Source organism: Saccostrea cucullata, unplaced genomic scaffold (assembly GCF_032062105.1).
Source record: "Saccostrea cucullata isolate Sc308-1 unplaced genomic scaffold, CSIRO_AGI_Scuc_v1 ctg1991, whole genome shotgun sequence".
Taxonomy (NCBI): domain Eukaryota; kingdom Metazoa; phylum Mollusca; class Bivalvia; order Ostreida; family Ostreidae; genus Saccostrea; species Saccostrea cuccullata.
In genome coordinates, this window is record NW_026936996.1 from 1,134 (window position 1) to 73,222 (window position 72,089).

Sequence of the window (72,089 nt, forward strand, 5' to 3'; positions counted from 1 at the left end):
CTTTTACACGTATTCATAAACGAATGAAAAAAATCAAAAAAAGGTTATCTGGATTCACTAAGAATCATAATACTGCACATTTTAATTCATTACCTTTTTTAAAATACAAGAAAATGGATCGGCTTTATTCATATTTTGAACGAAAGATACAAATGTTCAAAATGTACGACATTCTTCAAATCTCCAATAGATTTTCCATCAATCAATGTGTCCATATTTTTTTCTAACAACCCTCGTTATGAATCTCAAACGACTTATTTTAACACAGAAAGTGATTTCTAACATTAGTTTATTAATGATCTTTCAATTCATATGTTACTACCAAGATGAAATTCTTATTTAATTTTTTTTTTCGAAAGAAAGCTTTTTAATGTCTTTGTACATCGAATTAACCTGATCAATTTCTGGTCCCCTGTTTGAGTGTCTCTAAAACGTTTTAAATGCTTAAAAATAGCCATCATCCCTCTTCCATAATCTAAATGGTTACAAGGAATAACACACACAGATGCAGGTCACAAATTTCCTCACTGATATTTAAATTTTCGTCCACTTGATGAAGTACACTTTACTCATATAAACTGTAATATGGGCAAGCTTGTGCTTTAGGTTTTTAGAACAAATCATATTTTTTGGACACAATTTCATCAGAATCGCAGATTTTTGGTAAAATAATTTGCGATCAACTTGTGCTCCCGTGTACGCTTTTGAACAAATCGAAAAAAAGATTATCAAATAATCAACTCATTAGGCTATCTAAATTTAATTCTCTGGTTCTCAGGCCAGTTTTCTCCAAAACAGATGCTGGAGGGCGGCATTTTATTTATCATTTTATTGGCAATAAAGTAGATGAGGGAGGTATTTTTTTAAATTTTAATTTTCGAATTTTCTTTAACATAAAGATAATTTTTTTAATCACAGATATACTTTCCATTTCTGGTCAAAATTTCTGCTTTATCCATTGCTTAACAGCATGTAAACATCGTAGATAAATGTCCTCGAATGTATTTTCAAACGAAGTTGCCAAAATCTCATTGCAAATGACTACCGGAAGTGGTATTTGAATACTAAACTACAAAACAAATGAGGTCGGAAATTTTTTTCCGGATTGGTCTCCGCAATACCAACTTTTTATTTTATCAAAAATACAATAAAATCGGCAATGCGGCTACCTCAAAACGGATGCGCGCGGGCCTGAGAACCAGGATTTCAATTTTATATGGCCTTATATATTGGTTTTCTTTGTGTTCAGTACATGCGTCGACATGCAGAGACAACATATATTGTCCTTTACTCAATCCACTGAATTTCCACAATTTTTTTTAATGTTGTAAGCAAATTTCCTATTACATTAAATTTGGGAATTTGCTAATAAATAAAATTTTCTTTAGTCTGACACATGAAAATATTGATCAAAAACTTACAGTGCCTGTAAATTTGGCAATCCATTAAAGGCATTGTCTGCAATGGTGGTTATCTGGTTGCCAGCTAGGGATCTGAAATGATATTTGTTCACTGATTTATTAAAATGTCTATTTTACAAATTTTAGTTTATCTACATCTAACTGTGTTAACCAACATTGTAAAAAATGAACTCTTTGCAGTAGATTACAGAATTACATAAATTGAACCTATTTCGTCAAAAGGTATTTTTATGACATTGATGATCTCAAAAATTTACTATAAACCATTAAACATCTCTATATCTACAAAACCACACAATTCAGATTAGAAACAAATTTGGTGCACACATAGCCAAACACAAGTTCTATAAAATAGCATATGCTGAATAAAGTTTTGCTCATAATGACGTCATTATCCAGGTACTTGTGACAAAAAAGTAAGGGGGGTAGTGGTGACTTCTTTTGCCTCAATTCTTTCACTTTTCATACCCATTTCACACATATTCGCGTATAACGGGGGGGGGGGGGTCTGCGTTTTCCAAGGGGAGTCCATGGTAACTTTTTTCTTGTTTTAGTATACACATCTTCTAACCGGGTAAATTCCAGGGAGGTCCTGACCCCCCCCTCCCCCCCGACCCCCTCTCTAGATCCGCACATGGACTTCCTACAAATTCAATCAATGATTGGATAGATCGTTTTAGTGAAGGAAGGCAGATTGTTAAATATGATACCTGTTATATTGCCCAGTGATATATTAGCAAGTTTGAAAAGGGATGTGTTTTTAATTAAGCAATATGCTACCAAAGACCTCCAATTTACACTTTGAAAAATACTTGAATATTTCAACAATAATATAACTATCAAATTCCTAAGATATATCGTTTATTTTTTGATCTACCCTCGTATACTCTGTCAAATAAACATTTACAATTTTGATTTTAGCGGAGCAACATTTGAAAAGGAATGAAATCATTCAGAGTGGGTTAGGAGATTTAAGGACTAAAAAAATAAAACTTTTTCTATTTGCCCTTTTTGTCAAAATTACAATTTTACAGAGTAAAGAAAAAAATCAACATTAATAAATATTTTATTCCATTTTTAAAATGGCGTTTTGTGGTCCTCCCAACTCAGGGAAAAATTATTTGGTCCGTATTTATAGGTGAGAAAAAAATTCCTAAAATTTTAAACATATTCGTTGACGGAAAAAAATTAGCCGGGCCATTTCTAGGCAGTAGATCGGGAGAGAGGGCAACCGAATATTTTAATAACAAATTGTCTTATAAGGCTAGTACATGTTCCATAACATACTGAGTAATGCAATTTTTTTGAATCTTTGGTACTATTTAGAAAAACAAACATAGGAATTTTTTTTTTTTTTTTTTTGGGGGGGGGGGGTAGCCTCTCTTTTTTTTTGGCGTGATAGACATAGCATATGCAATGGACTTTTCTTTGCAAACATTGTGCTTGCTTCTAAATTTCAAAGAAACAACTCAATATATTTTATCAAGCTTCGTATGTTCAATGAGCGAGAGCTTACAATGTTGTCAACATAATGAGACATGATGCGTTTTTATGTCCAAACATTACTCCATACAATGTGTGGTTCATTGCAAACAATCTAGCTATTTATGTGAGGTGCCTGAAGGAAATCCTATAACCGCCTATTTTTTCTATCTAACTGCTAAACAAAATAGACACATGTACCAACTTTTCGAATGTAAGACATGTAATTACAATTTGTTTTTCATGCACCGCATATTGTTTAACATTTTCAAATTAAATGCTAAGCATCCTCCTTGCAGTGCCCCATTTGAAAATAACTTCTATCGCCACAGAAAAAAGACCCACCGTAATCAAATATGTTTAGGACATGTTTTATCTTTTTTCTTGAGTTTTAAAGAAACCAACAAATCATCAAGACTTGTTCCATAAAAAATTAAATATAATCATGGTAATAAACGCATCTATCCACAGCAGATATATGCACATGCCAACCACGTGCTCAGTGGAATTATATTATCGAGGAAACTCTAGCTGTACACAGAACAGTTTTTCCCGATTTGCTTGAGTGGGGTTAAAATCGCTTTTTTTTTATTAATCAGACGATGCAATGCAACAAATAAAAGTAGTAGGTAATGAAACCTAATGATTATTACTTAGTAATTTCTTGTCTTGATGTTATTATGGTCGCATTTATTCTAAAACCAATGCTATTCGAACTCTGTGTGACAGAGGAATGGCGGACGAAATAAACACATGGCCTCAGGAAGACACCCATATGAAAAATCAAATTTTCAAGAATTATGGAAAATGACAAGAAAAAAACGAAACAAATGGTTGTAGCCATATTATCAATGAATAAAACTAACACTATATTCAATGCATTTTTCATCTCGTGAATGCTGTAGCTGCGCAGTTCTAACATGATTTATTGCCTCCTAATTAAAACAAAATAAACTTAATTATTAACTGATTTTGGTCTCTAACAGTAGGTAATTAGTGCATTAGCACTTAGAGTAACTTTGGGCTAGTTTAGTAGAGTATTAAGCGCATTCTTGGTATTTCTTATTTTACACCAGACTAGATCCAATATGGCTTGTACATCCCCCTTAAACATGATGAATTTATTTACATTTATTAAAAGTTAACAAATTAAAACAATATACAAAATAATGCACTCTGAACTTGAAAACTAGAATGCTATAGGAAGCTCTGACTAAAACGTAAAGACATTCATTCAAAACAGGAATATTTTATTAGCAATTGCTCTGACCTTATGAATATATTTTTAATAAACTACCCATATTTTATAAAAATGCATTATTAATCTACAGGCCCCGTAAGGATCCGGGTTAGAATAGGTCCTCAGTAACCCCTTGCTTGTCGTAAAAGGCGACTAAATGGGGCGGTCCTTCGAATGAGACCGAATAAACCGAGGCCCCGTGTCACAGCAGTTGTGGCACGATAAAGATCCCTACCTGCTCAAAGACCCTGAGTGCCGAGCATAGGCCTAAATTTGCAGCCCTTCACCGGCAATGGTGACGTCTCCATATCAGTGAAATATTCTGGAGAGGGACGTTCAACAGTATACATTTATTATTAGTCTACTGTGAATTTAGTTCACACTTTCAACCAGAGAGCAAAGATGAAACTTTGAAATTTCTAATTTTTGGAAAGAAACATATACACATTTCGAGGACAAAGCCTATATATAGAGTCTTTTATTAAATATGGTTTACAAACTATTGTAGATATTTGGTATAACAATACTCAGACTTTTAAGACTAATGCTTAGATATTCTTAACAAGAAATTGATGCATATTGAAAACACATTGAAAAGAATTTGGGGCTCAATTTATGAAGTAAGGTTAAAAGAGTTCAAGAATTTTAATGGAAATGTTTGTATAACATCTTTTACACTGAAGAAAAATTAAGCAAAATGGGTTTATCAAATGGTAAATGTTTTTTCTGTAAATCAAATATTTAGAGCCAGAAACATCTATTTTATGAATGTAAACATGTCAAACCACTTTTAGAGTTGGTACAAAATACAATGTTAAAAATTCCTGTTGTGAATCCTATTAAAATTGATGTATGTATCGTTTTATTGGGATTCACTGTAGAACCCCAAAAAAGTTCGAATTTGTATTAACACCTCGTATATATACAAGTGGTCAATGTGGAAATCAAGAAACATCATCAAATATGAAAATAGAAATATTACTACTTTAATTTTCATGAATGAATTCAAGAAAAAAATGAAATTAATCTTTCAACTCTTAAGAAATGACAAGAGCAACTTCAACAGAAATTTTAAATTAACGTTAGATATGCTTACAGACTTCGGTTAACTGTTACCTGATTTCCTCACTACAGACTTAAATAAAATAACATGATTTTTTTCAGTTGTTCAATTTATTGTCACATTCTCACCAAAACTGAATCCATATTTATATAAACATATATTATTAGATTTTTATGTATAAGATGTAAATTTATGTTCTCTTTGTATTAAACAATAAAGCACCCTGCGTGGTGCTGTAGGGCTTATGTATTGTTATAAAGGGAGCTTAGTCAGTGCCCCATCCCTGGTAGCTACCCCACATATCAGTTGTTGATTGTTATAAGTCTGGTAAATAAATGTTGAAAAAAATCCACATTTTAATAAAAGGGAATTTAATGCTTTAAAACGTGAGCAATTACTATCAAACGCGTGTAGTATAAAAGATAAAATTAATCTACACATCAGACCTTCGCTCTACACATCAGACCTTTGCAATTGGATCGAGTAAAAAATTCAGGACATTTTTTTTAATTGGTTTCAGAATATCTTGAGAAGTATACAGTATTACGAAATGAACGTTAGTAGTAATGAGGATTGTTTATATATGAATATATTAAAAAAGAAAGTTAAATTGTAAAGCATTTGATTTTAAAGAATTTTATTGATGAAAGTAGGTACCCTATGAAAAGAGTTCTGTGCCTTTCTTTACTTTTAAAAGAACTCCATTAAGCTCACCTCAACTAAGTTGGGGGAGCTTATGTAAAACTCTTGGGGTCTGTGGCTTCGGGTGCTGAATTTGACCTACGCTTTCTGGTTGAGTGAACGAGTTAAATTTATTGGTGCATGTTTCAATTCCAAGTAACTATGAGCCCTATAATGACCAAACTTTTATGGATTATGCAAGGATAAACACTTATGTACTTGCTACAGATGCTCAATTGGGCGTACATTTTCCACATAATGGACCCTGCAGGTAAAGGTAATGGGTGCAGGTCTATCACCAAGAAACTATGAGGCCTATATCAACCACATTTGCACAAATGATGCATCACGGGATGAAGGGATGAAAACTCTCAAACATGCTTCAGATGCTGGGTTTGAAATACATTTTCTTGACGGATGACTAGTGTGAAGTTTTTGGATAGGTTTATTCCATAGTAACTGAACGCCCTATCAGATCAAAATTGTGTAAATTTAGGATGGACACTTTTTCGAATGTTGGTTAATTGTGTGACTTAGCCTTAGGTTCAGTAAGCAGCCGAACTGATAAGACGTGTTTTTGATTGCTCCTGATTACCTGTGCCTAATTGCTATGAGTGATAATACTATGGGTACTATGGCTAAATACCTGACTAAATCTTAAAATAATTATGGATCAAAGTATTAACTCAAGCTTGTTTACATCTTTTTCTGGACTCTCTCAAACATTTAGTGAAGCTGGAATTATTACACCTAATGGAGTGAGTATACCAAGTTTTTTGAATGTGACTTTTAACAAATACAGCATAACTGTATCATTTCAACAAGACAAATATGCCACTATTTTGACCTATTTGGAAGAAGAACTTAATGCAATTAAAGAAGTAGGGAAGAATGGTCAGATTTTCAAGTCTGAGTGTAACACTGTGACAGTCACACTCTATTCTGGCACCAGCGTCCTGCACATTCAAGGATCGTCGGCAAAGTCGTGGCTGGACAAATTTCTTCATGACATCAAAAAGTCTAACAGCATTAGTAGTATGTTGGGACAATCTATTCCACAAATGTCATCAACGCCTGTGAAAAATGATTCTAGATCTCTTCTGACAGCCAGTACTGACAGCTTTCAAAATTGTACACAATGTGCAGGTACAATACAAGCCCTACAATCGGCTGTCCGTGAGTTATCACATGAAATACAGGAATTAAAAGAGAAACTCAGATGCAAAAACAACCCTACTTTGTTGGACAAAAACACACAGACACTTTTTACGGTAGTGAAAAACAAAGAAATTGATGTGCGGGGTTTGAACTCTTTACCACAAAGTTCAGCATCTCGACACACACAGTGTGATTTTACAGCCCCTGACAAGGAAGCAAAATATACATCAGATTCGGGTACAAACACAGAACCATGTATCAACCCCACACCTGCAAGTACACCTGCAAGATCCTTGAAACAAAAGAAAACTTCTGGTGAGGCCAAACTTATTATAGGCAGCTCTATTTTACAAAGGGTGAGAACAAGGGGACTACAACAAGGTGTCCATGTGAGAACCAACAGAAGGGCCAAGCTTTCTGGAATCAAGTCAAAATTACATCAAACCGCTGTTGAAGATTACTCTCACATAATTGTCCACGCCGGTGGAAACGATGCCTCATCTCGTAGACATATAGATGCTGTTGAACATGACGCCGTAGAAATCGTCAAAAACATCAAGGATCGGTCGCCAACTACCAAAGTCTATTTCTCAGAAGTTTTACCGAGACGGGACGTAGATGTTTCATATGTGAATAACACGCTAAAATACGTTTGTGACGAGTATGGAGCTTTGTTCATTTCCAATAAGAGTGTATTCAAAGAGGTCAACAAAGTGCAATATTGGAAAGACGGAATACACCTTTCCGATAAAGGAACTTCAGCACTGCTTAAACAGATCAACAACGAAGTTCCGATTTTACGTGGCAAGGGTACACAAAGGGACAACGGAAATTCCAGCTTTAGCCAGTCCGTAACGTGTTACTTCTGTGGTGAACATGGACATACCTCACCCCACTGCAGGAACGGCCGAAAACTAGACTGCTGGAACTGCGGAGAACTAGGCCACAAGACCAAATTCTGTGTGTATTAGGTATTAGGCAAGGAATGTATAGCCGTTCACGACAATACTAAATCTACATTAAATTCAAATAGATATTCTATTCTAAGCACTGTATGTACTGAATGTAACGATTTTCAATGTTCTTGTTTAAATCAAACTAACAACTTTGTTCATAATACCTCTGTTAAATCTGAATTGCCTAGAAAACCATATGTTAAGAATAAGACTCTCTTGGACAAAGTAAGAACTTCTCTCAATGATGAGAGCTCAATTATGCAATCTACTAACATTACTCCTATTATGATAAACTCATCCAAATCTGTTTCACAAACAAAAAATCAAGTTCTTAAAACCAATAACCAAATTCATACTTCACAAATACAAAAAGATTCAGGATTTGGATTGATTAAGAAAGGTTTACGTTTCGGAAATTTAAATATTTGTCATATTATTCCTACAATGGATGAAATTAAACTGTTGCTTCAAAATCGGCAATCTTTAGATATATTGGGATTTTGTGAAACTTTTTTGAGTGAGCAAGTAGGAAATTCAGAACTGTTTATTGATGGGTTTGTTTTTGAAAGAAAGGATCGTACATTAAGGGCAGGTGGTGGAATTCTTATTTATATTGCTAGTGATATAACATATAAACGTAAAACTGATTTTGAGATCAGTAATATTGAGACAATCTGGCTAGAGATAAATCTGAAAAATTCAAAACCTATATTTTATTGCTCTGCTTATCGTCCACCATCTGCCCCCTCCTGCTGGGCGGAGGACCTAGCAAGGGAGGTGAACCGTGCCTCCTGCTGTGACGATACTGAAATAATTTTATCAGGTGATTTCAATATTGATCTAATGAAAGACCCCCCACAATACTGGACATCTGCTTTAGAGGAGTTTGGACTTTCACAAATGGTTACTGTTCCTACTAGAATAACAAGCATATCAAGTACCTTAATTGATCATTTTTATACAACGAAACCAGAAAACATATGCGAAACAAATGTGCCCCCTATTGCTATATCTGACCACTACCCCGTATGTTTGACACGGAAAACTAACTGTATACAGCGTAGAGGAAAACATACTGAAATCCAATATCGAGATTTTAAACAATTCAATGAAAATGAGTTTCTTAAAGATTTAGAAAATGCTAATTTTAACTCTCTTCTCGAACTGAAAGACACAAACGATTACATGAATAAATTTTATGAATTATTTAATGATGTTCTTAACAAGCATGCCAAAGTAAAAACTAAAAGAGTCAAGACTGAAATTCGACCTAAATGGCTTACACAGGAAATAAATGATGCTAGACATTTACGTGATACATACTATCTACAAAGAAATTCAGAAAATTACAAATTTTGGAGAAATAAAGTCACACAATTAATAGATCAAGCCAAATCGAAGTATTACAAATCAGCAGTTGAAGAAAGTTCAAGTCCTAAAGAAATGTGGAGTTATTTAAACCATTTGGCATCTGATTCAAAAAATCTTACACCTACCCGTAGAACACAAAATGGTTCGGATTTTGAAGATTTACAGGATATTGTTGATATTTTTAACAAACACTTTACTAGAATATCCTGTTATTTATTAGCAGATATGTCAGTAAAAAGTCTTGATTCAGAATTATTAAGTACAGCTCCGTGTAAAAATCATGCAGAGGGTGATTCATGGGGGGTTTCAGAATTCCTTCAAACTTTGCATGTTGGTAGAGTATGTTAAGATACTCCAAAAAAATTATAATTTTTTTTAATTCTGCCATTGGTATCCATGGCAACCGATAAACTGTTTTGGGTAAAAAATGGCTGAAATTTCCTCTAAAAACAGGCAAAAATACCAATAATGAAGATTAAATGAAAAGAAAACTAAACAATAAAACAAATTTATGTTTATTTCTTATTAATATACAGCATAAGTAATTACTATCCATATCTAATCAAAATATTTTTATGACCAGTAATGTGTTCTAATTTTAAGCTAAAAAGGGGAGATAATCCATATTGGCAAAAAATGTAAAATATCCATTTTTTATGATTGTTATCTATCAAAAATTTATAAAAACCCCACAGCCAAACTAAAAAGCCATGCTAGTTTCATAGAGACTATAGTCTAAAGTCAATAAGATTATTAAAACATTTTTGTGCAAATGATTATTATTTTCCCAAAACAACTGATGAATTTTGTACTAAAATGGTAATTTCTCTTTTTTTGTCACAGTCCAATATATGCCATATATGTTTGCATGTAAAAAATAAATAGCATTTCAAAACCATTTTTTTTTATATTTCCATTTTCAAATACAATTAAATTATTTACTTTTCATAATTCATCCAAATATTACCACGTCCAGTAATAGTTTTTAATTTTAAGCTGAAAAGGGGAGATAATCCATGTCGAGAAACACTGAAATTTTCAATTTTAAAAGGATTTACAGCTAAATTCAGCTATATGATAAAACATAGGTAATCAGAGATTACAGAGCTCACCTCAACGTGTGTTGTCTTTAAGTAAGGCAAATTAAGTCACACAATTAACCAACAAAAAGTATACATCCAAAAATGCAAAATTTATGCAATTTTGATACTTTGGAATAGACCTATATAAAAACTAAAAAAACAGTTCTTCATCATGAAAATGTAATTAAAATCCAGCATCTGAAGAAAGATTGAGAGTTTTCATCCCTTGATGCATCATTTGTGCAACTGGTTTATATAAGCCTTAGTTTCTTGGTGATAGACTTGCACCCATAACTTTTACGAGGTCTTTTATCTGGAAAATGTATGTCGAATTCAGCATCTGAAGCAAGTCCATTAGTGTGCATTTTAAGATGTATCATCCATGCAAGTTTGGTCAACATAGGGCTTAAAGTTACTTGCAAATGAAACCTGTATAAAAAAATTAACCTTTCCACTAATCCAGAAAATGTAGGTCAGATTCAGCATCCGAAGCCAGCCTAGTAGAATGCACCCTTAGATGTACCATCCATGCAAGTTTGGTCATTATAGGGCTCAAAGTTACTTGGAAATGAATCCTGCACCATAAACTTTAACCTGTTTACTCGTCCAGAAAATGTAGGTCAGATTCAGCATCCGAAGCAAGTGTAGTAGAATACATCCTAAGATGTACCATCCATGCAAGTTTGGTCATTATAGGGCTCATAGTACACTGTACCTTGAAAATGAAACCTTCACCAAAAACTTTAATCTGTTCACTCAACCGGAAAATGTAGGTCAGATTCAGCATCCGAAGCAAGGCTGGTAGTATGCATCCTAAGATGTATCATCCATGTAAGTTTGGTCATTATATGTCTTATAGTACCTTGGAAATGAAACCTGCACCAAAAACTTCAACCTGTTCACTCAACCGGAAAATGTAGGTCAGATTCAGCATCCGAAGCAAGTCTAGTAGAATACATCCTAAGATGTACCATCCATGCAAGTTTGGTCATTATAGGGCTCAAAATATCTTCGAAATGAAACCTTCACCAAAAACTTTAACCTGTTCACTCAACCGGAAAATGTAGGTCAGATTCAGCATCCGAAGCAAGGCTGGTAGTATGCATCCTAAGATGTATCATCCATGTAAGTTTGGTCATTATATGTCTAATAGTAACTTGGAAATGAAACCTGCACCAAAAACTTTAACCTGTTCACTCAACCGGAAAATGTAGGTCAGATTCAGCATCCGAAGCAAGTCTAGTAGAATACATCCTAAGATGTACCATCCATGCAAGTTTGGTCATTATAGGGCTCAAAGTATCTTCGAAATGAAACCTTCACCAAAAACTTTAACCTGTTCACTCAACCGGAAAATGTAGGTCAGATTCAGCATCCGAAGCAAGGCTGGTAGTATGCATCGTAAGGGCTTATAGTTACTCGGAAATGAGACCTACACCAAAAACTGCACCAAAAATGTTAACCTGCACCAAAAACATTAAGCTGGTCATTCCTTTGCTGAAATTGCAGCATCTGAAACTTTGACTGGTACAATGAAACACACTAGCAACATCTTCCATGCATGTCTAATTAATATAGGACATAGATGTACTTAAAAAGAAAACTGCTCCAAAAAACTTAACCTTAACCGGGACGCCGACGCCGACACCGACGCCGACGCAGAGGGTATCACATAAGCTCCCCCCTACTTCGTTGAGGTGAGCTAAAAATTTAAAGAAAAAATACACTACAGCTAAACAGAAAGGCAGTGTTTATTTCCTAGACACCATACCTTATGGAAAATAAAATATTAAAAACATTTTTGTGCAATTGATTATTTTTTTCCAAAAGCCATTGAAGAGTTTTATACAAAAAATGGGAAATTTATTTTTTCATCACGGTCAAATAAAGGTCAAGTATATATTAAATATGCATGTTAAATAATAAATAGCATTTCAAAACAATTTCTTTATAGTTCCAAATCCAAATACAACACAATTATTTATTTTCAATAATCAAATTATATCTATATCTACAGTATTATTTCTAATTTCAAGCTGAAAGGGGGGAAATAATTCATGTTGACAAAAAACAACAAAATATCATTTTTTGAGGATTTCTGTTATCAAGAAAATAAAATATATCTATGATTTAAAAAATAGCCAAACAAAAAGGCTGAGTAGTTTTTTTTTATTTATTTATTTTTTTTTTTTTTTTTTTTAATTCATAGAATTTATTTTTTGCTTTCACATTTACAGACTGTGTACAATAGATTTGTTTACATTCAATACATACATATACTATATAATTTTTCTTCCATATAATTTATATTGTATACCTTATACAAATTCTCTTTGGTAAATGCTAAATACAAATTCATTTCATAAAGCTGCATAGGATATATGACATTCATGTATATTATGAATCTTCATTGTGAAAGCTTTATATACAATAAAGTAAACAAAGGGGAGGGGTGAGGAAAGAAAAACAAAGTGAGGTGGGGGAACAGTTTTCACTATTTTACCATATTGGTACATTTGAGTATAAATTTATAGAACATTATAGCATATCACAAATAATTTTCCAGGTCTTTTCATATTCTGAAAATTTACAATTTCTTAAAAGAATAGCCTTTTCAACCAGTATTCTATCTACAATTATTTTTTCTAGCATTACTATACTTAATTTAGGCATATTTTTAAACCTACTGGCAAAAATGAATTGTTTAATAGTAAGTATTATTATATTGTGTAATCTATACATGTTTTTATTGTTGTATTTTCCAAACAGTATATCTTTTCTATCAAAATTAATAGTAAAATGGAAGTTTTTCATAAACCACTCCTCTATATGACACCATATTCTTTTTACACAGAAACATTCAAAAAATAAATGTTCAATTGTTTCAACTTCTTGTTTACAAAATGAGCAAACAGGTGAATCAATTAGTTTAAGTTTATAAAGGTATTCATTTGTTGCAATAATCCTGTGCAGGATTTGAAATTGCATCCACTGAAATTTTGCCTCTTTTGTAACTTTAAATGGTAGTTCAAATATTTTGTTCCATTCTAACTCACCAAAAGATATTCCATTATTTTCCCATTTTTCTAATGCTTTAATTTTTTGCTTTTTCTTCTTGATGAGTATATTGTACATATCTTTACAACCACTTGTGCTTTTATAAAAAATGTAAATTGAATTTGGGATAAAAGGTCCACTTTCTTCTCTTTTTTCAATATCAATACTTTTCAATATCTTTGTAACGGCTATTTTTAAACCGGTATATTCTACAAAATTAGTTTGTACATTCAGATTATTGAGGTACTCGAGGCTTATAAATTTTCCTTCAACGTCAAACAAATTTCTTATGAAAACAAAGCCTGCATCAAAATAACTTTTCAAAAATACAGAGGAATTATTTATTTTAATTCTTGGATTAAACCATATATGTTCATGAAGAATTTGAGTATTACTTGTTTTTTGACTACCACTGCAGTCAATGATTTTTACCCAATTAAGTAAAACCTCTTTCCAAAACTTGTTGCTTATTTTATTACACATCTTAACTATAAAATCTAAACCTCTTACCCAAAGAGATTCAATTTTCATTCCTAATTCTGATTCAAAAAGTTTTAACCATTTCGTGTCTGAGTAGATTAGTCTTCGAATCCATGTTGATTTTAATGCACATAAGAAATCCATATAATCAATCATTTTCAACCCCCCATTTTTATAGTCTTGGATTATAACACTCTTCTTAACCTTATGTACTTTACTTCCCCATAAAAAGTAATAAAGGTCTTTCTCAAATTCATCAATTAATTCCTTATTGGGGTTTGGAATAGTCAATATCAAATGGTTCATCTTTGGTATAATCAGGGATTTAATCACTGTTAGTCTACCAATGGGAGTCAGTTTTCTTAATTGCCATTGTTTTATCAATCGCTTTATTTCATTTAATTTTGGGGGGTAATTCAGTTCAATCATTTCATCTAAATTAATTGAAAACTTTACACCAAGAAGATCAAAAGTAGAATTATTCCAGTCTAACTTCCATCTCGAGTGATGAAAGACTTCTTTAGAGAATTTTTTACTACCGATCCATTTTTGTTTTTGTAAAATTAATTTTCAGTCCAGATACAATTGCAAAATAACCAAGCTCTCTTAATATACCATCCATAGATTGTGGTGATCCATCAGATATAATTGAAGTATCATCGGCATATTGTGAAAGTTTATATTCCTCCCCATCAATTACAATTCCTTTTATGTCTTTATTATTTCGAATGAGAATCCCAAGAACTTCAGCACATAGTAGAAAGAGATATGGTGAAATTGGGTCCCCCTGTCTACATCCCCTTTGTGGGAACAAGTAATCAGAGGAAATTCCATTCTGTATGACACATGATTTGATTCCATTATAAAATGTTTGTATCCAATTTTTAATGGATTCCCCAAAATTAAAAAAATCTAATGTTTGGTATATAAACTTCCATGATATAGTATCAAAAGCTTTTTCAAAGTCAATTAACATTAATAAGCCTGGAATCTGTTTTTGTTCTGTGTAATTCATTAAATCATAAACTAGTCTAATATTTTCACCTATGAATCTTCCCTTCAAAAAGCCAGTTTGGTCCTTATTTATTAATTTATTCAACACAGTTTTTAATCGTTCAGCAATACAGCCTGAGGCTATTTTATAAATCACATTCAATAAACTGATTGGGCGCCAGTTCTTTAAGAATTGTTTTTGTTTTCCTGGTTTTGGTAGGCAAGTTATTAAACCTAATTTATTTGGTTCAGTAAAGTGTGATAATTCATACGAGTTGTTTATTGCTCTTGTAATGAAAGCACCTAAATCCTGCCAAAAAAATTTGAAAAATTCACAGGTGAACCCGTCTGGTCCAGGGCTTTTCTCATTTTTCATAATTTTCAAATAATTCAAAACCAGTATAAAGATTTCTTTTTCTAGTTGCAATTCTTTTTCAGTTATTTTCTTTTTCTTAAAAGTTGAATAAGAAATTGATTTTCCTCTTATTTCCATCAATAATGTATCTAGAAATAATTGATCACTTAGCATAAATTGAATTTTATCATTTTCAATAGAGTCAATGTTATTAAAATTGTAGATAGGACAGGCGTATTGTAATTTAATATTTTTAATTTTTTCTTTTATCAAATTTACATATTCTTTATCTGCTAATAATGAGTTATTTAATTTCCAAAACCCTTTTCCTTTCAAAAATTCATTTGTTTTAACACCCATTACAACTGGACAGTGATCTGAACGATAACTATTTTCAAATTTTACATAAGGGGCCAAATTTAGTAACGATTCTGATATTAGGAAATAATCAAGTCTTGCCTGTTTTATTGGATTTTTCTTTCTCCAAGTGAATCTTTTTAAATTTGGATTGTTTTCACGAAAAATATCTTTTAAATTTAGTATCTCTATCATCTTTAATACTTCCATTCTTGATTTAGGGTTATTTAGGTTTTTATAGTTCATTGAATCCAAATCCTTATCTAAAATTAAATTAAAATCACCACCTATAATCATCAAGTAATATTCTTGTATCATATTTAAAATCTTTGTATAGAAGGCTGGTGTATCCTGATTTGGTCCATATATATTCACTAACAAAAAAGGAAGATTGTCTATTACTACATCTAGAATAAGATAATTGCCATTGTCATCTTTATATTCATTAATCAATGTCAAGTCACAGTTATTATTGATAAGTGTAGCAACTCCCCGTGAGTTTGATTTGTATGAACTAAAAAAAGCCTTATATCCCCATAATGCTTTTATCATGCTTTCATCTTTTGTGACAAAGTGTGTGTCTTGAAGGAAATAAACATTTAATTTTTTTTCTTTTAAAATTTTAAAGACATCCCTCCTTTTATTCATGTCCCCTAAACCTTGGCAATTTAATGTAAGTATTTTTAGGAAATTTTCACATGGATAGTCATCCATTCCACAGCAAATGCATAAAAAAGTTTACTGTTCCCCAACAGCATGAAAAAAAGAGTTGATAAAAAAAGTAAAAATCTATATACACTACAGAAAAGTAGTTTTTAAGCTCAGACACACCTGCTGTCATTTTGAAAATGTGCAAAACTAGACCCAAAAAACCTAACTTTAAGTTTATATTTGAAATGAAAATGTTAAAAATATAGAAAATTAATTTCAGTTGAGAGGAACTCTATATACTCAATTTCTTTCCTATTCAGTTCCTTTTTTCTAATTACAATTTGTTGTAGTTACCATGTTTGTTTTTTTTTTCTATTAAAGAAATATATCTGAAATGTAATTACAACAAAAATTTATCCATATCAAAATGTCGCACTTTGCACTGTATTAAAATTGAAATTATGCACACAGACTCCTCTCTGAGTTGAGTGATAGAATAGAAATTGATCAAAAACTTACAAGTTTACACGATCCATGCTGTACGATATCTATACCGGAAATTGAGTCTTTGAAAAAACACAAAAATAGTGACGTATACACTTGCAAATTCCGGAAAGTATCAAAACCTAAACATAATTTATAATTTATCCAGATATCATGTGCAGCATGAATATAGTCATATCGAAAACCACTAAACCACTAGAATAAATATTTTAGTTTATGCAGAATTACCGTAATAGTCAAATTCGATGAAAGTGCACAAATACTAACTAATTGAAAAAGTTATTTTCTGTAAGTTTGTATTTTTAGCTAGTGACTTTTCATAATTTACATTTTGAAGCGTCAGACGGGAACCGGCATATTTCTCGCCGCACTCATCCCAACCTCTGTGATGTGCGTGAAGCGTCTTGAACCGATCTTACTACCACACCACCGCGAAACGACCACTAGTGCGTTATTTATGTCATTATCAGCCAGTGTCTTTAGTAGCATTCTCCCAGCTCCGTGCTCGCCGTCATCTTCCGATCCCTCGTGTATCGTGCCGTCGTTACTGGTGAACCGAAACGCATAAATGTTATGACTTGCACTGGTAGTGTTATCTGTCCGCATAACTTCCACTAGCGATCGTTTCACCTGTTTATAGGAATCTACTGGCGTTGCGTGGGCAGCAAACCGGTTTCCATTGTCTTCTGTTGTCTTCCCCGTACTGATCGCGATCTTTACCTCTTCTCCACTGATGATCTCATCGGCCATTGGTCTGCTACCAATTTTTTCCCTGTACACCGTCTTGCTCTGCGTGAAAATGAGCTTCTGACCTTTTAGCACCGTTTCTATGTTACGGTCCGCATATTTCTTTTGGACATCATATAAATGCTTCCTTTTTTCACGGACTTCTTCAGGTTGGTGTTGAGACACTCTTATTGGGGACTTCTTATCCTTGAGAATTTTAATGTGTCTCATCACAATGTCCTTATGTGATTTATTTACAAACTGGACACAGACTGGCCGAGGATATTTCCTATGTTTGTCGTATTCCCCCATTCGGAACACTTCATATATCTGTAGGCTATCAACAGTCTCTGCCGGTATCTCCATCTCTACTGCAAACACGTTACTAATGATCTTCACAAGGTTTTCAGGATTTTTTATTTCGGGCGCCTTTTCGTCTACTCCACTCACAATGATATTGTCTTCAATTGCTCTAGATCTTAGCTCTAGAATCTGTTCACTTTGAGTCTTTACACAATACTCCAGTCGAACTATGTAATCTTTCATTCGGCTAAGTTCTCTTTCCATCTTCTTCTGTTTTTCCTGCAGTTCAGTGGTTATATATATCGTATCGTTCGCCTGTTCTTGTACGTTTTCTAATCTCTCCTGAATGCCATGTTTTCCTCTAATGTCCTTGGTAACTTCGTCTAGATGGCGACCTTGTCCATCAATCCTTAGTAGAAGGTTTGCAAGAGTATTTTGTATATTAGTTATACCGTGCATGACATCTCTCATCTGAAAGTTTTCACATTCCTTTGAAATTTCTTCATCACTAGTACTGGTGTTAATGGTGTTAGTGTCCATATCATCGAGCGCTCTCTTTTTAGACTGGGTCAATTGACTAGCCATATTTCACAATGTAACAGTGGAACGTATGAGTATCGCTCACTAGTGTTCACAAACAGATATGTTTACAAATTTTGTTTACCTTCTCGTTCCTCGCTTCTATTGCATTTTTTTTGGTTAAAACACACTTCAACACACTTTAAAACATCTTTGAATATCAGCAATGCATTTTTCAAGATCTGAAATTAATTAAATTCGAGGTTTTTGGACTACACTTTGCTCTCGATAAAAACTTACGTCTACATGTCGAGCATGCGCACTCCTCCTTTCTGAGTAGGCTGAGTAGTTTTCATAGATACCATACCCTATGGAAAATTAAAAAAAGCATGTGCACAAATATCATTGTGATTAATAATTTCAACAAAAAAGAAGTAGCATCATCTTTTGTCAGAGTCCAATAAATATACCATGTACATACGCCAGTACATGTTTACATGTAAGAATATCAGTTTACATTTTAAAATAAATTCCTTTACATTTCCAAATTCAAATACAACACAAATTATTTTTTTCATTAATGAACAGTAAAATGTAAAAAAAAACATTTGAAAATATTAATCATATTAATATTGATTACTAGATACATTTATCATATAATCATTGTATATGTAAACACAATTTTTAAAGTTTTACATCTTTGTAAGGTGCAGTCATGCCACTCAGAATATCACTAATCTCCCCTGCTTCTCTTCTGTAGTAAGTGACTGTCCTTTGTTTATTAGCCTCTTCTAAAAGCACTTAAGATCCTTTGGAAAAGAATTGCTGCCTGATTAACATTATCCAAAGTACCGTCATGGAATCCACTGAACTCTAATCTCTGCTTTTTAACAGCTTTAAATATCTGATTTTCCATTATTCCTAAAATAATAATTATAATATGCTGTACATGTACATGAACTTATCATTCATCAATTTAGAATTCTTTAGTTTATACTACATTATTATTAAGGTACTAAATGGTTATTTTGATTTTATAAATTACTTTACATGGAATATCAAGTTTATATAATGCAGTAATTTCATTAAAAATCTAAAATAGTTGCATGATATTCTCCCACCTTTGGAGTCTTATTAGTTGGTGGTTTTCAATGATGTTTCCTTGCTGTCTGTAATAAATAGTGTAACCTTTTCCTTCAAAACCATTATGCAGCACATCGCATACATTCTGTGAAAATAAAATGGAGTTTAATTCATCTAAAAAACAATAATACTAATTTATGAAATACAGTAAAACAAAGTTATAACAAAGTCACTGGGAGCTATGAAATTACTTTGCTATATCAATTACTCGTTATATCTATATAAGGAATTTGTTAAATCTATATAGCTGGGGATCTAAAATAACTTCGCTATATCCATGAATTTGCTATATCTGTGTTCGCAGTAAACGAGTTTTGCAGTATGTGAAATATCTTTTCTACTAGTGTATTTTTCATCATTTGCAATATGTCTCCAGTTTTAACTTTAGTACAATTTATTGAATTTAAAAAGAATCTACACTACTTGAGGCTTCTTACAATGACTTCCATATCAGTACAATATTAATCATGGCTTTGCTGTTCTGGGGAAGATTCTCCCCTATATATTGCAATGTGAAACTTTGATCCCCATTGAGGCCCCATCCTACCCAAAGGGGGTTTAACTTTACACTACATCACCAGAGAATGCTTCCCTATCATCATCTTCATGTTCTTGAGAAGATTTTAAAAGATTGTTACTTAAACCATTGCAAGTTTTCTATCTATATTTTAAGATCCATGTGCACCTTGGTTTTGAATCCCAATGAGAAAAGCCCTTTATTTTTCATTCAAAAGTCATGACCAAGGTCAAGTTTTTGAAAAGTTTTTCATTTTCAGTTGGGTGTCAAATCTGTAATCTGTTATAAATCTGTTTGCCTGTGACAAAATTTGTGCATCTCAGGCAGTTGAGCAACAGTTTTTTTCAAACACTGCCTTGACCATACCATCATACTTATTCATGCCTCATCGCACATAGGGGAGTGCACAGTAACTTAAACAGGTCTAAATGACAAGATTATCTGATGACACATCAGCTTAAATTTGCATGTAAATTGGCTCTCAGTTTTCTTTACGTAGTTTTAGACAGCAGCACAAGGTGCACAATTATCATTTAACCCCTCAATCAAATATCAAAAGTAAGACATACAAACGTCACAAGGTTTGTACGGTACGTATTGGAAGCAACTACAGTGGTACCTCATTTATCCGGACGCTTTGGTTCCTAGTCAAATTTCCAAATATGTGAAGTGTCAGACTACCTGAATTACCAGTTAGATAAGACAAAATAATGTTAAAAATTTTCGTTCCGATGAAAAATCATCCGAATATTGAAGCATTCGGATATATTGCATCCAGATATCTGAAGGTTCACTGTATTTATCATCTAAAACTACAATTTTAAATGCGAGCATCGAGCAGTGTCTTTGGAAACTAATCTTTCAATTTTGCCTGTATAAAGTAAAAAAGAAACTCTGTTGTTTTTGGTGATGAAGTAAATAAAGTATGCAGTAAATCGACGAAAACCGTGTGTCGCTTCTGATTTGTATTAACAAATAGTAGACTGTCATGCTTGGGGACTCATTCAGTTAATTGTAGAATGCTAGAGTAGAGACAAAAACATTGTGCTGAAAATTACCTTTCATTAACGGTAGTGTACCCGAGCTCTTAAGAAAATGGAAATTCGTCTTTTGCTTAAAAGTATTCAACAGCTGCAATACTACAAGTATCTATGATTTTTCCTTTTTATTAAAGACTCATAATACATTGTCATATAGGACTTGTAAAATACTTTTGACTGCATATAAAAAGCTTTACCAAGCTATTTTGAATAGATTAATAGCGAGTGCAGCAAGGGTCGCAAAGCGATGCACGAAACTGCGAGCTCTGATGAAAACGTCTGGGCAAAGAGAAAATTCACACTACTGCACATTCATTCCTAAGAATTTTTTACCGCAGTAATTTAGACCCACAATGCATCGATTCATACACAAACTCTAAAGCAACATTCTCACTAGAATAACAACAAAAGTTAAACGAATAATAAACTTGTCTTGATTTAATGATTTTATCTGTTTATTGCAGAAAGATATTCATAAACTGATTAAATCAGCCTTGTTCGGGCATCGGTTTGGTAAAGCAACATACAAACGACGTCATATGACGTCAGAATCTAATACGCACCGAATGTCACGTGCGGATTTACATGTCCAATCTAAATGAAAATTGATAAGTATATGCGCTCGCCCTAACGGTCGCACCGTCAACATATTAAAGCTATATAGCTATTTCAAGCTACAAAATTAATTATCTTAATCAAGAAATTGTTCTGCAGTGTTCTGGACCTGATCTTACCTGGTCAAATGTAACTTTCCAAATGTACATTATCTTCCCTCTCCAAGTCGAGTAAGTTAACAAAATCGGACTGCCACCCCTCTCTGAGAGTTTACTCTTGGACTCTGGTGGATTACCGTAGAATTTAAACTTCTGAGATAGATCACAACGGTGTCAGTAGGCGAGTACCGTTTCGGGATAACGTCAACAAGGTCAATATACTAATCAACACGACACATGGCTATACTTTTGCCCGAAAACTATGCCTAATCTGTTCTTGTAGAATCCTTTCAACCAATTTATGTCACTTCACACATATTTTTGCAATAAACATCACAGGATGCATTAAAATAACTTTGCAGCGTACAGCTAACCATGGAGGCTGCCATTTATTTTTACTAGCGCCACCTACGTAAAATTGCCAAGGGAGATAACTCATTTGAAGAATCTTGACAAATTCTCGATTTTAAACACCTTGTATCTTTTCAACACTTCGTTTGCAGAAAAATATTAAAGTAAATTTTTATTAAGCCTCCCATGTTCACTTGAATTATGTATTAAGTTTTTGTACTTCTTCTAGGTTTTAAAGATATTTTTTTCTGAAATAGGCATTATTTGCACACTATCTATACAAAATTACACCTCAAGTACTTTATCCCTGGCTATATGAAATAAAGAATTATAACAAAATCAACTGTTTATATTCAATTTAGACCCAAATGAATATATTAAACCCAATTTTATTGAATTTGAAGATGGTCGATGAATCACCTTTTCTGTACTGTCTGCATGATTTTTACACGGAGCCGTACTTGAATAAATTTACGAAAAGTAAACTAGGCAAAGAAATTTTTTTCAGTATAAATCATATAAGTGAGTTCGAAGTATTAAATATGTTGAATACACTTGATGTAAACAAGTCAGCAGGTATAGATTTGTTGGGCCTCGTCTTCTAAAGCTTTTGGCAAATGTTATATGCAAATCTATTACACATCGATTCTTATAAATACTAGCATCACTAATGGAGTATTTCCATTCCGTTTAAAACAAGCAAAAGTCACTCCTATTTCAAAAATGGCGACCATGCAGATCCAGGGAACTACAGACCAATATCCATTCTTCCAACATTATCAAAATTAATTGAAAAACACATAGCCAATCAGATACGTAACTTCTAGCTTTGATCTCAGTCTTATTTAAATCACAATCTGGATTTCGAGAATTTCACTCATGTCAAACGGCTCTAACAAAACTTACAGATAATTGGCTACAAGCTAAGGACCAAGGAAATTTAGTAGGCATAACTTTCATCGATTTTAGCAAGGCATTTGATTTGGTTAATCATGATATCCTTATAAATAAACTTCAATCATATCACTTTGACCAAATGGCTGTTAAATGGCTTCAATCTTATTTAACGTCAAGGTCTCAGTGTGTAAAAATAGGTACATACTCCTCAGATTTTTTGCCCGTCACAGCAGGAGTGCCCCAAGGATCTATCTTAGGTCCCCTATTATTTTTATTGTATATAAATGATCTCCCCTTACATGTAAATAGAACAGATATTGATATGTTTGCTGATGATGCAACCTTACATACATATCATAAAAATATAGAAGGTATCTAGAATGCCCTAAACTTTGATTTGTGTGAGATAGAAAATTGGTGTTCCAAAAATCAAATGGTGTTAAATACCAACAAGACAAAATGTATGCTCATGGGAACTCAACAAAGAAAATCAAGAATAAATTCTACTGAACTAAATTTATATGCTTCAAACAAATTAATTGAAAATGTTGAATCTGAAAAGCTTTTGGGAGTACATGTTGACCATTCATTGCGCTATAATTATCATATTGACTCAGTTTGTAAATCTTTGACTTATAAATTGTATACTTTACGCAGAATTAAAAAATTTCTTCCCTTACACACGAGAAAACTATTTTATAATGCATACATTCTGCCTTCTTTGAATTATTGTCTTACTATTTGGGGTAATGCGCCAGATGCTGGCATAGATAGAGTTTTTAAATTGCAAAAAAGGGCAGTCCGGATTATTTTAGATGCGGCTTATGATGCCTCTTCACTACCATTATTTGAAAAACTTGGATGGCTGACCATATATGAGTTAATTGATTTTCATAAATATATATTACTGTACAAAACACTTCATGGTATGGCACCAACTTATTTAAGAGATTCCTTTGAATTTATTTCTTCTAATAGTTATGTCCTTAGATCTGAAACAAACTATGACCTTCATCTACCGAAATATCGAACAAATCAATTTAAGAATTCTTTTCATTATTCCGGTGTTCATTTATGGAACAAATTACATTTGCATATCCGTTTTTCACCAACTCTACAAACTTTTCGTGAAAATGTAGAAAAATTCATTATAACATGTCGCAAGTTAAAGTTATATAATTCCATGTTCTTGAATCAATCTGTATATGTCCTTGTATTTTCACGTCATTTTGTATTATATGTGATATTTAGAGAACAGTTAACGAGTAATAACTTAATTTATCGTACATCCACATTAGGGCGGGACGAGTTGCGCAGCAACGAGTCTCGGCCAATGTGGATGTACGATAAATTAAGTTATTACGAGTAACTGTTCTATAAATAACTTGTATCATAGATAACTCCGCCTACATTCCTTATATAGTGTTAGTGCAGCGGAAGCAAGTTAATATCTAGAAAAGTCTAGAATTTTCTTGATAAACTCCGCCCACCGTCGCAAAGTATTGTGGTATAGCGCAACTCGTGTGCAGACGAACATTTCCAGTATGAAAAACCAAATGAACAGATTGACAGACAGACGGAGGGACAGCTAGACTGAGGGACGAACAGACAGAAAAATTGACAGGAAAGGGGAAAACAAATGTAAGACTCCTCTTGTTTCACTAGATAGGGACTAAGAAAAAAAGCTGGTGTTTTCAACATAGTGTAATTAAGGTACTCTCATCCTCAGGTTCTGAAAATCTAGCATTGACTAAATGAAAAAGCACACAAAGTTGCCTATGCATTCTTATATGAACGTGTTTTATCCACAATCATTTTCCTAGTTAATTAACTTTATCTGTAAAGTTATTCATTTTGTATAGGGAAAATGACTAAATCACAATTTTTTTTTAGGAAATGGTAATAAAAACAATTACTATTAACGAGGCCGAGTCTAATTCGAGTGCGCATCACTTTGCGCAGCTTTTTAACTTCATGCAGTCATTTGTGTGACAATACACCTTTGAAAATAATTTTGATCTTGATACAAAATTAACATTATCTGTAACTTCTAGTCGTCTGAACATGTGATTTTACGACAATAATTGGAAAAAGAACGTTCAAATGTCGCTAACAACGTACGTCACCATTTTCGGAATTTGTAAGTAACGCATGACGTTTAAGAATGACGCATGACTCGCTTGTATGTTAAAGACGTCCATGGATATTATACTAAAAACTCATGACAAAACTTCCCAAGAAACATACTAACAATCGAAAAATTGCTAGTTTTTACCGAAAAAATTGTATGCACCGATAATTCATCTGCGAAGATATGTATTTATACCGCAATATTGCAATTTCAGAAGTACTGAGCTTTGAAAAAAATAAACTTAGTAATTACTACCTAGACCAACCTAGATGGTGAATTTTTTTTGAAATTTCACAATTTGGTGACTTTTTACAATAACTTTCAACTACTTGAATGAAAAAGAAATCCATAGGGCAGAAATGCAAAAGATATGGGGAAATTGTGATAATTTGGTGATTTTCCAACAAATCCTCATAGGGTCCAATAGTAAAATTTGACAACTTTTGAGATGCCCCCCTAAGAAATCGGGGTGGTAAACATTCAATTTTTTAATCCTAAATCAATAAATATAACAGTAAAAATTAATTATCAAAAAGTTATTAAAATCCCTAGGGCAGAAATAATTAGACTCGGCCTCGTTAATTTCCAATTCAAATTCAATTAACTCATTTTAAAAATAAAAATCATAGGTATCCGGGCTTTTGAAGGAATTGTACATTTTTTATACGTATAATGCACTTTCATTATTTGCATTTACTTTAATAATTTTAGAATGCATAGTGTATTAAAACTTTCCTGTCTTTGCAAAACACCTTAAATCACTTTTTATCTCGTGTCATGTTAAATGAGGATGAGCCTCAATTCTTTTTTTTCATATGTAATTTTAAAATACTGTTATGGGGTAAAAATTTCGACTTTTTATAAGACGTTTCTGAAAATTTCAAATAAGCTTGAAACACATTTAGAGGCAAAATAAAAAAAAAAATTGTTACCAGAAAAGATTTAATTTTCAAACTTAATCTTCAGACTTTTTGAATCAAATTATAAATTAGAGAGAGTTATCCTTCCTGGCCAAGGATCGGAGTATCTTAAGGAAGTTTTAAAGTTTGTGTAAATTATTGTTGTATAAAGCACAGGGTATATTTAATGAAGTGCGCTTAAAAGAATAAATATCATTTCTACCCTGGAGACATCCACATTTCTATGGCCTTGTGTACCTTTTCATGACGTAATGTACATGTATCCTGGACTGTATGTTTAGACCAGTCAGCTGGAAATTGTAAACAAATGACTAGATTTGTCTCCAAAAAAATAAGTACAAACTTTAAGGCTAATATAAAATCAGCGATTCAATATTCTCCATAATTATGTGGGCTTTGCCCTGAGCACATCTGTCCTGACTATGTTGTCTTTGTCCTGGGTACATCTGTCCTGATTATATGGTCTTTGTCCTGGGTACATCTGTACTGATTATGTGGTCTTTGTCCTGGGTACATTTGTCCTGATTATGTGGTCTTTGTCCTGGGTACATCTGTCCTGATTATGTGGTCTTTGTACTGGGTACATCTGTCCTGATTATGTGGTATTTGTCCTGGGTACATCTGTCCTGATTATATGGTCTTTGTCCTGGGTACATCTGTACTGATTATGTGGTCTATGTCCTGGGTACATCTGTCCTGATTATATGGTCTTTGTCCTGGGTACATCTGTCCTGATTATATGGTCTTTGTCCTGGGTACATCTGTCCTAATTATGTGGTCTTTGTCCTGGGTACATCTGTCCTAATTATGTGGGCTTTGTCCTGGGTACATCTGTCCTGATTATGTGGTCTTTGTCCTGGGTACATTTGTCCTGATTATGTGGTCTTTGTCCTGGGTACATCTGTCCTGACTATGTTGTCTTTGTCCCGGGTACATCTGTCCTAATTATGTGGGCTTTGCCCTTGGTACATCTGTCCTGATTATGTGCCTCGAGGATCTGTCCTGTATGTATTATCACTAGCGGGCTGTGTCCCTTTGATCTGACACAGGTTGTAGCCATGTACAAGATGAGATGCATTTAAAAGAAACAAAAAGCTGAATGCCTCGTCCAGTTGAACTACTGAACAAACGTTTTTCTGGCGCTGATCCCAGTCGGATCTCGAGATTTGATTATCAAAAGCATCTGTTTTTAAAATTACATTTTGAATTTAAAAAAAAAATGGTAGTGTTTTTACACAAATTAAGATGTTAACAAATTCTAATTATTCATAACAATTCTAAATCCCTGGAATTGAATTTTTAAACCCACTATTTTTCATCATGTACCGGAAATTATCGCATACCATTTCTTGATGTTAATCGACTTTTCCATTCGGCGAGCAAATTTTTGACGCTGTTTACGTGCAGCGTAAAATTTAAGACAAGCATTCAATATTCGTTTCACACATTAGATGATTAACTTTGCCAGGGGCCTAATGGCAACGTATTGACTCAAGACCCCTGGAATTGCCTGGATGAGATACACCTGATATTTTCTAATTAAGGATTTAAATTTATAATAGGGCACTTCCGGTAAAAATGACGGCATTTGCCGATCATTGCCGATGCCGTAACACTGTTTATGCCTTAAGAGTTAACGACCGTTATAAACAAGCATGGCTCTTCGTCAACATTTCTTGATAGACGCTGGTATTATACATTTCATCAGAGCAGAGAAAATAACTTAACAGAGGAGAGAACAAATGTTAAATTGATAGAAAACTATAATACGGTAATTTTATTAGACAAATTGCTGAAAAAAAAAATTCTTTTCAAAATAAAATACATATTTGGGGTTTTCCAAGTTCTAAAAATAGCACACAGCTTTCGATGTGTGAAGAATGTTTTTTATTATTTCTATAAACTATGTTATTAATAACAGATTATTTATTAACATTAATTATTAACAGATTTCTGTTATTTCTAGTCGTTTTTCAGTGAACATAGTAAAGGAATATCTAAAAGTTTGCATCAATTAATCATGTTAATTCACTAAACTAGACCGCGGTTATGTAACAGATACAGATCAAGACTTTCGTTTGCATAAAAAAATTCCCTGCAATTCAAAATACTCCCAAGTTTTCTCTGATGAAAAAACATTTTCTGTGCGAAACCATGGACATAACAGATGTTTCTTGTTGTATAACTAATTTACTGTATACTAAGGTTGTGATTCCAAAATGAACAAAATAAATCTTCCTAAATTAAAGGTTCGTACAATAATAGTAACAGAGAATAAGAGGAAATTGATGAAAAAGAATAAAATGTTTGGGACTCAATTATTTCTGCTACTAGTTTTTTTTTATAAAGAGAGGAAAAACACATTTTGTTTTTGAATCTAGGTATTTATTTCATACGGAAAAATTAGATGGGGGGATATCATAATAAATATTTATATCAAATTGATTTCATTGATGTTTTTTTCTTGAATTTTGCAATTCCGTCTACATATGAGGTAAAAAATAATACCGTATTTTTTTCAGCTAACATAATAACAAGATTACATGTATATTTTTTATCTCCCAGAATTGTTATTGTATAAATACGGTTTTTTTTCAAGGTTAAAAGGTCAAGGTCATTGTTAAAAATGTTAAAAGGCTTATTTATTTATGTTGCTTTATACTCTTATCAATATATAAGTATGTCATAATCATACCAATGGTGTTGAGAATAAAAAGTTATATTTGTGTACCAGCAAAATGATACAAAAATTGGGGGGTGGGGTAGTAAATGCTTAATTATTCCAAAATATCCTAGTTAAAAAATATTTTATGTATTTTATTTTTGTACATTATTGATTGAAGTCATTTTCTATCAAAGTAATTTTTAGCCACTCTTTTCTTTTTTAATTAAAAAAAAAAATAGAATTGATCTTTTTTAAAGAAATGTACACTTAACATTGAGTAACATATGCTAATCTGGAAATTTTTACTAGTTAATAGTAACCTTTAAAAAAAAAATCTTTTATTATAAAACATCTATGTAATTTTTGTTCATCTAACGTAAAATTAAAGTCTGAAAGTGAGTTTATTTCACAGAATTTTTCTTCTGGTATAATACACCCTTCGCCGTTTCCGACAGCGGGGGTGTGGTTTAAAAATCCAACTTTTTTCAAATATGTCTGGACAAAACTTTATGAAATTTTGTAATTAAAGCCTCCAAACACTAAAGATGATGAAATATCAAGTAAAATTTCATTCTTCAACAATGCTTGTTATACATGTAATACCTTATGTGAACCCTTAATTTTGTCAAGATAAATATGCCTGCTTTGAGTACATTCAGTATCATAGGCAGCGTTTTAAAAGAATAAATCTGATATACTTATAACTAATTTAGGTAAATCTATTTACGTATTTGATAAACGTTTAATTGCTATTAAAATGGAGGACATTGCGTAAATGTCGGAAAGCTCAACATCCATAAAATGTAAAATTCATATTGTCCACACGAGAGTTCCTCTAAGATATTTTGCATAAATGTGTGCATATATGTTATATTTTTATGCATGCAAAGTTTGGAAAGGGTACTTGAGTGTGGCCACATTCAAATTTCAAAATATCTGCCTTAAAATCGGCGTTTTTAGGCAGTTTTTAAAGTTAATATTATATTTTTTCCTGTGCATGTGCATGAGACGGTGGCCTGTGTGCCATAAAATCATATGTAGCGTACTATGACATTGTACTCTACAAAATAACATATGATAGGCGTTGTGGTTTCAAACTAAAATTTGTCGTAAATTAAAGGCACACATTGATGGTTCGTGGCTTTAGCTCTTTGTATCTCGCTAAAATTTCCACCTTCCTCAAAAACTGAATTCAAATAAAAAAAAAAAACAATCTCCAGTTTGAAATATCTGTACATGTATTTGTCGTCAAAGAAGTTTTGAGAGGATCAAAGTTTGGAGAATATTTTCTTTACACTAACTATTTTCTGTTTCCAGGTAAAAATATCATTAGTTTTGTGTATATTTTAGTTTCAATTCGATGTCAATTCTTTCATATTTTCTCTACAGCGGAGGGAACAAAGTCATGTTTACCAAAATGAAACTGATTTTAAGGAGTTGCATTTCGATATAAATAAAATACTAACATCCCCTGTAATCCTACTGTAACTGACAACTCTTTAGACAAAAACGTTTGTAATTCGCATCTGGAAACACAATGGCGCCACTACTGTAACTAAAAAGCACTGAGAATCCAACAAAACCCTGAGGAAGTACTGAGTGGTACTGAGCCCGGTACTGAGAAACTGAGGAGATCCTGAGTAGCACTGAGGTTTTCACTGTGCATTCTGTTGTGCTACTGAGTAGCACTGAGGTTGTCACTGTGCATTCTGTTGTGCTACTGAGGAGCACTGAGGTTAGCACTGTTGCTACTGTGGAGGTACTGAGGGGTACTGAGGTCATTCTGAGGCCACTGAGCGGGTACTGAGTAGCTCTGAGGTTTAATACCGTGGCTACTGAGGTAATCCTGAGTGACACTGACGCTTTTTTTCAAAAACTTGCTATTTTTTATGAGTTTTATTATAATCTAATGTCCAAATTTCTTTATTTTTAAACCCTTTTCATATCAAAATGTGTAGGTTCAAGTATCTTGAAACTCCCTGTCGACAATAAAACTGAAATTCGTCTCTTGTTCATTTAATTAATTAAATTATTTGCGTACTTTGATTGGAATTTTCAAAAGGATTAAGTGTTCTATGTATATTTTATTAAGAAATTTGATATCTGATTTATTTATCTTTGATATCAACCAATTAATTATAAAAATAAAGTATTTTTGAAATTTAGTTTTTCAAATTTTATCCAACCAATGTTAAACATCATGATAAATAGTAGTTTCCATCTAATAAATCTCGATCCACACTTGAAAATTTGATAGGTTGCGTATTTGTTGTGCAAATAAAGATGCCTTTAATGTTAAATTAACATTTAATTTGAAAATGAACGTGGGGATTACTGAAAATTTTAATATTTCTATGTGCTTGCATAATAAAATGAACACCGACAGCGGAAAATAATACCTGTTTATTTCGCTTTAACTCCGAGTTTTATTTCAAAGAAGTTTCATTTACTATTTATTTAGCACACGCGAACATGATTATAAATTTAAACAAGAAAGTAGTTAGAATAATTAGGGGATCTCTATGTTAAACCAGGGACCTACATACTAATATAGGTCCCTGGTTAAACACGTGGGGCTAAAATTTGATAACAGTCATGTAGTTACTGAGAATTATAATATGATATCTAATAATGCAATTGTCATTTTTTTTTGGGGGGGGGGGGTTGTCTGTCAATCAGACTGATAGCAAGTTCACTTAATCATAATTGTGTTCATCGCTTAATTCACATGTACCGGGAATTTATCGTTGTCATAGCTGCACATGTTTTCTTAAAGACATCAAATGCATTAAATGAAAATAAACTTGAACTCCGTTTAAAGGAAATCCATCTTTTATTTATTTTTACTGGTTCTTATTACGCTACAGTATTTATTCGCTGTGATAAAGTCCTTCTGCCGATCGGTTAGTGTACAGCAATAATAATTGTCACGAATGATTCAGTAGACTCCCTTCCTTTTATAAATATTGATACCCGTTTACCGGAAAATGAATTACTCACTTATGTTCAACTTAAAATGTGACTTTTATCTTCCTTTCATTTTGAAAAATAACTACTACCATCAGATGTATATATATATATATATATATATATATATATATATAAAACTCTAGACAAGCCATACTGTGAACTCTTTTTTTCTATATTTGTTAAAAAGGGTTAATCGGAAACAATTATTTAGTAAATAATTGTGTACATGTAATGTATTTTTTTAAATTAAAAGAAGACTTTTATTCAAACACAGCACCGTATTCATGAATATTAATATGAATATTGTACCCAAACGGCAGCGCTTTGAGGTACTACACAGGCGCTGATTGGTAACGGAACCTCTGTGAAGTACTACACACATGGAAGCTCTGTGAATTGCGCAATGCAGTAGCGAGAAACAAGACAATAGGTGTCACTTCAATATATATACAGACGGGCACCTGCCGGATATCAGTAGCAGTCAGTTACGCAATACTGACCCAACATGTAGACTCAGAGGACACCCTCAGATCAGCCCGGCCCCTCTTTTTCATTCTTTCTCACACACTCTAAAGAAATCTAATTAAAAAACACAGAAAATTAATTTTTTATTAGTTTAATTTGCGATGCATTTATAATTATTTTCTATATAATCCAAATGGGTTTCAAAACTATATTTATATTTTATTTTTGATACAACATGTATTTTTATCTCTACTAATCAGATCTGTTATAAACAAATATCTAAAATTACAGTGTTCGTAATTAATTAGACGTTTCTCTAAGCGATAGACATTATAATTCATTATCCAAAGACCCCCTTAAAGAAATAAACCGAACTACTTAGAAAGAAAAACTAATTAAAAGATTTAATATGTTACCAAAAAATGAAAAAAAAAAAGAGAATTAAAAAAGGACACGAGGCTTGTATGTTCTTTTATAATTGCCTTTCATGTTATATCAAGTATACAGTATTAAGTGTTTGGAATTAATTTGTTGAATGTGCTAATTTCTCTTCAACAACCTTATACATGTATGTACGATTTACTTAAACAATGTTAAAAATTTGTCAGAATTTAGAATTTATTTTCTCTCAATGCAATTCAGGAAAGGTCGCGTGATTCACTGTTGTAAACAATCGGATGTCACCGTAATTTCGGACATCGGGAACGAGCATCAAAATACTTTGTTATACCCTTATAAATATCATTCTATATATTTATTACTTATAAAAAGTCCAACAAAAGAACTGTTTATTTCATCGGTCTAACAATTTCACTATTGACCGGTCTTACATAAGAATTGTTAGACCGCAACGTCACTCGTCTGTTGCGTCACAGTCAAGTAATTAATCATCGTTCAATATCGGCGACGCGAAAATAGCCGAAGTTAAGAGCTACAAGAGTTATTGCTAACAGCAATGTAAGGAAGAAGGAAAGAGTATGTTTTGTGATAAATAATTTTTGTGATACAATAGATATATAATTTATTTTTGTTCTTTCTCAGCTTGATGTTTTATATTCACTGAAGAAGCCATAATTTTCCATATAAAATAGTTGATAATATAGCGTGTATTGATTAAATTGATCAATCTTAAGTGAGCAGTGAAGGGTATAACAAAACCTGAAGGTGAAAATGTTGCCCTTGGCCTGCGGCCTCGGACAACATTTTCACCTTCAGGTCCAACAAATCATATGTTGCCCTCATACCCAGTCAATAACTGTATATTATTTTCAGTGATGGTTTGGTAAAGATTCTTAACCGGCGATAATTAACGGCATATCATTTTTTGTCACAGATACTAGTATTTGTTCTTGAACTAGTATGTAATATCAGTAAATGGACAGTTAAGGGCCTAGTAGTAATAGAAATAAAAGTCACATGTAGTATATGAAAAGCATAAAAATTTGAAAAAAAAAAAACGCATAGTAGTTTAATGCAGTCCTACGTGTATTGTACAACCATCTGAAATTTACGGCAAATTTACAAAGTGAATGAAAAAAAAAATATGCATTCCACTTTAAGAAAAAATTAGTATGACCTGATTATTGGCAAGCCAAAATATCTATTCATCGATTTATTTGATAAGACAGTTCTCGAAAATAAATGAGTAATATTACGAGGTAAATCCAGTGAAAATTAATTTTGAATAATATTTTTTGTAATTGATTTTTTTGTAAAGTGGAGGACGTTCTTAGTTTTCAGAAATTGTTTCCGTGGAGGAGGGGGGGGGGGGTACTGCATGACTGACGCAGGTCTCCACAATGTGTATATCATGCGCGGCCTATAAGTTAGAGTTCAATGCACAAAAAACTTCTTTTGCAAAGAAAATTTACCTTACACGTATTCATTTTAACATTTTTAAGAGTCAAAGAGAAGCAATTACGAATTAATGTATATTCACTCGCACAGCAAGATTTTCATACACTTTTGGTAATTGAACTTGAATTGAATTGCATCAATATATTTTAATTGGCGAATGCTTAAAAGATTTAATCTCTATCTGTATTATGTATAATTGTCATGGAAAAGTTTTCATTTTGAATTCAAATGTAAACCTTTCAATTAATCAATTAAGTACATGTATGTGTAATGCTGACAATCTATAAACTTACGCAAAGCTGTGTACCTTTTAATACCGAGCAAATAATATGACTGTACATATAGTGTTAATGAGGGGGTTGGGGGTATTTTCCTGATAATGTATTAGAAATTTAGAAATAGAAGTCAATAAACTAGAAAAACATTTTTTTTCACTGTTACGAATGCAGTACATTTTGCATGTACGGAATTTCGATGTACATTTTGTATACATCTATCAACGCATGTAGCTCATCAATATTATAGCTAACTTTTTTTATGATTGACAGTCGGTATATATTACTTATTGATCTTGACTTGGGTAGATTATTTAAGGAATCACTGTCTAGTTAGTATAGTATGCCAGGGCATCAACATTAGTGGGAAACATGGGATAATTTGCATAACGGGCGAAGCCCGTTATGCATAAATTATCCCATGTTTCCCACTATTGTTGATGTCCCTGGCATACTATACTAACTAGACAGTGATTCCTTATATTTCCATTTCATTGTAAAATAAAATTGTAGATTTAGACTTTAAAAATGCAGACATAGATTTAAATTACACGAGGATTCCCATCCCAATTTTAATAGGCCTAGCCGTACACAACGGCAGCCGCACGAGATTTTCATGCATATTTGGCCTCCTTAGCGTCAGACTCAGGGACAGATGTGCCTGGGGAATCCGACATTACCCTCAGTGGACTAACTTCAACAAAAAGTGGGGATGGGGCTGTACTTTCAATGAACATTACATTTTCTATTGTAAAGTTATGTCTGTGGAAAGAGGGGGGCTGATATTTTGTGCCTGTATAATTCTTCCTAATCAATCAGGACCCCCCCCCCCCTCTTACCAGTCATAAAAACACGGTTGTCAACATTCATTTTATACCAGATGTACAGCTTTGAGATAATGTAAATGTATTTTTACATCAGGTAATGCACTTTTGGAATCAACATGATAAAGAGTTAACACAAGATAAAGATATTTTAAGATTACATAAGAAAGAGTTGACATAACGTAATTATTTATCCACATCACGGAATTGAGTTTTGACATAATATGATAAAGTGTTGATGTAATATAGAGATATGTTCACATAATGTCATACACTTTTCACACCACGTAATAAAGCACTGACATAAAGGTAAGGTGAGTTCACCTCACATCATGATGCCCCCGACGTAAAATAAAGATAAACCCATAACATGTAATAATACTTTGATATAATAGAAATACACACTCTCAAAAAGGAATGGATTTTTGACTTTATGTAATGATAAGTTTAATTATAAAACACAATTCATTTGAGGTAATGCAATTTTGACCTCACATATTAAAGAAATGAAATGATGTAAAGAAACATTCATTTCACGTAATAAAGTTTTAACACAATGTAAACACATTATCACTTTACATAATGAATTTTCGACTTCAAGTTATGAAGTGCTGACATAATGAAAGGATGTATTTACTTCATGTAATGCAGCATTGACATGATGTAAAGATATTTTTACGTAATCTCATAAAAAATTGACGTAACGTAAAGATATGTTCACATCACGTAATGATAAATTGACATAATAATGCATAGTTGTATGCTATAAGGCAGTGTTGGCGTTCCATACTATTCAATATAATGTGCTTTCCGACTTTAAATTCTCCTCTCTCCGACTTTAAATGACCGAGTATGTTAAGTCGGACAGTTTAATTTTCATGGTTTTATAAATAAATATCCACCATAAAGTTATCATTATGGGAATAATTAATACTTATCATGTAAAAGTATGATTTAATTACAAAATATACTGGCAATCACGGAGTACCGACGGCAAACTGAAGATTTCGCCAAGGATAACTAGGTAACTGTGGACAGGTGCGCGCTCGGTGCGCATGCGAATTTTATCCGGATCCATGACATGCGTATGTATCCTGCAAATATTAGACATTATTTCAAACGTTTTCACGACTATATATGTACGAAACAACCAAAAACATCCTGTAGACGGAGATACTGAAAGAAAAATACACATGACACTAAATTTAGAAACGATTTTATTCTGAAAGAGAAAACTGTCCGACATTCGATGCTGTCCGACTTTAGCTGTTCCTCATTGTGGTACAGTATTTAGTGTTTGACGATTTAATGTCAACACCGCAATATTTCCATTTCTAATTTTTTTCTCTATGATAACTCTTTGAAAGTAAGCGGAGTTGATTTCCTGATAATTCTGCCGGAATGTAAATTAGGCAGGTCGATAGGTCAGGAGCTATAGAGACCTAGTATGCACATGATGCATGCAAATCTAGTGCACATCTGTCTCTGAGTCTGACGCTTAGGAGGCCAAATATGCATGAAAATCTCGTGCGGCTGCCGTTGTGTACGGCGAGGCCTATTAAAATTGGGATGGGAATCCTCGTGTAATTTAAATCTATGTCTGCATTTTTAAAGTCTAAATCTACAATTTTATTTTTACAATGAAATGGAAATATAAGGAATCACTGTCTAGTTAGTATAGTATGCCAGGGACATCAACAATAGTGGGAAACATGGGATAATTTATGCATAACGGGCTTCGCCCGTTATGCAAATTATCCCATGTTTCCCACTATTGTTGATGCCCTGGCATACTATACTAACTAGACAGTGATTCCTTAAATAATCTACCCAAGTCAAGATCAATAAGTAATATATACCGACTGTCAATCATAAAAAAAGTTAGCTATAATATTGATGAGCTACATGCGTTGATAGATGTATACAAAATGTACATCGAAATTCCGTACATGCAAAATGTACTGCATTCGTAACAGTGAAAAAAAATGTTTTTCTAGTTTATTGACTTCTATTTCTAAATTTCTAATACATTATCAGGAAAATACCCCCAACCCCCTCATTAACACTATATGTACAGTCATATTATTTGCTCGGTATTAAAAGGTACACAGCTTTGCGTAAGTTTATAGATTGTCAGCATTACACATACATGTACTTAATTGATTAATTGAAAGGTTTACATTTGAATTCAAAATGAAAACTTTTCCATGACAATTATACATAATACAGATAGAGATTAAATCTTTTAAGCATTCGCCAATTAAAATATATTGATGCAATTCAATTCAAGTTCAATTACCAAAAGTGTATGAAAATCTTGCTGTGCGAGTGAATATACATTAATTCGTAATTGCTTCTCTTTGACTCTTAAAAATGTTAAAATGAATACGTGTAAGGTAAATTTTCTTTGCAAAAGAAGTTTTTTGTGCATTGAACTCTAACTTATAGGCCGCGCATGATATACACATTGTGGAGACCTGCGTCAGTCATGCAGTACCCCCCCCCCCCCCTCCTCCACGGAAACAATTTCTGAAAACTAAGAACGTCCTCCACTTAACAAAAAAATCAATTACAAAAAATATTATTCAAAATTAATTTTCACTGGATTTACCTCGTAATATTACTCATTTATTTTCGAGAACTGTCTTATCAAATAAATCGATGAATAGATATTTTGGCTTGCCAATAATCAGGTCATACTAATTTTTTCTTAAAGTGGAATGCATATTTTTTTTTCATTCACTTTGTAAATTTGCCGTAAATTTCAGATGGTTGTACAATACACGTAGGACTGCATTAAACTACTATGCGTTTTTTTTTTCAAATTTTTATGCTTTTCATATACTACATGTGACTTTTATTTCTATTACTACTAGGCCCTTAACTGTTCATTTACTGATATTACATACTAGTTCAAGAACAAATACTAGTATCTTCAAGAACAAATACTAGTATCTGTGACAAAAAATGATATGCCGTTAATTATCGCCGGTTAAGAATCTTTACCAAACCATCACTGAAAATATTATACAGTTATTAACTGGGTATGAGGGCAACATATGATTTGTTGGACCGGAAGGTGAAAATGTTGTCCGAGGCCGCATATACCCTTCACTGCTCACTTAAGATTGATCAATTTAATCAATACACGCTATATTATCAATTATTTTATATGGAAAATTATGGCTTCTTCAGTGAATATAAAACATCAAGCTGAGAAAGAACAAAAATAAATTATATATCTATTGTATCACAAAAATTATTTATCACAAAACATACTCTTTCCTTCTTCCTTACATTGCTGTTAGCAATAACTCTTGTAGCTCTTAACTTCGGCTATTTTCGCGTCGCCGATATTGAACGATGATTAATTACTTGACTGTGACGCAACAGACGAGTGACGTTGCGGTCTAACAATTCTTATGTAAGACCGGTCAATAGTGAAATTGTTAGACCGATGAAATAAACAGTTCTTTTGTTGGACTTTTTATAAGTAATAAATATATAGAATGATATTTATAAGGGTATAACAAAGTATTTTGATGCTCGTTCCCGATGTCCGAAATTACGGTGACATCCGATTGTTTACAACAGTGAATCACGGGACCTTTCCTGAATTGCATTGAGAGAAAATAAATTCTAAATTCTGACAAATTTTTAACATTGTTTAAGTACATCGTACATACATGTAAAAGGTTGTTGAAGAGAAATTAGCACATTCAACAAATTAATTCCAAACACTTAATACTGTATACTTGATATAACATGAAAGGCAATTATAAAAGAACATACAAGCCTCGTGTCCTTTTTTAATTCTCTTTTTTTTTTTTTTTCATTTTTTGGTAACATATTAAATCTTTTAATTAGTTTTTCTTTCTAAGTAGTTCGGTTTATTTCTTTAAGGGGGTCTTTGGATAATGAATTATAATGTCTATCGCTTAGAGAAACGTCTAATTAATTACGAACACTGTAATTTTAGATATTTGTTTATAACAGATCTGATTAGTAGAGATAAAAATACGTGGATGTTGTATCAAAAATAAAATAAATAAATAAATATAGTTTTGAAACCCATTTGGATTATATAGAAAATAATTATAAATGCATCGCAAATTAAACTAATAAAAAATTAATTTTCTGTGTTTTTTAATTAGATTTCTTTAGAGTGTGTGAGAAAGAATGAAAAAGAGGGGCCGGGCTGATCTGAGGGTGTCCTCTGAGTCTACATGTTGGGTCAATATTGCGTAACTGACTGCTACTGATATCCGGCAGGTGCCCGTCTGTATATATATTGAAGTGACACCTATTGTCTTGTTTCTCGCTACTGCATTGCGCAATTCACAGAGCTTCCATTTGTGTAGTACTTCACAGAGGTTCCGTTACCAATCAGCGCCTGTGTAGTACCTCAAAGCGCTGCCCTTTGGGTACAATATTCATATTAATATTCATGAATACGGTGCTGTGTTTGAATAAAAGTCTTCTTTTAATTTAAAAAATACATTACATGTACACAATTATTTACTAAATAATTGTTTCCGATTAACCCTTTTTAACAAATATAGAAAAAAAGAGTTCACAGTATGGCTTGTCTAGAGTTTATATATATATATATATATATATATATATATATATATATATATATATATATATATACATCTGATGGTAGTAGTTATTTTTCAAAATGAAAGGAAGATAAAAGTCACATTTTAAGTTGAACATAAGTGAGTAATTCATTTTCCGGTAAACGGGTATCAATATTTATAAAAGGAAGGGAGTCTACTGAATCATTCGTGACAATTATTATTGCTGTACACTAACCGATCGGCAGTAGGACTTTATCACAGCGAATAAATACTGTAGCGTAATAAGAACCAGTAAAAATAAATAAAAGATGGATTTTCTTTAAACGGAGTTCAAGTTTATTTTCATTTAATGCATTTGATGTCTTTAAGAAAACATGTGCAGCTATGACAACGATAAATTCCCGGTACATGTGAATTAAGCGATGAACACAATTATGATTAAGTTAACTTGCTATCAGTCTGATTGACAGACAACCGCCCCCCCCCCAAAAAAAAAATGACAATTGCATTATTAGATATCATATTATAATTCTCAGTAACTACATGACTGTTATCAAATTTTAGCCCCACGTGTTTAACCAGGGACCTATATTAGTATGTAGGTCCCTGGTTTAACATAGAGATCCCCTAATTATTCTAACTACTTTCTTGTTTAAATTTATAATCATGTTCGCGTGTGCTAAATAAATAGTAAATGAAACTTCTTTGAAATAAAACTCGGAGTTAAAGCGAAATAAACAGGTATTATTTTCCGCTGTCGGTGTTCATTTTATTATGCAAGCACATAGAAATATAACAATTTCAGTAATCCCCATGTTCATTTTCAAATTATATGTTAATTAAACATTAAAGACACCTTTATTTGAACAACAAATACGTAACCTATCAATTTTTCAGGTGTGGATCGAGATTTATTAGATGGGAAATACATACATTTGTACTGTTTATCATGATGTTTAACATTGGTTGGATAAATTATAAAAGACTAAATTTCAAAAATATTTTTTTATTATAATTAATTGGTTGATATGAAAAACAAATAAATCAGATATCAAATTTCTTAATAAAATATACATAGAACACTTAATCCTTTTGAAAATTCCAATCAAAGTACGCAAATAATTTAATTAATTAAATGAACAAGAGACGAATTTCAGTTTTATTGTCGACAGGGAGTTTCAAGATACTTGAACCTACACATTTTGATATGAAAAGGGTTTAAAAATAAAGAAATTTGGACATTAGATTATAATAAAACTCATAAAAAATAGCAAGTTTTTGAAAAAAAGCGTCAGTGTCACTCAGGATTACCTCAGTAGCCACAGTATTAAACCTCAGAGCTACTCAGTACCCGCTCAGTGGCCTCAGAATGACCTCAGTACCCCTCAGTACTTCCACAGTAGCAACAGTGCTAACCTCAGTGCTCCTCAGTAGCACAACAGAATGCACAGTGACAACCTCAGTGCTACTCAGTAGCACAACAGAATGCACAGTGAAAACCTCAGTGCTACTCAGGATCTCCTCAGTTTCTCAGTACCGGGCTCAGTACCACTCAGTACTTCCTCAGGGTTTTGTTGGATTCTCAGTGCTTTTTAGTTACAGTAGTGGCGCCATTGTGTTTCCAGATGCGAATTACAAACGTTTTTGTCTAAAGAGTTGTCAGTTACAGTAGGATTACAGGGGATGTTAGTATTTTATTTATATCGAAATGCAACTCCTTAAAATCAGTTTCATTTTGGTAAACATGACTTTGTTCCCTCCGCTGTAGAGAAAATATGAAAGAATTGACATCGAATTGAAACTAAAATATACACAAAACTAATGATATTTTTACCTGGAAACAGAGAATAGTTAGTGTAAAGAAAATATTCTCCAAACTTTGATCCTCTCAAAACTTCTTTGACGACAAATACATGTACAGATATTTCAAACTGGAGATTGTTTTTTTTTTTTTGTTTGAATTCAGTTTTTGAGGAAGGTGGAAATTTTAGCGAGATACAAAGAGCTAAAGCCACGAACCATCAATGTGTGCCTTTAATTTACGACAAATTTTAGTTTGAAACCACAACGCCTATCATATGTTATTTTGTAGAGTACAATGTCATAGTACGCTACATATGATTTTATGGCACACAGGCCACCGTCTCATGCACATGCACAGGAAAAAATATAATATTAACTTTAAAAACTGCCTAAAAACGCCGATTTTAAGGCAGATATTTTGAAATTTGAATGTGGCCACACTCAAGTACCCTTTCCAAACTTTGCATGCATAAAAATATAACATATATGCACACATTTATGCAAAATATCTTAGAGGAACTCTCGTGTGGACAATATGAATTTTACATTTTATGGATGTTGAGCTTTCCGACATTTACGCAATGTCCTCCATTTTAATAGCAATTATACGTTTATCAAATACGTAAATAGATTTACCTAAATTAGTTATAAGTATATCAGATTTATTCTTTTAAAACGCTGCCTATGATACTGAATGTACTCAAAGCAGGCATATTTATCTTGACAAAATTAAGGGTTCACATAAGGTATTACATGTATAACAAGCATTGTTGAAGAATGAAATTTTACTTGATATTTCATCATCTTTAGTGTTTGGAGGCTTTAATTACAAAATTTCATAAAGTTTTGTCCAGACATATTTGAAAAAAGTTGGATTTTTAAACCACACCCCCGCTGTCGGAAACGGCGAAGGGTGTATTATACCAGAAGAAAAATTCTGTGAAATAAACTCACTTTCAGACTTTAATTTTACGTTAGATGAACAAAAATTACATAGATGTTTTATAATAAAAGATTTTTTTTTTAAAGGTTACTATTAACTAGTAAAAGTTTCCAGATTAACATATGTTACTCAATGTTAAGTGTACATTTCTTTAAAAAAGATCAATTCTATTTTTTTTTTTAATTAAAAAAGAAAAGAGTGGCTAAAAATTACTTTGATAGAAAATGACTTCAATCAATAATGTACAAAAATAAAATACATAAAATATTTTTTAACTAGGATATTTTGGAATAATTAAGCATTTACTACCCCACCCCCCAATTTTTGTATCATTTTGCTGGTACACAAATATAACTTTTTATTCTCAACACCATTGGTATGATTATGACATACTTATATATTGATAAGAGTATAAAGCAACATAAATAAATAAGCCTTATAACATTTTTAACAATGTCCTTGACCTTTTAACCTTAAAAAAAACCGTATTTATACAATAACAATTCTGGGAGATAAAAAATATGCATGTAATCTTGTTATTATGTTAGCTGAAAAAAAATACGGTATTATTTTTTACCTCATATGTAGACGGAATTGCAAAATTCAAGAAAAAAACATCAATGAAATCAATTTGATATAAATATTTATTATGATATCCCCCCATCTAATTTTTCCGTATGAAATAAATACCTAGATTCAAAAACAAAATGTGTTTTTCCTCTCTTTATAAAAAAAAAAACTAGTAGCAGAAATAATTGAGTCCCAAACATTTTATTCTTTTTCATCAATTTCCTCTTATTCTCTGTTACTATTATTGTACGAACCTTTAATTTAGGAAGATTTATTTTGTTCATTTTGGAATCACAACCTTAGTATACAGTAAATTAGTTATACAACAAGAAACATCTGTTATGTCCATGGTTTCGCACAGAAAATGTTTTTTCATCAGAGAAAACTTGGGAGTATTTTGAATTGCAGGGAATTTTTTTATGCAAACGAAAGTCTTGATCTGTATCTGTTACATAACCGCGGTCTAGTTTAGTGAATTAACATGATTAATTGATGCAAACTTTTAGATATTCCTTTACTATGTTCACTGAAAAACGACTAGAAATAACAGAAATCTGTTAATAATTAATGTTAATAAATAATCTGTTATTAATAACATAGTTTATAGAAATAATAAAAAACATTCTTCACACATCGAAAGCTGTGTGCTATTTTTAGAACTTGGAAAACCCCAAATATGTATTTTATTTTGAAAAGAATTTTTTTTTCAGCAATTTGTCTAATAAAATTACCGTATTATAGTTTTCTATCAATTTAACATTTGTTCTCTCCTCTGTTAAGTTATTTTCTCTGCTCTGATGAAATGTATAATACCAGCGTCTATCAAGAAATGTTGACGAAGAGCCATGCTTGTTTATAACGGTCGTTAACTCTTAAGGCATAAACAGTGTTACGGCATCGGCAATGATCGGCAAATGCCGTCATTTTTACCGGAAGTGCCCTATTATAAATTTAAATCCTTAATTAGAAAATATCAGGTGTATCTCATCCAGGCAATTCCAGGGGTCTTGAGTCAATACGTTGCCATTAGGCCCCTGGCAAAGTTAATCATCTAATGTGTGAAACGAATATTGAATGCTTGTCTTAAATTTTACGCTGCACGTAAACAGCGTCAAAAATTTGCTCGCCGAATGGAAAAGTCGATTAACATCAAGAAATGGTATGCGATAATTTCCGGTACATGATGAAAAATAGTGGGTTTAACAATTCAATTCCAGGGATTTAGAATTGTTATGAATAATTAGAATTTGTTAACATCTTAATTTGTGTAAAAACACTACCATTTTTTTTTTTTTAATTCAGAATGTAATTTTAAAAACAGATGATTTTGATAATCAAATCTCGAGATCCGACTGGGATCAGCGCCAGAAAAACGTTTGTTCAGTAGTTCAACTGGACGAGGCATTCAGCTTTTTGTTTCTTTTAAATGCATCTCATCTTGTACATGGCTACAACCTGTGTCAGATCAAAGGGACACAGCCCGCTAGTGATAATACATACAGGACAGATCCTCGAGGCACATAATCAGGACAGATGTACCAAGGGCAAAGCCCACATAATTAGGACAGATGTACCCGGGACAAAGACAACATAGTCAGGACAGATGTACCCAGGACAAAGACCACATAATCAGGACAGATGTACCCAGGACAAAGACCACATAATCAGGACAGATGTACCCAGGACAAAGCCCACATAATTAGGACAGATGTACCCAGGACAAAGACCACATAATTAGGACAGATGTACCCAGGACAAAGACCATATAATTAGGACAGATGTACCCAGGACAAAGACCATATAATCAGGACAGATGTACCCAGGACAAAGACCACATAATCAGTACAGATGTACCCAGGACAAAGACCATATAATCAGGACAGATGTACCCAGGACAAATACCACATAATCAGGACAGATGTACCCAGTACAAAGACCACATAATCAGGACAGATGTACCCAGGACAAAGACCACATAATCAGGACAGATGTACCCAGGACAAAGACCACATAATCAGTACAGATGTACCCAGGACAAAGACCATATAATCAGGACAGATGTACCCAGGACAAAGACAACATAGTCAGGACAGATGTGCTCAGGGCAAAGCCCACATAATTATGGAGAATATTGAATCGCTGATTTTATATTAGCCTTAAAGTTTGTACTTATTTTTTTGGAGACAAATCTAGTCATTTGTTTACAATTTCCAGCTGACTGGTCTAAACATACAGTCCAGGATACATGTACATTACGTCATGAAAAGGTACACAAGGCCATAGAAATGTGGATGTCTCCAGGGTAGAAATGATATTTATTCTTTTAAGCGCACTTCATTAAATATACCCTGTGCTTTATACAACAATAATTTACACAAACTTTAAAACTTCCTTAAGATACTCCGATCCTTGGCCAGGAAGGATAACTCTCTCTAATTTATAATTTGATTCAAAAAGTCTGAAGATGAAGTTTGAAAATTAAATCTTTTCTGGTAACAATTTTTTTTTTATTTTGCCTCTAAATGTGTTTCAAGCTTATTTGAAATTTTCAGAAACGTCTTATAAAAAGTCGAAATTTTTACCCCATAACAGTATTTTAAAATTACATATGAAAAAAAAGAATTGAGGCTCATCCTCATTTAACATGACACGAGATAAAAAGTGATTGAAGGTGTTTTGCAAAGACAGGAAAGTTTTAATACACTATGCATTCTAAAATTATTAAAGTAAATGCAAATAATGAAAGTGCATTATACGTATAAAAAATGTACAATTCCTTCAAAAGCCCGGATACCTATGATTTTTATTTTTAAAATGAGTTAATTGAATTTGAATTGGAAATTAACGAGGCCGAGTCTAATTATTTCTGCCCTAGGGATTTTAATAACTTTTTGATAATTAATTTTTACTGTTATATTTATTGATTTAGGATTAAAAAATTGAATGTTTACCACCCCGATTTCTTAGGGGGGCATCTCAAAAGTTGTCAAATTTTACTATTGGACCCTATGAGGATTTGTTGGAAAATCACCAAATTATCACAATTTCCCCATATTTTTTGCATTTCTGCCCTATGGATTTCTTTTTCATTCAAGTAGTTGAAAGTTAATGTAAAAAGTCACCAAATTGTGAAATTTCAAAAAAAATTCACCATCTAGGTTGGTCTAGGTAGTAATTACTAAGTTTATTTTTTTCAAAGCTCAGTACTTCTGAAATTGCAATATTGCGGTATAAATACATATCTTCGCAGATGAATTATCGGTGCATACAATTTTTTCGGTAAAAACTAGCAATTTTTCGATTGTTAGTATGTTTCTTGGGAAGTTTTGTCATGAGTTTTTAGTATAATATCCATGGACGTCTTTAACATACAAGCGAGTCATGCGTCATTCTTAAACGTCATGTGTTACTTACAAATTCCGAAAATGGTGACGTACGTTGTTAGCGACATTTGAACGTTCTTTTTCCAATTATTGTCGTAAAATCACATGTTCAGACGACTAGAAGTTACAGATAATGTTAATTTTGTATCAAGATCAAAATAATTTTCAAAGGTGTATTGTCACACAAATGACTGCATGAAGTTAAAAAGCTGCGCAAAGTGATGCGCACTCGAATTAGACTCGGCCTCGTTAATAGTAATTGTTTTTATTACCATTTCCTAAAAAAAAATTGTGATTTAGTCATTTTCCCTATACAAAATGAATAACTTTACAGATAAAGTTAATTAACTAGGAAAATGATTGTGGATAAAACACGTTCATATAAGAATGCATAGGCAACTTTGTGTGCTTTTTCATTTAGTCAATGCTAGATTTTCAGAACCTGAGGATGAGAGTACCTTAATTACACTATGTTGAAAACACCAGCTTTTTTTTCTTAGTCCCTATCTTGTGAAACAAGAGGAGTCTTACATTTGTTTTCCCCTTTCCTGTCAATTTTTCTGTCTGTTCGTCCCTCAGTCTAGCTGTCCCTCCGTCTGTCTGTCAATCTGTTCATTTGGTTTTTCTCACTTTTTTTCTAAACGCTTAAAGATGTTTTGCAGATTTTTGGTATGTAACGGCTCAGAAGTTCGCGTATGTATCAATTTTAGCAAAATGTTCAGTAAAGTAAAAAAAATACGTAATACCTATAAATTGTGTTTTATTATAGGTATTACGTATTTTTTAAATTAAATCGTTAATTTCGGTATAATTGATAGATACGCAGACTCCTGTGGTAAGAGTATCTTGACGTACACTGTATAACAGATCACATTTGGATGTCGTTTTGCTTCAATGACTTTTGAAGGAATTTTAGCCTTTTTCAACGCTTTTTAGTCCTTTTTTCCATACATTTGTAGATACTGAGATGTTTTTATTTTCACAAATGAGTTATGGATAACGTTTGTATTACGTTCCGCTTCAATGATTTTTACTTAAGTACGGGGTTATGTAATACTCTCGGAATGCTTGCTATATTGTCACACTGAGAGGTAAGTAAAAAAGCATAAATAATAATATTTCTACTACCTAGTATTTAAGAGTAACAAAGGCTTTTAAAAATTCTCTTGATCAGAGTTACTTGCATTCATATAGTTACACATGCACTATTTGGCAATTCATGAGTTCAGGCGATAATGTCTCCCAATATAAATTGAATTATGCAGTTTTATTTTTAAATTGTTTGTTGTCTGAACATGTTTCAGAATATTTAAACTTTTAAATCACGAGATTCGTTGAGCAAAAAAAAAAAAAAAAAAAAAAATTCGAAATTTCATGCTAATCATTATGCTTTAAGTTATTTTTCTCAAAATATTTCAACAAAATATCAAACACCAGAATATAAGATTTTTCCCTACTAAACAAGATCTTATAAATTCTTTGATATTAGTCACATATTATATATTTGTTTCTTTTTCAACAGATTATATCAAAATCTTCAACATAGACCAAACAAGAAGAGGTTATTTTGATCAATAAAATCAAACAGGTAGAATTATTCCCGATGTGCATGTCAATCGTATGAAATATAGGTCGAATAATTCCCAATGTGTATGTCAATGGTAGGTCAAAGAGGTACAATGATTCCCGATATGTATGTCAATGGTACAGTCAAACAGGTACTATAGTTCCGATGTGTATGTCAATGGTACAGTCAAACAGGTACTATAATTCCCGATGTGTATGTCAATGGTACAGTCAAACAGGTAAAAAAATTCCCGATATGTATGTCAATGGTGGGTCACACCTGGCTACAGGTAGTATCGCAATAAACTAACCGCAGTTATGTATCACGGTGAAGGGGGAATGCAATCCTACTGTACTCTTTATAAAAAGCTTAGGTACTACATACGAGGGACGTTCAATAAATAATGTCATTAGCTCGATGACATACAACATAGAAATCATATGACATTAAGCTAGACTTTCTCTCATTATTGAATCTTTAATGAATTGATAACAGTTTATGTGACAACATTTCATCACATAGTTTCATCGTGAGAAGCTGGGAAACAAAGGCTATTTGAGATGCATTATAAATGAATGGTAAAGAATCAGTAAACTAGAGTGAAAATAAAAGCTTCATTAAAGCTGCTTTAAAACATGTTAAAAATCCCAAAGAATTTTTCACTGAAATATGTGACATTTACAGCAACCAATGCCTGTTATATAGACAAATAAACAAGAGGATTTCAATGATAAAAAATATATAATGGGAATCAAAAATGGGTACCGTCCTTGCCAAAAGAATTTTAACAACTTATGTACTATTTGCCCAATTTCAACAAATAATATCTGATGATGCATGACTGACTTTAAGACACATAGCAAATTTGATAGGCATCATATCGGGAGTAGTTTACAATGTTTATAAGAAACTGTGACAAATAGAGTGACGAAGTTTTAACCGTATTACTTGAATACATTTTTTTGTACATTGTGTTTTGATACGACCCCCAATTACCGTCAGACGATGTGTAATCCCGCATACGTTATTTTCTTTATTTTCGAGATATTAATGCTGTTATGATGTTAAATTAATTGTTATCTATAGCTTCCTATATTGTATACACGATCACACAATGAAATCGGTGTTTGTTTAGCGATTATTCGGTAAATTGTTACCTGGTATGTTTTCTCTTTCGCCGCATGGTTTGTTATTCCGGAAGTGCGGTTTCCCAGACTGCATTTTTCTTAAAATGTTAAAAGTTGTAAACGGCGATTTATTTAATTTATTGTATGTCAATCTTCTTTAATAATTACGAAAGTTATTTTGTCTGTAAAGTAGTTGGTTGTAATATTTTACTTGTTTCTATTTTATTGTGAAACATTTGTACAACTTTTTGTAGTCGTGGGAATAAGGTTATCGCGTATCGCCTGTGATTGGTTGATGATCTGGTGCGCGACGTTTCTGATTGGTTATCGTATTCTACGTCATTTCGTAGTATTTCATGACGTATATATAGTAAGAACGAGAGTTGCAGAAAGCAGAGTAGACAGAGATTAGATTACAGACAATAGATTACACCAGTGTAAAGGTGTGTGTTTAATTTAGTTCTTTGGGTTAAATTTAAATTGATAGTATTAAGTGGTGTGGGGGGAAACTTTATTCAGAGATTGAATAATATCTATTTACCAGTATATTACTGGTGTAGATTTTTATGATTACTGGTTCATTTACCAGTTTAGGATTAAACTTAGGATTTTTAATAGGTCTAAGAGAGTTAGACTTGCACATGAAATAATTAATTACTGGATAAGACTCCAGTTATGGAGGTTTTTATGAGTTTGTGAAACACCAGAGATTTTGTGAAAAGTTGAACAGTATTGTTTTGTTTCCTGTTAAATAAATTCATAAACTTTCAATGGAGTTCTTGATTTGTTGAAGACAGTCCTGTTAGCGTATCCGCACGTGACGGTAAAAATGCTTGGTACTCAAAGATCACCCAATATTGTGGAAAAAAATGAGTGAAAACGATAGCGTGTAGGAGTGTCTTAAAAATTATTTTAAAATATCAGTAATTGTAGTTATCTTTGTTTGTTTCATATTCAAATAGATAATGGAACATGAATCTATTGCTTAAAACACTCAATACAAAATTTACCATAAGATGTACTTAATAAAAACAGCAATGGTCCGAAAAGAGTTAAGGTATGCAACAGCACAAAGACATATTTATATGCAATTTTCTTAAATATTAGTGGCACTGTTGTTCAATTTCGTATTCGAAGAGACAGTTTAATTTCTGGAGGAGTCTAGAAAGCATTTTTTTTTTGCAAAACTATCGAAAGGTTTATTAGAGGAAGGACCTAGAATCAGGAATCCCCTACAATAAATTTTTTCATGACAGCGTCCAAACCCGCACCCCTGAAGAGAAAAGGGGATTTCGGGATAAAAAGAAAGTTAATATTTTTTCACATTAACAATATTCGCCAGATCTTTGACCTTTTGACTTGTTTCTATTTCCAAACTTGAAATACCACCTTTCAGAAAGAAGAAAGAAGTCCCGGAAATCATTGGAACTGCAATTTTCCAGTATACTAAGGGTCATACCCATAAATGAGTTCTGAATACAATCAGAAATTACATAAAAATTTTTACGGACATCTGTTTAATCAAAAGAGATTAATAAGTAAAATCATGAATACTAAATCATTGAAAAGCGTCTTTTGCTTCTTTCCGAGCCCCGATGACATCATTTATTGAACGTCCCTTGTATATTGCATCGACTTGAAAAAAAATCATTCCTAATACGTAGACATGAAAAAATCTACTTTTTGTTCTGCTTAAGACATACGTTTAAACTTTTAAATTTAACATCTACATGTATCTGTTGAGATGTTGGTAGGTACTTTAGTTAACCCTTCATAAAAACAAATTATTCATATAAACGTATGCATAAATACATCTACTGCTTTGTTTTGTTTTCAGACATACATTTAGACAGTTACTTACAAGAAACATGTATCTGTGGGGATGTTGGTAGGTACTTCAGGTAACCCTCTAGCTTCACAGTTTACAAATGTCCCATTACAGTAGGTACTCCTCCCACAGTAACAGCCACTAGGACAGGCCCCAGTCACAGGTCCATACATCAGAACACAGAGAACTAACGTCCACACAATCAGAGTCATTCTTATCAATCAAGAATATTCACATCTATGATTTCTATATCATACAACACATTTACAAATCAGTCTTGAAAAATATTTCCTTTGTGTTCGCATGTACTGAAATGAGGAAACAAATCAGATTTGACACATCTTCAAACGGGCATTTAAGAAGAAGAAGCCCCTCCCCTTTTCTTTTTTTTAAAGTAAGGATTGACATACTAGTACTTTTATGATCTGTTTGTGATTGTAATGCATTACATGTTTTTTATCTTTTATTTCAATTTTTCATCAATACCCATTTACAAGAGCCAGTTAACCCGGGTATTTAGGTAAACCAGTATAAAAACAACAAAAAGAAAAAAAATACAAAATATCAGTTATAACAAATTTGTTAAAAGTTTAACTTGGTTTTTAAACATGTATGTTTTTGACAAATTTAACATGAAATGTATATCTTTTTCTAATGAACCTCTAATGCTTTTTTCTAACATGGACTTTTCTTGTATGACATTTTCTATTCTACATTTCATTTTAAACTTATATATTTTATATGCCAAATATGATATAAAAGTATTATAAAAAAGAATTCTAGAATTTGTTTCCAAGTAGAATCCTATAACAATATGTTTCCATTGCACATCGAAGTTCATAACAATATTCAACTTTTGCCATACACCTTTTACATTATCACAATTAAAAATAAGATGTTTGATATCTTCATTTTCACTTCCACAAAATTCACATTTTGCATTTGTTCTTAATTTACATTTTTGTAAAAAAGAATTACAACATAGAATATTATTCAGCAATTTATAATTAAATTCACTCAGACGTTTATCATACATGAGTTTGATTTTATTTCTATAAATATTGCACCAGTGTTCTTTACTTACACAAAAATTTCGACCTAATATTGATTGATAACATGGGTATTTAAACTTTTTTGACAGCATATTCTCATAGAAAAATTTACATTTTTTATCTGTAATACAATGAAGACCACTGTTAAAATTGAATGAATTTACAGAGGTTGTCTTGGTATAAACACAGCACTTCATGTCAAACATATTACTCCGTTTAGTTACTACATTTTTTAAAATCTTGTATTCACACAACCAATTAGATTTATTTATCAGAGTATTTGAAATTTCTTGTAATGTTTTAAAATTACCATTTTCGTCAAAGAGATCTTTCGTATACAAAATATTACTTGCAATCCAACTTGCGAAGCATATCGTTTTACCTTTAAATTGATACAAAATGTTATTCCAAAGTGGCTGTCGTGCCAATTTGACATTAGATAAATTCGATACCGGCATTTCCTTTTTGCTTTCATTAAAATAACAGAATATTTCTTTATAAAAAGTAGGCAATTTAGATATAAGTGAGAAGTTTTCGGATTTTCTTTCAGACAATGTTAATAAATAATTAATATCTATATTCATTACGCTAAGGTATCCATTTATGACTTTATTTAACATGCAAGATTCATCACTTAGTCTTGTTACCCAAGATGCTTTTAGGGCCTTTAATTTCAGTTCGATATCAACTAATCCTATTCCACCATCTTCTTGTTTGTCTATAACAGTGTCTCGCTTAATTCTATCTCGTTTGTTCCATATAAAATTGAATACGCTACTTTTTAATTTTTTTATCAACTCGTTGTCTGGAATGGGTAATATTGAGCCAACATATATTAACTTTGATATAGCTAAAGAGTTTACTACACAAGACTTTCCAAAAATTGTTAATTTTCTCTTTTTCCACGATTCAAACAATTTTTCCATATCTTCATAAATTTTAATCCAATTCAAGTTGTAGCATTGATCTTTATCATGACCAATAAAAACACCTAAGCAGCGGACAGCATCATTGGTTACATTGATACCGCACACATTTGAATGCCTATCTTTGAGACTACCTAAAAGTATACATTGTGTTTTATTCAGATTAATTTTTGATCCAGCGCGGTTGCAAAAAGTTTGAACAATTTCAATTGCTGTTTCTAGTGAGGATATATCTTTTAAAGCTAAAGTTATATCATCCGCATGTTGTAGATTTTTTATTTCTGGCGAAGTTGCATTTAGTTTAATACCTTTAAATAATATGTTCATTGTTTTTTATTTTTAACGCTAATATTTCTGCGACAAATAAAATTAGCAAGGCTGAAATAGGACATCCTTGTCTTATTCCTCTAGACATAGAACAAGTTTTTGAAATCCAACCATTATTTTTTACTTTAAAAATTGGGTTGGTGTATAAAATTTTTATCCATCTGATAAAGTTTTCACCAAAGTTAAATTTTTCGAGTACTTTAAATATAAAATTCCATTCTATCGAATCAAAAGCTTTTTCAAAATTAATAAATAACAGAAGTCCTTCCCTATTATTTTCCATGCAATGTTCATAAATATCTAATACAATTCTAGCATTAATTCCAATATACCGTCCTTTAATATATGCCGATTGTTCTTTACTTATTAATTGATCTATAACTTTTTGTAACCTTCTTGCAAATATGAAAGCTATAATTTTATAGTCAGTGTTTGTTAAACTTAAAGGTCGATAATTCTTTAAATCAGTCTTATCTCCTTTTTTAAATAAAACTGTAATAAGAGATATACGTTGTGAAAAAGTCAGCTCTTTATTGTCAAAAACGGATAGCAGTACTTCGTAAAATAAAGAGCCTATAATGTTCCAAAAGCATTTATAAAATTCACACGGTAAACCATCTAAGCCAGGAGATTTATTGTTTTTCATATTAAAAACTGCTTCTTTACATTCATCTATTGTAGGCATTGCATCACATTTTTCCTTTTCTTGTTTTTCTAATTCAGGACAATTAATATTTTGTAGATACTTTGATATTTCAGTATTATCAATTAATTTACTGCTGTAAAGGTTTTCGTAAAAGGTGCACATTTCGTTTAATATCTCAGAATTTGAAGAGAATGTCTTAGTTTCATTTCGTACTTCAAAAATTGTATTATTAGCTTGATTTTTCTTTTCTAATCCAAGGAAATAACTTGTATTTCTTTCGCCCTCTTCTATCCATTGTGCTTTAGATCTTATTTGTGCGCCTTTTGCTAATTATGTTCCCCAAACGAAGTTGGGGAACATATTGTTTTTACTCTGTTTCTTATTATTATTATTATGTCGCCCCGAACGAAGTCGGGGACGACATATTGATATTGTACGCATGTTTTTTTTATCCAGGCTGTTTCTCGGAGATGGCTGGGACAATCTTCCTGAAACTTTCCTTCAAGGACGATCACTGGTTGTAGTTGTGCAGTGAGGTCGTTCAGTTCCAATATGTCTACCGTTGCCATGGAAACCTGTAAAAAGCGACAAATTTTGTCCGAGAGTGTTCTCTCTGGTCCCTTAAACGTTCGTCATGAAACTTTTCTTATTTTAATGATTAGTATCTGTAGTTCTGCAACTTGTATTTAAAATTTTCATATAATCGATTATTGCCATGGAAACCAGGTGAAAGTTAAAATTCTTTAATTTCGATTTTCTCAATAACTACTCAGCCAATCGTTTTGAAACTTTCAATGTTTATTCCTTGCAATGTGTCAAAGTGATTTCTACTTTTAAAATAATTGTAATGAGTCGCTCACGGTTGCCATAGAAACGAAACAGAAAAAAAGATTCAGATGTACACATGTGTTCTCCAAGGTCTAGGTCAAAGGGTCAAAGTTCGTCGTATCCAATAAAAGTTCTTTTCACAAGGATTACATATTTGAAATACGAAAGCCCTAGTACTTACCGTTCAAACGTTATGGCTATTTACTATGTTCAAGACGCCCCCCCCCCCCTCTTTTTATAAAGCACACAGCCAAGTAGAATACACAGATATAACATATACAACTTACAAGTAACTTTTTAAAATCTTCATTCATAAAATTCAGTTCCCGTCATGTGATATTTTGCCATCATTCATTCTCCTTCTGTTTTGTCTCTTGAATTTATAAATATTTTATTTTATCTATATAAAAAAAAATAACGATTGTCAGCTGCATTTATTATCATTTCGCGTTTTCTTGTACAGTGGACCTTCAGATATCCGGACGCCAGATATCCGGATGCTTCAGTATCCGGACGATTTTTCATCCGAACGAAATTTTTTAATGTTATAATTTTGTCTTGTTTAACTGGTGATTCAGGTATCCGGACGCTTCACATATCCGGACAAATTGCTGGGAACCAAAGCGTCCGGATAAATGAGGCTTCACTGTATATCTATCACTTGTATATTATTCATTTCATTAGATAGTGCAAGTATAAATTAAAAAATTGGTACGTCATTTCCATAGTTTTTATTCATTCATAAATTCTTTGATCCGCTCCTGATGGTTCGCAAAGCCTTGATCACCACTGTATACAAAACATTCATCTCGCCGAAAATGTTCATGATTCTGCTAAACTGAGAAAGTTCACAAATGATTTATTATCTCATAACACACATCAGCTCTCTGCAATGCAGAAATGCTCGAATTGATGGTGGCATGTCAGATTCGTTTTTCGGTAGAACCTCTAAAATGAAAGTGAAAGAGGGAAATTTCAGAGTTCTCACTGGCGTTACAATACACAAAATAATTCGGCTGATCTTCTTCATAAATTACATTTCCCAAGCTTTTATCATAGGAAAGATACTGCCAATTAACAAGTATGAGGCTCAGTTCAGTACATCTGCCAGATTTCTTTTATGCAAGTCTGCAAATTGAGGAACTTGTAATTTTCCTGCACTACTTTCTTCTCCTACCGATTCTAAAAATAATGAGTGGGATGTACCGAATTAAGGTCTTCCGTTTCCAATGGAAAGGACTGATATAACTCAATGGTTGTTCAAACTTAGCTTATGGACTTTTGTTTTAGTGATGATAAAAATGAAAGTCTTGTCTAATACGGGGCGACATATGCTATTGCTTGCAATAGCAGACTTTCTAGTTAAGGTCTTCCGTCTTCACGGAAGACCTTCTAGTGATTCTACTGTTTCTTATTATTATTCTTATTTTTTTCCCCAAAATTTTGTGCACGCGATTTCTCGAAAACTATTCAGTAGTTTTCTGTGAAAATTTCAGGAATTATGCGTCATTATATGAAGTTGTGGCATGGATAGGAAAATTTAGAATACTCACCTTTGGTTCAAAGTTATTGACACTTTTCTGATTTTAAAATGCAATTTTGTCCCCCCTTTTTTTCGAAAATGGTTTAAGATATTAACTGGAGACTTGTAAGAGATTATAGATGATGACTTTTAGATGTGACGAATCACCTTTTCGTGTGTCGTCGGTACTTCCGGTTGCTACCGGAAGCGAAATTAAAAAGTCCGTATTTTGTAACTTTTTTGTTTTTCAATATTTTTCATTGATTTTTAGAATGTTAATAGAGATCCTTCTTATAATGCTTATTATATAATTTGTTTGAATATTGATAAATCCAAACTTTAGAAATTAACATTCAAAAATCTGAAGTGGGTCCAAAATGGCGGCTGTCTCTGTCAACTCCGACATTTCGCAATAGGGGTTTACGGAGGCAGCAGAGCGTTTGCTTGAACGAAAGTAAAGTAAGGATAAAAGAAGTGTAAAGGAATACTAGGATTGTCACGTCGTTGTTACGTTGCAAATGTGTGTCAAACTATGTTTTAATCCATGGTGGTCTCAAACGTCTTCTATAATTGGTTTTGGCTGGTTCTCAAAGTAGAAAAAGAAAAGACTAAATGTGCAAATGAAATACGATACCAAGTATCTTTTACTTTTTGCGGAAAAACAGATTTTCAACCATAGTTATAAGTAATAGTTTTTAAGAAACATATAAAGTAAGTATTAAACGTAACCACCGTTTTCCTAATGCACACTTGAATTAAACAAACAGAAAAGACAGAAATAAGAAAACCATATCTAAAAAGATAATTTAATGGAGTTTATATCATCATTCTTGTCTCAATGATCTCATTCAAGTTATTAAACATAAATGGTGTCTGATTCCTTGACCGTCGTAGGGCGACACGCTTTTCGGCGAAGCAATTCAAGCTGTACATGAAAGTTTAAGTAATCGGGATATTTCATTATAGGGATAAACAGTAAAATAAAAATCAGTTGAAAATTATAGCAGTTTCACTGATTAAGTGCTAGTTATCCATATACGATATGGAATGTGTAAATGCGTTAAATATACTTTCTTAACAATGAAATTTAAGCTATACGAACATTCTTTTTTTTATTTCCATTGAAACTATCACACCTATTTAATGGAACATTTCAAAGAAAAAGGCCCGAAGATTTCTTCGATTTGTTTGACGCAAAATTATGAATAGCGACCCGCCTTTCTCATTCTTAGACAGATGTACTGTTGCAGAAGTATATAAATGTATATTTAAAGCTGTGGTCTCAATAGCGTAATAGTCAGCGCTTTGGATATTTACGCTGGCGACCCGGGTTCAATCCCCTTTGTTTCCATAAAAAGTTATATCACTTTTCAGCTCGATTTTGTGGTTTTTTTTTTTCCAGAATTGGACGGAAGACCTCTCGTTGCTCGCAACGAGTTTCTTTTCTAGTTATTATTCTTTTTTCTTCTTATTTCTTCTCCGGTACTTTTTTGTCCGGAAGTGTTCTCAGAAATTGTTCACCAAACTAAGTTAAAACCTTTTTAGGGTTAGTAGGCATGTTGTGTAGATGTGCCGAACGAAGGTCATTTTGCGCGCATTCGCATGCACGTGCGGGCGCGTGCAATGAGTGAAATGACTCATATATTTAACATGGTTGTAACTTTTATATTTTTTGATAAAATGTTTTGAAACTTATTATATAAAGATATATAAGTTGTGTAGATAAGATGACATGGTCAAATTTGCATGAACTCACGCGCATGCACGTGCGCTTTGCTCTGATTGGCTGAAACAGAAATCTTAATATCTTTTTTGTTTTATGATGAAATGCTTTGAAATTTATAACATAGACATGTATTAGGATGTACTACAATATGATATATAAAATTTTTCATGAAATCACGTGCATGCACGTGCGCTGCAATCTGATTGGCTGAAACTTTAAATGACTATAACTCCCTTGGTTTTCAACCAAACAGCATGGGATTTAGAACATAGATAGACATAAAGGACTCCTACAAGATGGTATGGTCACCATTCACATGCATGCACGTGCGTGCACGTGCGCTTTGCTCTGATTGGCTGAAGCAAAAATCTTAATATCTTTTCTGTTTTTTTACAAAATGCTTTGAAATTTAAAACATAGGCATACTTTAAGATGTCCTACATTAAGATATATAATAATTGTCATGAAAACACGCGCATGCACGTGCGCTGCAATCTGATTGGCTTAAACTTTAAATGACTATAACTCCCTTGTTTTTCAACCAAACAGGATGGGATTAAGAACATAGACAGACATAATGGACCCCTACAAGAAGGTATGGTCATCATGCACGTGCGTGCACGTGCAAATGAGTAAAATAGTGTAGACAAGATGATATCGTCATTACGCTCATGCAATCACATGCGCACGCCTGCATTGCTTGAATTTGAAATACTTGGTATACTTTTGGAAAAACGTTGTTTACGTCTTAAATGCATAGATTTTGCCTTCTTTAATGAAAATTACAGGGAATATGGCACGAGAAGGGAGTTGGGGAGCGTTTGGGGAACATCTGTAACGGTTCCCGTTACAATTAGCACTAGTTATTATTATTATTATGTCGCCCCGAACGAAGTCGGGGACGACATATTGATATTGTACGCATGTTTTTTTTTATCCAGGCTGTTTCTCGGAGATGGCTGGGACAATCTTCCTGAAACTTTACTCAAAGGACGATCACTGGTTGTAGTTGTGCAGTGAGGTCGTTCAGTTCCAATATGTCTACCGTTGCCATGGAAACCTGTAAAAAGCGACGAAAAACCTGTAAAAAGCGACGAATTTTGTCCGCGAGTGTTCTCTCTGGTCCCTTAAACGTTCGTCATGAAACTTTTCTTATTTTAATGATTAGTATCTGTAGTTGTGCGATTCGCACTTAAAATTTTCAAATAATCGATTATTGCCATGGAAACCAGGGGAAAGTTAAAATTCTTTAATTTCTATTTTCTCAATAACTACGCAAGCAATCGTTTTGAAACTTTCAATGTTTATTCCTTGCAATGTGTCAAAGTGATTTCTACTTTTAAAATAATTGTAATGAGTCGCTCACAGTTGCCATAGAAACGAAACAGAAAAAAAGGTTAAGATGTACACATGTGTTCTCCAAGGTCTAGGTCAAAGGGTCAAAGTTCTTCGTATCCAATAAAAGTTCTTTTCACAAGGATTAAATATTTGAAATACGAAAGCCCTAGTACTTACCGTTCAAACGTTATGGCTATTTACTATGTTCAAGACGACCCCCCCCCCTTTTGAAGCGCACAGCCAGGTAGAATACACAGATATAACATATCGTCGCTGTAATATCAAAATGTCGTAAGTCGATTTTTGGCGGGAAATTTTTATTGCTATTTTGGAATCTGCAATATCGAATACATGTTCTATCAAAACGTCAAGTCTCTAGGCCAATTAGAAAGTGAGATACAGACGTGTGATAAAAGCGCGTATGTCCATTGGATGCATTTTTTTTTCTGACAAAAGGTCGTATTTCTTTGGGCACTGACAAAGATATCACTGACAGTCTGATATCAAGGGAAAAATTTTAGTTACTGCAATCAATTTATGAGTATGTTAATTCATAAAATACATTTTAGAGCGTTCTAATATCAGATTCGTATGCTTACAATACATTGCAAGGGTTTGTTTCAATGCTTTTCTGGAGATACGATACTTTGTACTGAAAAACATCCAGGACAGAAAGGAAAACACAAGACATACGACATTTTGAAAAAAATTGTTTTTTGTCTCTCCTGAAAAGTTGGGATTTTTGACTTACGACAATTTGATATTACAGCGACGATATACAACTTACAAGTAACGTTTTAAAAGTTTCATTCATAAAATTCAGTTCCCGTAATGTGATATTTTGCCATCATTCAATCTCCTTCTGTTTTGTCTCTTGAATTTATAATTATTTTATTTTATCTATATAAAAAAAAATAACGATTGTCAGCTGCATTTATTATCATTTCGCGTTTTCTTGTATATCTATTACTTGTATATTATTCATTTCATTAGCCAGTGCAAGTATAAATTAGAAAATTGGTACGTCATTTCCATAGTTTTTATTCATTTATAAATCCTTTGATCCGCTCCTGCAGGTGCGCAAAGCCTTGATCACCACTGTATACAAAACATTCATCTCGCCGAAAATGTTCATGATTCCGCTAATCTGAGAAAGTTTACACATGATTTATCATCTCATAACAAACATCGGCTAATTGCAATGCAGAAATGCTCGAATTGAAGGTTGCATGTCAGATTCGTTTTCCGGTGTAAAGACGAATAATGACCCCCATCGAATATTGACCGGGGGGTCATTTTTCAACGACAAAAAATGACCCCCACCCGTAGAAAAAAATCATTTTTTGTAGAAAAAGGGTCCTAGGGGGTCATTATTTTATATGTTAGTCCTATAAAATAATGACCCCCATTGAAAAGTGTCCCCTTTAAAGTGATACAAAATATACACTCTTTGATATCTTTTTTTTTACAGCGAAACTAATTTTTACATTTTCTGTAACCAGAAAAATACAAAAAGTCGTATGAAATAATTAAGAGATTTACGTAGTCTTTCAATGCTAAAATTGTGTTTGAAAAGAGATTCTTTAATTGTCAAGAAAATAAAATTTCTTTTTAATATTCCTCCTTATAGAGTTAGCTTAAAGAATGATATTCCACTTGTTTTTAGAAATCAAACCATGCAAAAATCAGGTTTAATTACTCTTTAATAGGAAAAATTAAAATTTCTGTCATTTCAACTTTTAGTTTGTTTACGTTTGGCAAATCCTATTTGACAATGAAAAAGGAGGGAATTGTTATCCCCCCCCCCCCCCCCCAAAAAAAAAGAACATTACGTTAAATAAAAAAAAATAATAATAATAATATAAATAAAACTCTATACCTTTCAATGATTCTGAAAGAGGCTCTAGATAAAATATTGAAATGAAGTTAAGCCTTTACACAAGTACTATCACATCATAATTGACTTCGCCATGATTAAAGCATACTTTAAATGTTGGTGGAGGTATACTTGAAAGTATTGTGGCAAAGTAACAGTTAAAAATTAGTAGAATAGTAGATTATATTTAGCTTATTTTTAATTCCTTCTTATAGAAAAATAAAGGTAGGGTGGATTTTTTTTTGCTTTTGTTCAATATTGATTTCCTCCTAAATAAGAAAGGGGGTGGGGTAAGTATAAGACCTAAACATATGCTCTGTAAAGCTATGGGCTAGTGTAAAATTCACAGTCATTCTAATGCAAAAACTATACATGTAGACATAAACTTTTGATTGAAAACATTGTGAGAAAGACTTCTAAAAAATATTTACAAATATAGGGTGCATAATTGACTAAAAATAATAGAGTTCATTAGACTATTTTTTTTTAATGGTGGACTTATCTTTTATGTTAATTGAATAAAAAAGAAATTATTCTTGATAAAATATAGTTGAATATTATTCAGTTAAAAAAGTTTATAAACGACGATGTTTGAAGAAGTATTTTTGTGATTTTTCATATTCCCTTTATGACAAGTACCCCTAAAAAAAAATTGAAAATGTGAAGTCGCAGTATGTAAATACCATAATAAGTTTCACAGCCTGTTCTAGATTAAAAACAAGGAAACATATCATGGTATCTTAACTGATTGATAAGCAAGTACTAATTTATCATTTTGAAAAGTTTGAAAATCTTATGACAAAGACTTTTCCGACATAGGTTCTACCTTAATTCTTGTTTTACTCCACCCTTTTACTCAGTTTTGAGTATATTTTTCTGAGAATTTGATATGAAAATCAGAACAAACATTTTTCATTGTTGTAACGTCTTCTTTATAATATACATATTAATATGAAAAGTTAATTGAAGACCATTTCTTTTTATGTCCCCGTAATCGAAGATTCGGGGGTATATAGTTTTATCGTGTTCGTCTGTATGTCCGCTTGTCTATCTGGCGGTTTGTTTGTCCGCAAAAACCTTCACCTTTATCATAACTTTTCATTTATATGACTTTCATATTTGTGACAAGACCTTACTTTGGGTACCACTAAATTTGACCTTTACCTTGGAGTTTGTCCCATTTTACACAAAAATGCCAAATTATTACTTTGGCCATAACTTTTAAACGATAGATACTAGTACTCTCATACTTCAAATATGTAGTTTTTTGGCATTACCTTTCATTGGATACTAAAAACCTTGACCTTTTGACCTTGGCCTTGGAGTTTTCCGTACTTATGATTTTTTTTTACCTTGGCCACATTTTTTGAACGGTAAGGGCTAGGATATTCATACTTCACATATGTAATCCTTGTTACATTAAACATTTTCTTAAGAAATCATCAACTTTGACCTTTGAGTTTGACCTACCTTTCAAAAACTTATCCTTTGCCATTACTTTTGAAAAAGTGGTGCTAGGGCTTTCCTTTTTTGCAGTTGTATTTCTTGTGAGAAGACCCTACTTTGGGTAACAATATATTTAAATTGCATTTAAGAAAAGTTTAATCTTCGCTATGTTGCCATACAGGGGCATAACTGTTTCACAAACACATCTTTTTATATATGAGGATTTGCGGATAATAGATGGATACCTCAAAGCGTAACAGACGGACGGACGGACATCCCGATCACTATATACCCTCCCGCTTTTCAAGCGGAGGATATAATAATATAAAATACTGCTGATTTTTTCTGTCAGTTCGATGATTTCCACCATCAAAAATCAATGTTTACCTAACCCTTAAGGCTTGATAAATCTTTTACTCCTTTAGATTCTGAATCATTGCATTTACCTTAAAATATGGCTATAATTGTATAATGTTATGAGATCAACATATCATCAGTTTATTCCCAATAAGCTCAGGTGAGCTTTTCGGCCAATATGCTTCTTTATCTATTTTTTTTTTTGCCCCCTAAAAGTTTTAGCTTTAATCTACAGGGGGTCATTTTTCTACGGGGGTCATTTTTCTTCACGTGGGTTCTGCAAATTTTTAGGGAAGTGACACTTTTTCTACGGGCAAAAGGGTCATTTTTCTACGTCGAATAATGACCGGGGGTCATTTTTCGCTGTCGAAAAATGACCCCCGGTCATTATTCGATGGGGGTCATTGTTCGTCTTTACACCGGCAGAACCTCTAAAAATCAAAGTGAAAGTAGGGAAATTTCAGAGTTCTCACTGGCGTTATAATACACAAAATAATTCGGCTGATCTTCTTAATAAATTACACTTACCAAGCTTTTTTGGTAGGAAAGATACTGCCAATTAACAAGTATGAGGCTCAGTTCAGTACATCTGCCCAATTTCTTTTATGCAAGTCTGCAAATTTAGGAACTTGTAATTTTTGCCTGCACTACTGTCTTCTCCTACCGATTCTAAAAATAATTAAAGGGATGTAAGCAATTAAGGTCTTCCGTTTCCAACGGAAAGGACTGATACGACTCTCTGGTTGTCCAAGCTTAGCTAATGGACAATTGTTTTAGTGATGATAAAAATGAAAATCTTGTCCAGTACGGGGCGACATATGCTATTGCTTGCAATAGCAGACTCTCTAGTTATGTCGCCCCGAACGAAGTCGGGGACGACATATTGATATTGTACGCATGTTTTTTTTTATCCAGGCTGTTTCTCGGAGATGGCTGGGACAATCTTCCTGAAACTTTCCTCAAAGGACGATCACTGGTTGAAGTTGTGCAGTGAGGTTGTTCAGTTCCAATATGTCTACCGTTGCCATGGAAACCTGTAAAAAGCGACAAATTTTGTCCGAGAGTGTTCTCTCTGGTCCCTTAAACGTTCGTCATGAAACTTTTCTTATTTTAATGATTAGTATCTGTAGTTATGCAACTCGCATTTAAAATTTTCAAATAATCGATTATTGCCATGGAAACCAGGTGAAAGTTAAAATTCTTTAATTTCGATTTTCTCAATAACTACGCAGGCAATCGTTTTGAAACTTTCAGTGTTTATTCCTTGCAATGTGTCAAAGTGATTTCTACTTTTAAAACAATTGTAATGAGTCGCTCACAGTTGCCATAGAAACGAAACAGAAAAAAAGATACGATGTGCACATGTGTTCTCCAAGGTCTAGGTCAAAGGGTCAAAGTTCTTGGTGTCCAATAAAAGTTCTTTTCACAAGGATTACATATTTGAAATACGAAAGCCCTAGCCCTTACCGTTCAAACGTAAGGTACTATGTTCAAGACACCCCCCCCCCCTTTTGAAGCGCACTGCCAGGTAGAATACACAGATATAACATATACAATTTACAGGTAACGTTTTAAAAGTTTCATTCATAAAATTCAGTTCTCCTGATGTGATTTGATAGTTTGCCAACAGTCATTCTTCTTCTGTCTTGTCTCTAGATTTTATAATTATTTTGTTTTTTCTATATAAAAAATAACGATTGCCAACTTCATTTATTAGCATTTCGCGTTTTTTGGTATATCTATTACTTGTATATTATTAATTTCATTAAATAGTGCAAGAATAAATTAGAAAATTGGTACGTTATTTCCATAGTTTTTATTCATTCATAAATCTTTGGATCCGCTCCTATACAGGTGCGCTAAGCCTTGATCACTACTGTAAACAAAACATTCATCTCGCCGAAAATGTTCATGATTCCGCTAAACTAAGAAAGTTTACACATGATTTATCATCTAATAAGAAACATCAGACCTGTACAATGCAGAAATGCTCGAATTGAAGGGGAAAATTCAGGAGTTATTGATGGGAAAAATTCGGGAGTTATTATGTCGCCCCGAACGAAGTTGGGGACGACATATTGATATTGTACGCATGTTTTTTTTTATCCAGGCTGTTTCTCGGAGATGGCTGGGACAATCTTCCTGAAACTTTCCTCAAAGGACGATCACTGGTTGTAGTTGTGCAGTGAGGTTGTTCAGTTCCAATATGTCTACCGTTGCCATGGAAACCTGTAAAAAGCGACAAATTTTGTCCGAGAGTGTTCTCTCTGGTCCCTTAAACGTTCGTCATGAAACTTTTCTTATTTTAATGATTAGTATCTGTAGTTATGCAACTCGCATTTAAAATTTTCAAATAATCGATTATTGCCATGGAAACCAGGTGAAAGTTAAAATTCTTTAATTTCGATTTTCTCAATAACTACGCAGGCAATCGTTTTGAAACTTTCAGTGTTTATTCCTTGCAATGTGTCAAAGTGATTTCTACTTTAAAAAAAATTGTAATGAGTCGCTCACAGTTGCCATAGAAACGAAACAGAAAAAAAGATTCAGATGTACACATGTGTTCTCCAAGGTCTAGGTCAAAGGGTCAAAGTTCTTGGTGTCCAATAAAAGTTCTTTTCACAAGGATTACATATTTGAAATACGAAAGCCCTAGCCCTTACCGTTCAAACGTAAGGTACTATGTTCAAGACACCCCCCCCCCCTTTTGAAGCGCACTGCCAGGTAGAATACACAGATATAACATATACAATTTACAGGTAACGTTTTAAAAGTTTCATTCATAAAATTCAGTTCTCCTGATGTGATTTGATAGTTTGCCAACAGTCATTCTTCTTCTGTCTTGTCTCTAGATTTTATAATTATTTTGTTTTTTCTATATAAAAAATAACGATTGTCAACTTCATTTATTAGCATTTCGCGTTTTTTGGTATATCTATTACTTGTATATTATTAATTTCATTAAATAGTGCAAGAATAAATTAGAAAATTGGTACGTTATTTCCATAGTTTTTATTCATTCATAAATCTTTGGATCCGCTCCTATACAGGTGCGCTAAGCCTTGATCACTACTGTAAACAAAACATTCATCTCGCCGAAAATGTTCATGATTCCGCTAAACTAAGAAAGTTTACACATGATTTATCATCTAATAAGAAACATCAGACCTGTACAATGCAGAAATGCTCGAATTGAAGGTGGCATGTCAGATTCGTTTTCCGGCAGAACCTCCAGAAATTAAAGTGAAAGTAGGGAATTTTCTGAATTCTCACTGGCGTTTTAATACACAAAATAATTCGGCTGATCTTCTTAATAAATGATATTTGCCAAGCTTTTTTGGTAGGAAAGATACTGCCAATTAACAAGTATGAGGCTCAGTTCAGTACATCTGCCCAATTTCTTGTATGCAAGTCTGCAATTTTGGACTTGTAATTTTTTTTCTTGCACTACTTTCTTCTCCTACAGATTCTAAAAATAATGAGTGGGATGTACCCAATTAAGGTCTTCCGTTTCTAACGGAAAGAACTGATCATACGACTGGATGGTTGTCAAAGCTTAGCTAATGGACCATTGTTTTAGTGATGATGAAAATGAAAGTCTTGTCCAATACGGGGCGACATATGCTATTGCTTGCAATAGCAGACTTTCTAGTTAAGGTCTTCCGTCTTCACGGAAGACCTTATAGTGATTGTATTGTTTCTTATTAAGGTCTTCCGACTTCCTTCGGAAGACCTTATTGTTTTCCGTCGGTTTCCTATTATTATTATTATTCTTTTTTTCATTTTTATGGCGATATCTCAGCTGTGACTGAACGGATTTCAAAGATTTTTACAGGAAAGATGCACCAGGTTAATATCTCCAGACGTGTTTTTCATTTTTTCAAAAAAATTTTCCGTTCGCGATATTTGGGGAAATTTGTATTTTTTAAATGGATTTTTGTACACTACTTTTCTCGAAAACGGCTTAAGATATGACATTGAAACGTATGGACATGAAAGAACATCAAATGTAGATGTGCCGAACGTCCTTCATTTTTTGTCGTTCTTACTTCCGGTCGCAAATGGAAGTGAATTCAAAAAGTCCAATTTTTCAACTTTTTTGTTTTTCAATATTTTTCTTTCGGATTTTCAGGGTTTAAAGAGCGTCTTCAAAGATATCTATATATGTTTTCATTTTTTTAATGCGTGCGTTTATTGCAAAGATATGTCCAAACCAAACTTTGTCTTACTGTCGGGGGTTCGAATCCCGCTCGGGGCGTTCCCCAAATTTTTTCTTTCTTTTTGTCTTTTTTCAGTTGCAAATTACTTTTCACTCTTTTATAACATGTGTGGAACATTTTGCCGATTTTTAAAAGCTATATTTGGAGATATTTTGTGAAATACCTGAAACAATCACGATTTGTGTTGAGAAACTACTGTAAATAAACGTAAACGAAAAAATACATTCTGAAATCTATTTCATGGCATGACGCAGCATAGAACTCTAAAGAAAAGTCGGTCGGAAGACCTACTTGTTGCCCTAGCAACAAGAACGCATCTAGTTATTATTATTATTATTTTTTTGACAAAATTTTGTGGACGGGATTTCTCGAAAACTATTCAGCGCTTTTTAACGAAACTTTCACAAAATATGCGTCTTTACATGAAGTTGTGCAGTCTGTAATTTTTTTTTGCAAAATTTGCTTCCGGTGCCAAGTTATGGACGATTTCCTGATTTTAAAATGCGATTTTGTCGCGCACTTTTATCGAAAATGGCTGAGAATATGAACTGGAGACATATTGGAGATGATAGATCATGACTTTGTGGTTTGCAGAATCGCCTTTTCGTTCATCATCAGTACTTCCGGTCGTTAAGAGATGAAATTAAAAAATCGCATTTTTTCTAACTTTTTTGTTTTTCAATATTTTTTTATTTATTTTTTGTATATTAATAGAAACCTTTCTTATTATGCTTACTATATAATTTGTTTGAATATTGATAAATCTATACTCTAGATATTAGCATTCAAACATCTGAAGCGGGTCCAAAATGCGGCTGTCTCTGTCAACGCCGACATTTCGCAATAGGGTTTTACGGAGGCAGCTGAGCGTTTGCTTGAACGAAAGTAACATAAGGATAAATGAAATGTAAAGGAATACTTGGATTGTCACGTCGTATTTACGTTTCAAATGTGTGTCAAACTAACGTCTTCTATAATTGGTTTTGGCTGGTTCTCAAAGTAGAAAAAGAAAAGACTAAATGTACAAATGAAATACGACACTTACTATCATTTTCCCCCCGGAAAAACAGATCTTAAATCGTAGTTATAAGTAATACTTTCTCAAAAAAGAATACCAATTCATTTTGTAAGTATAAATCTTAACCACTGTTTTTCCTATGCACATTTGTGTTATATTAAACTAATAAATAAGACAAAAATAAGAAACGATTTTTTTCTAAAGATCGCTTCATGGAGTTTATTTTAGCATTCTTGTCTCAAAGACCTGATTCAAGTTATTGAGCATAAATGATATCTGATTCCTTGACAGCCGTAGGGCGAGCCATGTTTTTTGGCGAAATGTTTCAGCTATTTTTGATTCACTTATTTGGATAGTTCACTTTAGGGATAAACAGGAAATTGAAATATAGTTTAAAAAAATCATAACCGTTTTACCGCTTTAGTGTTACATGCATAATTATATACAATATGGAATTTGTAAAATGTTTTAAATATACTTTCTAAACCTCGAATCTTAGGCTATAAGAACGTTCTTTTTTAATTTCATTGAAGCTATAACACCTTTTTAATAGAACATTCCAAAGAAAAGGCGCGAAGATTAACTCGTGGCGTCTGGCGCTAAATTTTGAATAGTGACCCGCCTTTCATAATTTTAAGAAAGAAGCACTGTTTCGTAAACATATAAAAGTAGATATAGAGTAGAAGTCCCAATAGCGTAATATTCAGTGCGTTGGAATTTCATGCTGGCGACTTGGGTTCAATCCCCCTTGTGTGCAAATCTTTTTTACTTTTTCAACTCGATTTTACGTTTTCTTTCCGGAATCGGACGGAAGACCTCTCGTTGCTCGCAACAAGTTTCATCTAGTTATTATTCTTTTTTCTTCTTATTTCTTCTCCGGTACTTTTTTGTCCGGAAGTGTTCTCAGAAACTGTTCACCAAACCAAGTTAAAACCTTTTTAGGGTTAATAGGTGTGTTGTGTAGATGTGCCGAACGAAGGTCATTTTGCGCGCATACGCATGCACGTGCGGGCGCGTGAAGTGAGTGAAATGACTGATATACTTAATATAGCTATAACTTTTACATTTTTTAATGAAATGGTTTGAAACTCATTATATAAAGATATATTAATATTGTAGATAATGTGACACTGTCAAATTAGCACGAACTCACGCGCATGCACGTGCGCTTCGCTCTGATTGGCTGAAACAAAAACCTCAATATCTTTTCTGTTTTTTGACGAAATGGTATGAAATTTAAAACATAGTCATGAATTAGGATATTCTACAATATGATATAAAGAAAATTTCATGAAATCACGTGCCTGCACGTGTGCTGCAATCTGATTGGCTGAAACTTTAAATGACTATATCTCCTTTGTTTTTTGACGAAATGCTTTGAAATTTAAAACATAGTCATACATTAGGATATCCTGCAATATGATTTACAAGAAATTTCAAGAAATCACGTGCAAGCACGTGTGCTGCAATCTGATTGGCTGAAATTTTAAATGGCTATATCTCCTTTGTTTTTTGACGAAATGTTTTGAGATTTTAAACATAGTCATTCATTAGGATATCCTACAATACGATATAGAAAAAAAATCATGAAATCACGCGCATGCGCATGTGCTGCAATCTGATTGGCTGAAACTTGAAATGGCTATAACTCCCTTGTTTTTCAACCAAACAGGATGGGAATTAGAACTTAAATAGATATAAGGGACTCCTACAAGAAGGTATGGTCGTCATGCACGTGCACGCACGTACGTGCATTTCGAACGAGTGAAATGAAAAATACACTTGAATGTGTGATTTTTAATACTTTTGGACTGAATGCTCTACTTATAGTATATTGAAATATATAGTTAGTGGAGACAAGATGATATGGTCATAACGCAAATGCTTTCACATGCGCACGGGTGCAATGCTAAAATTTGAATTTAATTGGTATCCTTCTGGGAAAACGTTGTTAAAGTTAAAAAATGCACAGAATTTGTTTTATTTAATGATGCTTACAGGGAATATGGCACCAAAAGGGAGTTGGGGAGCGTTTGGGGAACATCTGTAACGGTTACCGTTACAATTAGCACTAGTTCATTTTGCATTTCATCTAAATCTTTTTCCAACTTTCTTTTTTCGTTCATATTAATTTGAGCGCTAGGAAGATTTTCAATTTCATCAATTTTCTTCTCAATTAACTGCATCTTTATTTTTATATTGTGTTTAGATTGTTTAGCATAATGTATCGAGAAATCGCGAATTTTTACTTTAAATATTTCCCATTTTGAAATTGAATCCAGAGATTTATCTAATTCATTAAAAATTTTGATTACACCTTCTTTATAATTAGTCTTTTCTAAATGAGATACGTTTAATTTCCAATATCCGGAACCGCGTTCTTGTTTGCTAAAATCCACAAATGTTTTTAGGTATCTATGATCGCTCATTCTAGTATTTTTATTATGTGTACCTGGTATACGTCTTATAATTATATAATTATGCATTACATGTTATTTATAATGTAATAACCTTTGTTTCTATGAGCTGTTTATGCATTTAAGTAGAGAAAACATGTTACTTTTTTCCGTCTTCTGTATCACTTAGGGTAATTGCTCACACATAAAAAAAATGATATTTGAGACCAAATCAACGCACTTTGAAAAATTAAATTTCTTTTCAAAGTGCGTTAATATCGACCATATTAACGCACTTTGAAAAAAAAATGTGTATGCTGGATATTTTTTGTAAATCTTTGGTATAATAAATATTTGAACCTGTTAGATACTTTTTAGTGATAAGGTCACTTCAGAATGTGAAAGTGAGCGAATTTGCTTTTTCCATATTTTGAAAATTCTTACTTTCTTAAATGTTGTTATTACTTATATTTTTTTTGTTTGCCTGTTTGCAGGCATTTTATGTAAAAATAAAATTTATTGAAATTTTTCAACGTCATACATATCAGTTATGCAAATACATATATTTGGGTGTAGCATAGGCATCGGAAAAGGGGGGGGGGTGCTAAGGCACACAAATGTTTTGCAAAGATATACATGTACGTTATATAGGCACTGGAAATTAGGGCTTAGCTTGGGTGGGGGGACACGTTCAATTTGCTACAGAAGGCTATGTTTGAGGAAAAAAAAGTTGGGCTGAAAGACATTCTACTCATATTCTCATTGTTTTCAATAAGGTTAAATCAATATATGTAAATTAAAAAGTTTTGCGAAAGATAATTATTACAAATTGATTCTCTCGATTACTAAAATCTAAGTCTAGAATTTATGTTTTAAATAAATTTTTCAAAGTGCGTTAAATTACCCCATGGTAAAAAATGTTGATGTACACCTTTAACGCAATTTGAAATTGATTTTCAAGGTGCGTTGAGTATGTTCCAAATTTAACGCACTTTGAAAAAAAAAATTAAAGTGCGTTGATTTTGTCCCAATTTTCACGCACTTAAAAAAAAATTCAAAGTGGGTAATTTTTTCAAAGTGCGTTGCCACAGCTGTGACTTTTTGATGCATTGTTAACATCCATTTTTCAATTTCTTTTCTGAATACTACCGAGTTGTATATATATTACAGTTAAAAAACGAGTAAATTTGGGTTTGCTAATCAGTATAGGACTATTAAATGAAATGAAAGAATTGAATAACAACCTCCGACGCAGGATCGACCTTCCTCTCTCTTTCACTCACATCTCCTGTGGATTTGTAATACGATTTTGTACAAAAATCTCAATAATTGAGTGATATATTTCATTTTGTCTTTGTCTTATTCAAAAATGTTAAACCCATACAGAAACGACACCAAATACCGGTTATGGGCTTCAATTTTAACCTTAAATGACACTTA

At 32.7% G+C, this 72,089-nt stretch overlaps 1 protein-coding gene and 1 long non-coding RNA gene across 2 annotated transcripts; both read right to left on the reverse strand.

The window, feature by feature from the left end:
* Positions 1-1,410: 1,410 nt before the first annotated feature.
* On the reverse strand, positions 1,411-51,306 carry LOC134247034 (leucine-rich repeat-containing protein 3-like). Its single transcript, XM_062729379.1, has 2 exons — positions 51,005-51,306; positions 1,411-1,493 (listed from the first exon to the last, which is right to left on the reverse strand). The coding sequence occupies exons 1-2, from the start codon at positions 51,181-51,183 to the stop codon at positions 1,418-1,420; spliced, it is 255 nt and encodes an 84-aa protein (XP_062585363.1). The 5' UTR covers positions 51,184-51,306; the 3' UTR covers positions 1,411-1,417.
* On the reverse strand, positions 18,787-22,190 carry LOC134247033 (uncharacterized). The gene is made up of 3 exons (XR_009987755.1): positions 21,834-22,190; positions 19,521-19,627; positions 18,787-19,320 (listed from the first exon to the last, which is right to left on the reverse strand). It is a non-coding gene; the product is annotated as an uncharacterized LOC134247033 (long non-coding RNA).
* Positions 51,307-72,089: the final 20,783 nt, after the last annotated feature.

Coding starts and splice junctions, on each gene's coding strand:
- LOC134247034 (XM_062729379.1), bottom strand. CDS start 51,183: ATGACTCTGATTGTGTGGACGTTAGTTCTCTGTGTTCTGATGTATGGA. Junction 1,494..51,004: donor CCCACAGATACATGTTTCTT/GTAAGTAACTGT, acceptor ATATCATTTCAG/ATCCCTAGCTGGCAACCAGA.